General features: G+C 37.7%; 1 protein-coding gene and 2 long non-coding RNA genes across 7 annotated transcripts; 2 read left to right on the top strand and 1 right to left on the bottom strand.

The window, feature by feature from the left end:
* Positions 1 to 2,665: 2,665 nt before the first annotated feature.
* keap1a (kelch-like ECH-associated protein 1a) lies at positions 2,666 to 28,680 on the top strand. Of its 5 annotated transcripts, XM_087238797.1 has the most exons (8): positions 2,688 to 2,944; positions 3,403 to 3,584; positions 12,637 to 13,256; positions 14,512 to 14,868; positions 16,433 to 17,109; positions 21,690 to 21,895; positions 25,932 to 26,108; positions 28,129 to 28,680. In XM_087238797.1, the coding sequence occupies exons 3-8, from the start codon at positions 13,047 to 13,049 to the stop codon at positions 28,305 to 28,307; spliced, it is 1,806 nt and encodes a 601-aa protein (XP_087094923.1). In that variant the 5' UTR covers positions 2,688 to 2,944; positions 3,403 to 3,584; positions 12,637 to 13,046; the 3' UTR covers positions 28,308 to 28,680.
* A 12,485-nt stretch (positions 28,681 to 41,165) lies between these two features.
* On the top strand, positions 41,166 to 46,133 carry LOC141378655 (uncharacterized). Its single transcript, XR_015478832.1, has 2 exons — positions 41,166 to 41,708; positions 43,613 to 46,133. It is a non-coding gene; the product is annotated as an uncharacterized LOC141378655 (long non-coding RNA).
* Positions 46,134 to 54,017: 7,884 nt separating this feature from the next.
* On the bottom strand, positions 54,018 to 58,132 carry LOC147846461 (uncharacterized). Its single transcript, XR_015478842.1, has 3 exons — positions 58,039 to 58,132; positions 56,688 to 57,961; positions 54,018 to 55,489 (listed from the first exon to the last, which is right to left on the bottom strand). It is a non-coding gene; the product is annotated as an uncharacterized LOC147846461 (long non-coding RNA).
* Positions 58,133 to 60,948: the final 2,816 nt, after the last annotated feature.

Genomic DNA, 60,948 nt, shown 5'->3' with positions numbered 1-60,948 from the left:
CTCTCAAGTGGATCCAAACCTTTATGAGATAATCACGAAAGAAAATATTTTGAAGAAAGCTGGAAACCTACAAGCATTGACTTTCATGGTAGGAAAAACAAATTCTATGGAAGCCAAAAATAGATATCGTCCTGTGTGTTTAACAGAAGAGAGAAACTCATAAAGATTTGAAACAAGTAAAGGCTGAGTAAATGATGACACATTTCAGTTTTGCATGAACTATCCCTTTAAGTAATGCCATAAATGGAGGGGGTGTTTGGGAAAATGGTGTGCATGAGGGCTTATCAGTCAATCTCATGTTTTTCTGAACTGCTGTGTCATTGTGCTGTTTAACATTTGCTTTGTTCTCTTGGCACTGAGTGAGTATACGTGAAAGAACACACCTGATGACTGGCATGCTTTGCAAGTAAGCAGTTTGCAAATTATACAAGCTTAGGACAAAGTCCATTATCTTCTTGTCAGGGTTCATGCAGATACTGCGTAACCAATTTTCATTTTTAGTTTTTAACACTACATACAATCTCTTTTGTTAAAATCAAAGTAGCAGAAAAGGACACATAACGCAAAGACATATTTTAAATACATACATTTTATATTTTAATTTTATATATATAAATAATTCTGTATATATTTGTAAAAGCAACATGTACACATTTTTTTAAGCATCATGTCTGAATTTATATGAAAAGACACAAAGTATGCACCATTTAACACCAAATGTGCCATTCCTTCACTGATATTTTACACGGTCCTACAAAGTTTGGCAACATATTAAAAGCATTAAACTATAGATAACATCATAGCATCAATATATTTTGTATAAAATACAATTTTTAAATACTTTCAAGGAAATAAGATAAAAATCAATGCTAACACAATAAAAAAATATTTTCATGCAATCTTGAAGGTTGTTTATTTGAATTGACGGTTCCTTAAAGAACATTTACTTTGAATTGAAGCTCTCAATTGCACAAAAGGATCTTTATATCTTTAACTGCCCCACAGAAAAAAGAAAAAAACTTTTGTATTGCATAACTTAACTCCTAATGTCGCTAGTTAACAAACTAGTCGCTAGTTTTTTCCCCCAACACATACCATAATTTCTAAAATGTCAGCCTCTACCAAATGGTTGATATGTTGGTTTATGGTAAAAGTACCAGAATTAATACATATACAAAAAAAACGTGAAAATATGAAGTGTAGGACCAATTTGTTTTTGTTTTTTTGAATATTCAAAATAAAACATTTTTGAATACTTAATCATCTTTATTTTTTGAAGTTTGCCATAAAATATTTCAGATTCTCATTTATCACGTGTTCTTGTTTTTTTGTGTGTTTACAATATAACCAAAATCAATTGTTTGATTTTTTTCTAAACCAACAATGCTGTGTCTAAACCATTATTTAAAACAGCCATTCTTTAAATGACTTTAATAGTCATTATATAAAAGAGTAAAAACATGGTCAACCGTTTGGTAGAGCGGCAGTAAAAAAGTTAAGTAAAAAGACTTAAACATTTTGGATCCCATGAAAACTTTAACATCCATAGAACGTCTCAATTACACAAAAGTTTCTTTAAGTAATTCTATAAAGGTTATATAGATTTTTAGAATGTTAATCTACACACTGAAAGAGAAAATAAAAGTTGTTTTATAAACTAATGATCCTTTGGGAAATCAAAAATGGTTAGTCTGTGCCATTGTGTTTTTCAGAACTTTTAATTTTAAGAGTGTGTTTAGTAAACTTTGCTGTCTTTGTTGGAATATTATGTGCACTTGCACCTCCTGCTTTTGGTGCACTTTACATAGAAAACAATGTTGTTTTCCTTCAGTGACTTCCTTAAGACAATGACAAGGCATGAATCAGAAAAACAAAGCTCACGAATCCTGCTAAGGTCAGAGGCTTGGGTGTAACCCAACAAAGAATATGATCTTCCGGAAACTTTGGAGGAATACTTGCTGTAAAATGATCTGCTATCTGCAAGAGATCCATAAAATCTGCTGTCTATAAAACAACTCCTGATGTGATGTGTATACATTTTTACACACTAATACACTAACATGTATGAAGTTGCAATGCAACATACAGTGATTAAAAAAAATAAAATTAATGGTACTTTCTGTTAAGCAGTTTCCAGTTTGAAAGGAGGCATTTTACTGAACAGCTTTCTGTCAACATTGTTAATCGCTCCTTTTGAGGTGGGCATATGAGAGAAGTTCCCTGGCTGAAATGTGGATTATCTTGTTCTTTATTGTGGAACGCCACACACACTCAATACTCTGACTCACTAAAGCCTCAGTGACTACTAGAATCCCAACAAGCCCAAACAAATACACTGCAAACACAAATATCATCTAGGATTAAGAAGAGGGATCCCCAGTGGGTGTCTGTTTGCTTTTTACATAAAAAAAACATTTCATTCCCTTTTTGGCAAAGATGTCAAACTTTCCAGACCATGAATGACACAGATGGATTACCTGATAGGTGCATTTAAATGACAAATGAGATCAACTGACAGCACTCGAGGTCTTTGCTTTCGGTTTGTCATTCAGCCTGTGTATTAGGTCTCAGTGGCGTTCTGCTGAATAGAGGAGTTGCAGAGTCATGCTGATGTCAATGGCACTCTGTGTGTTTGGAAAGCTGCCGACTGGCGCGCGAGCACGAGAGAGCGAGTACGCGCCTGCTTCACAGTCAGTTGACAGCTGGAAGGCAGAGAAGCTTCGCGCATAACAAACTTTCGATTATGTTTTTAGTTTTTTGCTTTGAGGTTTTACGCGCCAAAAAGAGCAAGGTTTAGTTTGTAAATGCGAGCGGAGGGCATTCCCCTCCTCGAGTATCAAATTCTTGTATTAATTCGAGCAGGATCAGTCTTTGTGTAAACAGTCTATGTTTACAGGACGTAAGTGGAAGTAAGTGAAGTACTGTCACCGGTTCCTGATATAAGGTGAGTGTTTTAGCGGATGTAGATCGGTTTCGATGCAGACTTAAAAACGCTTGCTTGGCTCGGGTCTAACTAGGTTATTTTTATTTCTGCTTCTCGTATCAACACCATCTTATCAGAAGGGCAGCGATAGCAGCCAAGCGTGTTATGATGTAATAACTGTTGTTGAAGTCTCTGATAAATGTTTGAACGTGCTAAGAGTAGCCTAAGTTAGTTCTGTATAATTAAGCATAATTAAACAGTATCAAACGAGCAGTGCTACTGTGTGGATTTGTCAGTAACGTTAGCCTATGCACGAGGCCGTAGTTATATGATAGATGTAACTTCACTAACGTTAATACTTAAGTTACAACTGCAGCACGATTGCCAGTTTCAGATTAATGTTATGCATATTTTCTGTAAATATCGAATGACTTACGTTTCACTCAAAGTTTAACAGGTTATATTTTCTTTCTTCTTAGCCAACGAAAATATTTCCGAAACAAACCAATCTGTCAAGCTTTGGGTGTCACCAAGCAACGCACAGGCTAAATCCAGGACTGGTGCGGCGGTTAAGTGGAGTGGAGCGACCTTTCTAAGCACTTTATCATGACTGAATCCACCTCGGGTTTTCACCTGCACGAGAAACAGAACGATATACAAAGTACATAGAACGATTACGTAAAAACCCGCTGACGTTACTTTCTGCATGCAAAACCTCAAACTCCCATGATGTTACGTGAATTTTTGTGTTGGGAAACAATAGTTTAATGCAAAACGTGACCACGATCGAGTGTAAAATTAGTTCTACATCCTTAATATGATAATTAATTGTTTTGTTTGGCTGCAGTATGGTAAATATGACATAAATCCCACACCAATCTAATTAAAATAGATTGTTTTTTTATTATTATTATTTTTTTTAACGATAGGGTCATAATGACTGTCTAAATTAAAATATTGCTAAAGATTTATTTGCAGAACCAGATGTGAAAAGTATGGACCCTCTTACAAAGAAATGTAGGAGGAAATCCTAAATATAATGTTGCACAACACTATCCGGAGACCAGAGCACCCCGAGGAAACCCACACCAACACTGGGAGAACATGCAAATTCCACACAGAAATGCCAGCTGACCCAGCTGCGGCTCGAACCAGCGACCCAGCTGTGAGGCGATTGTGCTACTCACTGCACCAATTGCATACAGTTTACTAAAAAAAATATTTTTTTTGTCAGTGTAAAGGGTAATGCTGTCAAGACATCCACACACCATTATATCGGTAGATAGCAACGAGTAATTTTAAAATGTAAGTATTTTAAGTGAATACAAGACAATCAAGGGAATTAGGGCTGCATGATATTGGAAAAATCTGACATTGCGATATTTTATTTTTCTTGCAATATGAATACAATGGGCTAAATGCACAGCCAGTGTTTTTCAGCCAATGATGAACTTCCGGTGAAAGGTTTATGTGACTATTTTCAATTTCATAGGATTCCTTTTACAGCATCAATGTCGTAATGTAATTGCAATACATTCAGTTAACTAGACTTAAGCATCCATTTGTTTGTTAAAGTGTAAAAACTGACAAAAGACCATTTAAACGCAGACGCCATAGTTAGCAGCAGGCTAGTGCAAAAAATCCATTGAAAATACTGAGGTAAAATTAACTTCCATATATTAAAGACATGGTGTGGAAAAGTAGAATTTAATGCAGTGCTATTTGTTTGGTCTGATACCTCCTTTATATTGTATCTCAGCCAGGCAGTGAAGATCGCAATTTTTTTTTTAAAGAAATCAGAACTTAAACGTGGCAATTTTGTATGGGATGACAGTCTAACAGAAGTACTGGGGCTGGTGGACTGAATTTAAAAGTCTGTGTGCAAAAATAACCCATTGGCTTGAATAGCTCTATTGTGAATGAAATCATTCATTTAGATTGACTTGAATATTTTTGTAGCAGAGTGAATTAAACAAATTGCAGGCAAAATTAAGGGTTGATGGACAAAAACAAAGATAAAAGTGTAATAAGCAGTGGTTTATGCTTCTCTGGAGAGTCAAACAGTAGTCAGATATTCAGATACAGTAATAAAATAATTAAATGTTATGTGAAATAACACTGCACAATATTCATTGCATTATAAACATACAACCCAGCTTAACATTGCTGAGCCTGCAATGACTACTGCAATTACAAACATTGTGTTGTCAATGCTGAATCTGTGTATTGTGCAACCCTAAGGGGAATCATTGAGTTTTTCATTCAATTTTTTTTAAATACTTAAGATTTTGGCCTTCCAATATTTTATGAGTTTAAAATAAAACTTTTTATAAAATAAATAAAATAAAAATGTATTTTTACAGCATTTACATTTTTTTATTTAAAGGGCACCTATTTTACCCTTTTTTCAAGATTTAAGATAAGTTGTTTGTGTCTTCAAAATGTGTCTGTAAGGTTTTATCTCAAAACACCCATCAGATTTTTTATTATACATTTTAGAATATTGGATTTTCTACTCGGAACACACTGTAGCTGTTTTTATGGCCTGTCACTTTAATACTAGTTCTCCTCGTCCACCGTTCCCACATCTGTCAGAGTGTGCCTCAATCTCCGCCTCGCCTGCATCAGAGAAACAGCACAGTGACAGACGTGGAGGAAGCAGATCTCACGTAACGTTTGTGAGAAATATTCCAGTTAGAACTTTCCCAGTGATTATTTTATGTATTTGTTGTGGAGTTAATTCAAGCCTGTCTTGTTGATATGACTAGACGCGTTACTAAGGAGACATGTTAAAGGGCCATGAAACCCCCTCGTTTCAGCAGGGTGTTTTCACACCTCTACTTTGGAAAAAGTCAGAAAAGTGGGCGTGTCCAGCTCTGTTTAGGGGGGAGTGTCGGAGGAAGAAATGAGGCTTGGTGTGGGAGTGTCTATTTGGGCGCGCTGAATTTCAGAGTCAAAACACACAACCACAGCGGACAATGTGACTGTGTTTACATGGACATCTGTTGTCGAATTAATTGCCAAATTATTAAATGGTGGACTTTAACTGCAGTTTGGCTCTTTAATTCAGGGAATTCATTCATGTCCCTCCCGACAAACGAGATATTTGATTCGAGGAACTGCTCTAAGCGTGTATTTTTCATGCAATGTTTGATACCGCACGGCGAATGAGAGAAAAAAACCCTCAGCATTTCCCGGAAACTTAGGTAGCGTCAGAAAGCCGCGTGTGTTATTCCGGTCACAAAATCCAACACGAGGTTATAGTTTGGTTGTAACTGTTAGTGCTAACTTTTTTACACTGGTGCAATAGTTTGTTTGATACGAATAAAATACGAACTGAATAAACAAAGAGCACTGGTCGCTCACTTACCAAATCTGTAGAGACAGGACAATCCACAGCAACTAGAGCCGCGTCTTTATTTAGAGGAGACTACAAGCGAATCCAGATCTCAGCGTTTGCAGATGAGAACAGCTCTCAGGTAAACAATGTTCCTCCTTAGACACGTAAGTTATTGTTGTCGCGCGTCGCGTACACTGTTAATCCACACGTGAGTCTGCGCTCTCACAGAGAAAAAATGAAAACAAAACTTAACGGCAGCAAACAATAAAAGCAACACTTCACGCTTGTTTTGCCAACACAACGTGGCGTCTCTGCCGTCTACACTCTGACAGCAATGAATATTAATGAAGTTGCACAATAGAGCGCGCTGATTGGTTTGAAATAAGCCTTACTCATGCATTAATGCAACACACTGTAAGATGTAATAAGACACACTTTGGCACAGACGTCCAGTCTGCACGCTGGAATACAACGCTATTATGTCATGGCCGTGACGCAGCTTCAAAAATTCGTTTCAAACCGGAAGTACGAATTTGCTTGAAATAACGCAAAAACAACCAATTTACACTTTTTAGTGAAATATAGGTGTCCTAATAGTGTTTTTAGCAGTGTGGGACACATATACGACTGTCAACAGCTCAAAAAATGTGTTTTGTGACCCTTTAATACATAGCTGTCAATCGATTCGGTGGGGGGAAACCGCACTTATACTTCATGTTGCGGTGGGCTTAAAATGGGAGGGATTTGGATCCTATTTTAAAGTCAGGAAGTTCACCCCAATATGCTGGTGGACACACTATACCTACACACAGTTCTGTCCAAACATCTTCAGAAAGAGGATTTTCATCATAGGTACTTCTTAAATATTTTAATCTTTGCCAGTAATAGCTAGAAATTATGTATGGGAAAAAGGCTGGTTGTTATTGCAAAATAATCGTTGACAGGGTGACCAGGACCAGGACAGTGACAATACAGAACTGAACAGAATGTTCTGTCATCTGTCCCGAAACGCTGTCATACTGGCCCTGGGCCATTAAACGATCCCTATTGTTGAGCCTCAACTAATTAAACTATTAGTCAGCACTGTGAATCACACTGTTGTGCATTCTCATAGTGTGTACATGTGTGTGTGTGCCTCTGACTCCTTCCAAGTAAGCTAATAAACTACAATCATTGTCACTGTATGTACTTCATCTGATGAAAGAATTTCCCATCAGCCTTGGTCAGCAATCACCACCCTGCCATGCATCTTAATGATTCACAGTTTTCCTCGTAGTCACGAACACCTTCCAGACTGCTCATAGACTGACTGGCTCTTTATCAGGGCACTGATGATGTGTCATGGTGCACTTATCAATGAGATGTTTTGTCCTCTTGCTGACCTAAGCTGTATAACTGTGACATAGTGGAACTTCGCTCTCTCCCCTCCCGCTCTCTCTCTCTCTCTGGAAATCTCCAGAGTAATACTAAGCACTTTTATTTGTTAAAGGGACAATCCACCCCAAATGGAACTGGCATTGTGTATCTTGGGTCTGCATGATTAATTGCTATTAAACCAAAATCAGGATTTAAAAGGGTGCGATTTTGTTTAATAAATTGTATTTTTTTTTATCGCAAAAGATCTGATTATTTTAGAGCGATATCAAATATGGAAACAAGCATATCGTTTTCGAAAGTTCTGACAGTTTCTAAGCACATTATGCTGAACAATGTGAAAAATGTAACACAATCTAAATGTAAAGGTTTTATGTATTTTATATATTTTATAATGCATACAAAAAATGCTGTATAAATGTAAGGAATTATTAATTATTATTATTGTAATACTCATCCTTGATCTTCAGTCCAATAATTCACTTACCTTCACAGCACATCACCTAACACATAAACAAACAAAAAAAAAAATCACTTTGGTGGCCTTCATGTTTAATTCAAGTAAAATCAGACGAATAAATCTTCTTTGAGTACTAAAACTTGCAGTGTCAACATAGGATAAACAGATAAAAGCACATTTCTTTGTATGTAATCAAAGCAGCACTGAAACGAAGCATCAAAAAGCTTTGGCCATGTTATGCAAGCTCATCTTAATCAGAGTAGCTCCTCACACTGAATTAGCACTTAGCCATTATATGGAAAGTGCTTACGTAAAGACTTCTCAAATATACCAACTGTTGTGTTCCACAGACACAGCATGCGGGTTTCGAATGACATGAGGGTAGGCAAATAATGACTATTGCATTAATTGCATCGTCTTCCACTAGTTAACAAGGACAGAAGTTCACTTGGCAGAACCAACTAGAAGAATTGTAGAGCTTTTCACTTTCTGTTCTGTCGTTTTCTTTTAATGGCCTGACACTCAGTGTGTTAATGGTTAATCCCACTTGAGCCATGGTGCTAATGTGCACTGCACAGCATGTTAAAATGTTCTTTTAAGTCCAGCTTAGCATGTGGAAGCATGACACAATGGGCCTTTATGAGCGATGGACTGAAGGAGCTTTCTTAGTTCCAAAAAAAAACATTGCTGGCAGGGCTGTCTTGTGATAAACTATGCTTTAAGTCAAATATGTGTGTCTTTAACGCTGTGTTGTGCAATAAAGGCAACAGAGTTGATCTGCGTTACATAACACATGAAGAAAAAAAATCAGCTTCTGATGAACAACAACATCAAGACTAATCGACAACAGAGACTTTAGCCTTCGCTCGAAAATCATGTTAGTGCGCACAAAGGTCTTTTTATAGTCCAGCTGTGCCACAAGCATGGTTTTGGAAGTATTATGAATACAGGAAATCACGTTTTGTCTGTAAATAAGGGAGTGGTGCTTTTTTTTGTAGTCTACTTGACATCCGTGAAGGAATAAGGAAGTGAAACATGATTCAGTCAAGTCTTTGCCACTGTCAGCATAAATCGTAATTAAAGACAGTTTCTTGTGCACACTGTAGGGGTTGTTTACAGTTTTAACCCAAAAAATGACCAGTCTGTCAGATGAAGAAGAGCCCGAGATTCAAATAAATAAAATAAAGTTTACTGAAGATAGTTTGCAGTTTCATCAGCAGAAGCCAGCTTCAACACTCGCAATGAGTTCCTAGGCCGATCTGACTTACAGTACAACAATGCAGCAATTATACTCTTTACACAAGTCCGGAAAAGATGGGATCCAGACAAACAGTTTTCATTGGTTAAAATAAAAATAGACAATTCTAAATGTGTGCATCAATAAAGGATTGGATCTAACTCCAGATATGGATGGCGGCATGGTTCTTGGGTCAGTCCGATCCTAAACTATTAATGCCCCATTCACACGGAGCGTCAGCTTCAACGCTTCCAATTCACTTTGAATGGGTGACGTCATGCGTTGCCGAACTGCATTGTGGATCCGTTGGCGCCGGTTCAGAAGCGCTGCTCGCTGCAAAAGTTGAGACTTGCTCAACTTTTCAAGTCTTGACAGAAGCGTCAGCCAATCAGATCGCTGTAAATACAGCTCAGGCCTATCGCTGACTAATTTCATTGGCTGACACTGCTATGACGAATGCATCAGCCCCAACTTCAGATACGCCCTCTGTCAAGCGTTGACGCTGAAGCCCCGTGTGAATGGGGCGTTAAGAGCTGATCTCGGACCTGTAAAAAGTTGAACCATGGAGGCATACATAGACGCAAGAGACAATCTGTTATGGAAACTTATTGTTGTTTCTTGTACTTTTAGCTGATTTATCAAACTAGTTCAAACCTGGTTTAATCAACATTCAGTTACTATATCCTCACTAAACACAAAGTCTATCTAGCATAAAGGAATTACTTTTAAAAAGAATTAACAACAAAAATAGTTAAATTACTGTAACAAGTACCGATTTTCATGCTTCAAGGTTTATATAACTTTAACATTGCATAGAGCACATTTTCCCCTTAAGTACGATACTTAAGTGGAGCTTTTTCCTTTCGCAAAAGAATAAATGAAGGATATTAATCCCTTAAACAAGTCTGTTATAACCATTTAGTGTGGACACGTCACGGTCTGAAGCAGGTTTACAAAAAATAATAGATTAAACAGATAAAAAAATTGTAAGACAAATGACTGACAATGCAATTTGTAAACATTGCAAATGATGTAGGAATTATTCAACATCCGTCAATGAAGAAAAAGTTTGGACTGCATTTTTGATGCATAAGTAAACTAACACTTATGATAGGTTCATGTGATCGGCCAGGGGTGTGTTTCCGAAAACCATTGTTAGCTAACTATTGTTGCAAGTTCCGTAGTTAAAAAAACATAGTTTGTTGATTTGGCGTTTCCCAAATCCATCGTTCCAACAAATATTCGCAAACTGCGTCGCAAACTTATATGCTTTCAACTACACCTTTGCTGTAGTTGGAAGCATAGTTCCTGGCTGTGTTTTATTACCTGTTATCCCCCCTATGCCCTATTCGTTTAGAATATTCTAACATTTAAACTTTAATGATTTAAAAAAAGCATTAAAGTCATCACTCCTAAGTGTTATTTGCCTTCAAAGTATTTTTACAGTTCTTTTTTAAAGATCTTCATATTGACGATTGTGTTCCCTTCGCAGTGCACTTTGAAAACATTTATGATATTTTGAGCACAGTCATGGCTCAAGACGAAAAGCTATAGGTGACCTATAATTTAAAAGCGGAATTTAGATTGTTACGTCTCCAAAGCTTGTGAAAACAAATATATATAGCATACGTTAATGCTTTTAATTTATAGTAGGTTATTTATTAAGTATCTGTACTGTATATGGGACGAAGCAGTGGCACAGTAGGCAGTGCTGTCGCCTCACAGCAAGAAGGTCGCTGGTTCGTGCCTCGGCTCAGTTGGTGTTTCTGTGTGGAGTTTGCATGTTCTCCCTGCGTTCGCGTGGGTTTCGTCTGGGTGCTCCGGTTTCCCCCACAGTTCAAAGACATGCGGTACAGGTGAATTGGGTAGGCTAAATTGTCCGGAGTGTATGAGTGTGAATGTGTGTGTGGACGTTTCCCAGTGATGGGTTGCAGCTGGAAGGGCATCCGCTGCGTAAAAATTTGCTGGAAAAGCTGGCGGTTCATTCCGCTGTGGCGACCCCGGATTAATAAAAGGACTAAGTCGACAATAAAATGAATGAATGTACTGTATATGACATAGGCCTGTTGGTTAAAACATTTCTGCAGTGGTTTGCATGTCAATTGTAAAAGTAGACTTAAAAAATAATAATAATAAATAAACAAATACATAATATCTATACATTATTATTATTTTTATTATTATTATTATTTTAAATTTCTTAATAAATAGCCAACTGTAAATTAGGCCTACAACCATTAACGATTTATATGATTTATATGAGATTAGAATACGTGTTAGCTTAGTGATTTTATATGGATTATTCTCAATAATATTTGTAAAGGAAACATATAGGTGTTTAAAATTTACATATTAATTAATATGGAAAACAAGTGCATGTTTTTACAAAACTAATATTGGATTTTTTTAAGTGCGTATGTTTGTAAAACAATAATTTGCATAAAAAACCATGGGTTTTTTCTTTAAAGAAGTTGTGACTCCAACCCGTTTACAGCGTCATTATGGGCGATTTTGTTAAAGCTAACGTAGTTCAAGCAATGGATGTGCAACAGAGAAACTACAGGTTTTGGGAAACACTCATCACTACATCATTCTTTTCCCAAACGATGCATTGTACTATGATAGATCATGCGCGAGTTACGTCATTGTTTGGGAAACGCACCCCAAATAAGCTAGTTCTGATCAAGTCATAAAATGTGTTTATTGGCTGATAGCGATGTCCGGCCGATCGATCCGAGCATCCCTAGTTGTTGTAAGTTATTTTGTTAGATAAGCTTCAGATTTGGCTTTAATACTGATTAATCTAATGTATATGCGCAAATATAATATTTTAACGCATCCTATAGAAAATATTAATTTAAATGAAAGATTTGGGGCGACGCAGTGGCGCAGTAGGTAGTGCTGTTACCTCACAGCAAGAAGGTCGCTGGTTCGAGCCTCGGCTGGGTCAGTTGGCATTTCTGTGTGGAGTTTGCATGATCTCCCTGCGTTTGGGTGGCTGTCTTCCGGGTGCTCCAGTTTCTCCTCAGTCCAAAGTATAGGTGAATTGGCTAGGCTAAATTGTCCATAGTGTATGAGTGTAAATGAGTGTGTATGGATGTTGCCCAGAGATGCGTTGCAGCTGGGACTAAGCCGAAAAGAAAATGAATGAATGAAAGATATGGGAGGGGTATACTTATATTTATATATGGCTCTATAAAACATTTTGGCTATATTTAATTATGCATTTAATAAACAATGAAAGCACTGGTGGGATTAACTCAACATTTCTTAATGTAGTATCTCTGTTTTTTTTTTCTTAGGGTGAAAAGAGCACATCCTTCTCAGAGGATAATAACCTTTTGGAAGAAAAGAATATTGCATTTTTATTGCATGCGCTTACAATAATTTGTAAGACAACTTCACTTTTACAATCTCAAGAGGATAAAATTGGATCTGTAATTGATGAAAAGTAGCTTTCGTTTGATTTAAAGGAAGCAACGCTTTAATATCCTTTTACACTGTGGATATTTCAACAATGCCAACCTGGCTGGAGACAGAATCTTGTTATAGTGGACTTCTAACCAGACAGAAGAAACATGGCTCTCTGTCCTTAAACGATAATCAGTTGTGCCTGTATTTCTTCATGGCACGTGGATGGGTATAGACATTGTTCTGCTGCATTTGCCATTCATTTTCTACTCATAACAATTGACAATCAAGCTCTTGGAGAATGATATGTCCAAGAAAGAAGAGGCCCATCAAAGATGAGGATTTCTCCGCCATCGTGGTCCCCTCCATGAGGGGTCACGGTTACTTGGATTACACGGTTGAAAGTCATCCGTCTAAAGCTCTGCAGAACATGGACGAGCTGCGTCATCATGAAATGCTGTGTGATCTGGTTCTGCATGTCACATACAAGGACAAGATAGTGGATTTTAAGGTAAGTCAATTTTTAAGTGCAGCGAGTTTTGTTAAAATGTTCAAAGCTGCCATTTGAGCAAAGGTCAGATCTCAACACAGATTCAATGGAGAGGCTCTCCATAGTTTCACACATTTCTGGAGACTATTTGGGATTTACTGGACATGACAGTTCATTTTCCATGCCATCTACAGTTCTCGGTTATGTGCGCAGCAGCTCAATCATTTATAAGACTGTGACGTTAACTTGCGAGTAGGCACGGCCTCATAATTATTTATATAAGACTGACAGCTTTTGGAATATTTCATTTCAAATATTTATAAGGTGACAGCTTTGTGGTTTACTGAAATGTGGACTAGGCCTTGTTTAAGTTTTTGCATTGTTTCTCATGCAATATTTATTTAGTTAAAAATACACAGCAATATTGTCTTATATACAATTCAATTCATGTTTATTTATATAGCGCTTTTACAATGTAGATTGTGTCAAAGCAGCTTAACATAGTTCTATAAAAGTCCAGTATTTACAGTATATTGCAATAGTATATAGAGTTAAAGTCAGAATTATTAGCCCCTTTGATATATTAGCCCCCCTGTTAATTTTTGTCCTGCTGAAATGTCCACTCTGGTTTCATCTACGTCATCCTGATAATGTAGATAATGGACTGAAGCAGCTGATATTAATTTACCATAACGAAAGGCAGAGGGTTGTTAAATAATTACTGAGAGATTTTAGCTGCTGTCTGGGCGTTCACTGTCATTACACCTCCCTCTCTTTATGTGTTCAATACTTTCGCCCTGCATTATTTTATTATGCATAAATTTATTTGTAAACAAATTAGTTTTGTTTTCTTTGCATTTATGGACTTCTTTGGTTGTTACCAACATCCAGAAAAGGTTTCAAGTCAACGGCCTTTAGAATTATGTTTTTTTTGAGAAAAATGGTGACGTGTTCAATACTTATTTTCCCTACTGTAAATCTAAACAATAGCAATAATAGTAATACAACCAAAAACATTTTAACTAATCAATAATGTAAAATAAGACAATCTAAATAGTTCAGCATGTTATACCTATTTTATTACGGTATGTCCCTGGCACTGCAAATTACAGAGCACAAAGATAAATAGTCCTCATTACAAGTGCAGAATGATGTTAGTACATGTTACAGCATTTAATTGTAATTACCAGGACACTTTCATGATTTAGTTTCAGGTGTGTTTCTGCCTGTTTCTTTTTCTTTTCTTTTTTTAACCACAAGTGTTTACAATTCCCAGGTGCATAAGCTGGTTCTGGCCGCCTCCAGTCCTTACTTCAAAGCCATGTTCACCAGCAACTTCAAGGAGTGCCACGCGTCGGAAGTCACCCTTCGAGACGTTTGTCCTCAAGTCATCAGCCGTCTCATTGACTTTGCCTACACCTCGCGCATCACAGTTGGCGAGACCTGCGTTCTTCACGTCCTCTTGACCGCCATGCGCTACCAAATGGAAGAAGTGGCCAAAGCCTGCTGCGATTTCCTCATGAAGAACCTGGAGCCATCCAATGTCATCGGCATCTCGAGATTCGCTGAGGAGATCGGCTGCACTGACCTACACCTTCGCACCAGAGAGTATATCAACACTCACTTCAATGAGGTTTGTGCCCTGGGGACCAAAGTGTTCACTAAAGTGTCAGTTAGCGGCGATCGATAGTTGCCACCTGCTGTGCTCTCTTAAGTAACTGTACTGCGCCATTGACCTGTAACAGTCAGTCAACGAATGAATGAAGGCTATAGAGAACAGAGCTAATTGATTTGTCAATGGAACAGATCTGGTCTCGCAGATGGATATCGATTCGTATAAATTATCCAGCTGTCAAATAGATCAAGGTTTAAAGGAATCGATGGCACAAAACTCCTAATTTTATCATCAGTTGTTCAGCCTCATGCCACTCAACCTATTTTTGCAGTTTGGTAGCTCAAAGAGATGTTATGCAGAATGTGCACGCTGCTCTGATTTGTTATACAAAAGTGGATAGTGATTTAACTGTAAAAAAAAAGGGGCTTAAAAGGTAAATGTTAGAGATGCTCTGATTGATTGGCTGGAGATCGATATCGGCCGATAATCACATTTAATGACTCGATCGGTACTCGCTCATCTGGCCGATCTTATGAACCGTTGGCAAATGTTTGTTTATGTGTTTACAAGCTGAGGAAGATGCACGTGCGCAACTGTGTTATACGTACAGCAGCTACTGCATGTATTTAGGCCTTTCGACTTCTAAGAACTGAAAGTTCAGTGTTTTTCACAATATTGCAGATTTACTAAAACCTGGCTGGAAATATTAAATAAAGTAAAAAACTTTAAAATTATATTTTTGAAATGGATATTTAATAATATAACTTCTTGTAAGGCGACGCAGTGGCACAGTAGGTAGTGCTGTTGCCTCACAGCAAGAAGGTCGCTGGGTCGAGAGCCTCGGCTCAGTTGGCATTTCTGTGTGGAGTTTGAGTGTTCTCCCTGCGTTCACATGGGTTTCCTCCAGGTGCTCCGGTTTCCCCCACAGTCCGAAGACATGCAGTACAGGTGAATTGGGTAGGCTAAATTTTCAGTAGTGTATGAGTGTGTGTGAATGAGTGTGTATGGATGTTTCCTATAGATGGGTTGCAGCTGGAAGGGCATCCGCTGCGTAAAAATGTGCTGGATAAGTTGGCGATTCATTCCGCTGTGGCGACCTCAGATTAATAAAGGGACTAAGCCAGGGATGGGCAAACTTGATCCTCGAGGGCCGGTGTCCCTGCAGAGTTTTGTTCCAACACTAGTCAAACACACCTGAACATGCTAATCAGTGTCTTTAAGATCACAAGAATTCTATAAGAAAGTGTGTTTGATTAGGGTTGGAGCTTAACCGTGCAGGTTGATGTAAAAGGGATAGAAATGAAATTTCTGTCATTATTTACTCACCTTGCCCATTTGCCAAAACCCGTTTGAGTTTTCTGTTGAACACAAAGGAAGACATGTTGAAATTGTTGGAAAGCAGCAGCCATTGACCTCAATAGTACATATTATTCCTAATATGGATGGCAGTGGCTGCTGGATTTCAATACTCATTAGAATATCAGCTTTTGTTTTTAACAGATACAAAAAAATAAATGGTAAGAAAATGTAATTGTTTTTAACTATGTCCTAGCTAAATATCTTCCATGTATGTGTTTCACAGGTAACCAAAGAAGAAGAGTTCTTCAGCTTGTCCCATTGCCAGCTGCTTGAGCTGATCAGTCAGGACAGTCTGAAGGTGCTCTGCGAGAGCGAGGTCTACAAGGCCTGCATAGACTGGGTACGCTGGGACGCAGAGAGCCGTGCGCAGTACTTCCATGCCCTCCTCAATGCCGTCCACATCTACGCCCTTCCACCCACTTTCCTCAAAAGACAACTGCAGTCCTGCCCCATCCTCAGCAAGGCCAACTCCTGCAAAGACTTCCTATCAAAGATCTTCCATGAAATGGCTCTCCGAAAACCCCTGCCGCCAACACCTCATCGTGGGACGCAGCTCATTTACATAGCGGGAGGTTACAAGCAACACTCTCTGGACACCTTGGAGGCCTTCGACCCGCACAAGAACGTCTGGCTCAAACTAGGTAGCATGATGTCTCCTTGTAGCGGGCTTGGGGCGTGTGTTTTGTTCGGGCTTCTTTATACAGTCGGCGGACGCAATCTCTCCCTGCAGAACAACACAGAGTCTGGATCTTTGTCCTGCTACAACCCCATGACTAACCAGTGGACCCAGCTGGCTCCGCTCAACACACCCAGAAACCGAGTGGGCGTCGGGGTCATTGATGGGAGCATTTATGCTGTTGGGGGTTCACATGCCTCTACGCATCACAACAGCGTCGAGAGGTGAGGCTGAGACAGGAGAAAACAGATCCAAAAAGATTTTGTGTTGGGTTTTTTCCCCTCAAGTTCAATTTTATGCACATGTAGATTAAAACAAGTGTCGGGTAAGTTACTTCAAACATGTAATGTATTACTAATTACATAATTCAAATTGTATTATAACTACCTTCTAATTACATTTCGAATTGCATCATAAGTAATTTAATTACTTGACTTAAAACTGCATAAATTCTTATAAATCTCAAAGTATACAGAATACAAATTAAATTAACGGGATTCTTTAAATGAGGGCCACGCAGTGGCAATGTAGGTGGTGCTGTCGCCTCACAGCAAGAAGGTCGCTGGTTCAAACCTCGGCTGGGTCAGTTGATGTTTTTGTGTGGAGTTTGCATGTTCTCCCTTTGTGTGCGCGTGGGTTTCCTCCGGGCGCTCCGTTTTCCCTTAACAGTCCAAAGACATGTGGTATAGGTGAATTGGGAAAGCTAAATTGTCCATAGTGTATAAGTGTGATTTCCTAGTAATTTCCTACTAATTTCATGGTTTCTTAAGCATGTGTTTTCGTTCAACAAATCTAACTTTAGTTGAAAAATCTAGTTATTCTACAAATATATTTGTATAACAAAAATGTATTTTAACCATTCCTCTGCATCTGAACTGATTTATACAGAACTGCTGATTTTATGCACATGTAACGTTTGCAGCACTGGACGTGCATCATTATTTTCTGTACATTCGATCATTCATATTTTTCCCATAATCAAGCAGCCCTATATTATGTTACAAAAATACCACAATAAAACATTGTTAAAACATTAAAACAGGTCTTTTGCCTCTTCAGGGGCACTGAATAAATGTATAATTCATCTTGAATTCTATAGACTATTTTGAGAGATGTAAACAAAAACATTGGTCCCAACGTATTTCCTGTTTTACATTTTTAATTTCTATAGCTTCTGAGAATCCAAAAAGCCACATATTGATAAATAATGTTACGATAGCTGTTTTAACATTAAGTTATGATTGAATTGCCTCTTGTTACAGTTATGAAATAGCTTAATAACAAGAAATATTCATGGACCAATGACATCACCACATAGAAATGGTCTATAATGCAGTTATTATTATAGCTTGTTTTTTTTTTTTTAAATAAGATTCCTCATACATAGTACTATTCATTCATTCATTCATTCATTTTCTTGCCTGCTTGTTTTCTTGTCGGCTTGTCGACCCCTTTATTAATCCGGGGTCGCCACAGCGGAATGAACCGCCAACTTATCCAGCAAGTTTTTGCGCAGCAGATGCCCTTCCAGCCGCAGCCCATCTCTGGGAAACATTCACACACACACACTCATACACTACGGACAATTTAGCCTACCCAATTCACCTGTACCGCATGTCTTTGGACTGTGGGGGAAACCGGAGCACCCGGAGGAAACCCACGCGAACGCAGGGAGAACATGCAAACTCCACACAGAAACGCCAACTGAGCTGAGGCTCGAACCAGCGACCCAGCGACCTTCTTGCTGTGAGGCGAACGTGCTACCCACTGCGTTGCAACATAGTACTATATAAGCTTTTATTAATTCAAAATAAGGAGAAAATAAAGGCTGTTGAAAATCACATTAGAAAATGTTGAGGCGTTCATATTAATCTCATGTGGATCGTTAGAGTTAGTGTTTCGTACCGATTGGCTGTTTTTCACAAGGATATTACATTGGATTTACATAAGAAGGAGGAATGAATGGTGTTTGAGGCTCACTGTATATAATTTCCACTAAATTGAACTTTTATTATTCAGCTATGCCTAGGTATATACAGATTTTTATTATATGGCACATTTAAGTTACATTTACAACACTGATTTTATATTGCCCTGAAAGGCTATTAAATGCAAGCTTTCACATGCTTGTCCTGTACACATTACAGCAGCACTGAGAGGTGAGGTCAAGGCAGAGGCAGGAAGAAAACAACTCGAAAAAGGTTTTGTGCTGTCGAGGGTTTTGGGGTTTTCCCCATTGTATTGCATTTCCTTTCTATTATAAGTATGTTAGTGGAATCAAAATATTAGCACAGTGAAGAGTGACATATCAATAGTTGGTTGACCGAGTTCGTATTACATTGCACACCTGTGCAACACTCACACTGAACGCACAGATAAAAAATGAATTATTAGGAGAAAGGTCATGCTACATGCTACATTTCCAAAACTTTGTCATTTGCAGACTGTGTTTTGATTTAGACCGTCCATTGTTTTTGTAGAGATTCACTCTTTTCAGAGCACAGCCATCAATCCTGACTAACAAGCTTCAGGCAAATCTGTTTCATAACATACATTCCTCGGCGTAGAGTCAGGTTTGGCCTTTCAGGAGAAACACATTTCTTCATAAAGAGTGTGATAATTATGAATATTTTGTATTTATTATATTAGTTCGTAAGCATGGCGACTGATCTGGTAGGAAGAAACTTGCATGGACTGTTTTCATTGAGCCTAAACACGAAAAAGGGTCAGGTTGTTGTTTGTCAAGTACTGCATGATATATGAGATAGGAAGTGCTCCATTGTCTATTGTGAGAACTGCTGTAGGTGGTTGCTCGTTTTTGCTTGAAAGGGATATTGTCAAGTCATTTGTATGAGGAAGTGTCTACTCTGAACTAACTATAGTAAAACTGTTGCTAAAAAGGATAAATGCTTGACTTCGCTTTAACTATCTTTAATTAGTCTTATTTATAAAGCAGTAAAGTTTGTAAACTACACTGCTACCAGTTACAAAAAGGGGAGATTATGTCTTTTCTTTCAAAGTGTTGTGCAGAATGCACAATTATATTGAATTAAATGAATAAATAAATTAAAACTAAATAGAAAAGTAAGATATTGGACCTTAAATTACACTACAAAATACACACACACACACACACAAATTTAAAAAAAGAGGCCAGTAAAAGTTAGTTTCTCACGATTTACAATTAAAAGGTGTGTTAGAGGAATGTCTGACTCTTGTTTTATACTGTAAAAAGTGATTAGTTGATGTTACGATCACCAGCGATCTAATCCTTGCAGATCGCTGGAGAACTACACATCTGTCACTAAACTGGACTAAAAAAATACCATCATGAACCTCACACACACCAGTTCCTGATTCCCCTGATTACACACACACACAGCTGGTTACTCATCATGGACTGATTACCTGGACTTTATATTCACCTCTCACACACACATTGCTGAGTCTTGTTAGTCTGCAACACCACAAAGCGTTTCCTTGTCTAAGTTTTTCCGTGTTTGATCCTTGCCTTGTTTTGCTGTTGATATTGATTCTTTGCCGCCTGTACTGACTATTCATCTGTGACTTTGACTACCCTTCTAGATTACCCCAATAATACTGTTTGCACCCATATGACCATTGCCTGCCTGACCCTTCCCCATTTATTAAAATGCACGTGGATCCTCAAATCTGTTGTCAACATACCAATGTTACAATTGACTTTATAAAAAAAAAAATCTAAACTAGTTGCCTTAAAGTAATTAAGTAAATAAACTATGCACATAATTATATTAAGTCAACTTAAAATGTTTCAAGAAACTTATTTTCTTAAGGAAAGTCAACTTGACGCTTTTAAGGCAACAGGTTTCTTTACTTTTTAAAGTAAATTTAAATTAAAGTTCGCTTTTTACAGTGAATTCTGTAAACTATATTACCATTTCTTGTCAGTGATAAGATACAACAATATTTTTTTCAAATTTTTTATTGGAACTCTTATTTTTAACATCCTTGCTGATTAAAAGGGGTAATTTTTAATTAAAATCCTAGACCTCAAAATTTTAAACAGTAGCTTGTGTGCATAAATGTAAGGAATTATTATTAATATTATTAATGGCTCTGTCAGAATATACCATTAACCTCATTAAGTCTTTCTTTTACTTCTTATTTTTGCTTTGCATCTCATTTGTTACTGAGTTTGTTGTTTACTTAGAATCTTAAGTTGATATTCATAACAGAGTCATGTGAATCCTATTGTGGATCATTTATATCTGAGTGAGCAGCGCAAATTGGAAAGTTAATCTGTTCAGGAATGCAGTGAAAGAAAAAAAGCGTGTGTGTGTGTTCTCTTTAGGAACTGGAGCTTGACATGAATTCAAACAATGAATGTGGATAGATGGTCTGCCGTTTCAAAGATGTGTGAAATTCAAGACTCAGTATGTGCTGGCAGACAGAAACTCTTGGTTCGGTAACAGCAGCCTTCTTCACAACCTTTTAAATGAGGATTTTGCATTGTTGGCAGGTTAAATGCATCCTCTTCTAGCTGAAGGCTGTTTTTTTTTTAGATTGTGACATTCTGTTGGTCATATAACAGCTCGTGGGAATTACTTACAGCTATGATTGGTATTTGGCCCTGGATATCATTGTTAGAAACAAGGAAATCGAGTTCTTGAAGCGATGACATGAAATGCTGACAGCAGCACAGTTGAACAGTCAGATTAAAATATTCTTTGTTTACTTCCTCGTTGTTTCATGTGGAAAGCTGTATCTATTAATAATAACTGGTTTGTGTTTCCTGCTTTTTTTTTTTTTTTTTTTTTTACAGGTATGACCCAGAAACAAACCGCTGGACGTTTGTGGCCCCTATGTCAGTGGCGCGACTGGGGGCCGGTGTGGCGGCATGTGGAGGTTGCCTGTATGTGGTAGGAGGGTTTGACGGGGACAACCGGTGGAACACAGTGGAGCGATACCAACCAGACACCAACACCTGGCAGCATGTGGCACCTATGAACACAGTGCGCAGCGGGCTGGGTAAATAAAACGCACCATTTGTCAGATTAATGAATTGGAACGGTTTTCTTTTACTTGGCATGTTAACCGCAGTCATGCACTGGACTTGAATTGTGGATTGTATAAGAGTGACTAAAGCGAACAATATGAAAATAACAATTGACCACATCATAATTCATCAAGTGGCATTATTGCATGTTTCTGTCTGCAGCAGCAAAACATTAGTTGAGTTATAAATCTCAAGCCAACATACTGTTGTTTGATCTAGCTAATGTTTATAATCCAGCTATCCAATACTTTTGATTCATCTAATACTTCTGATCCATCCATCAACAATTCATTACTTCTGATCTATTCATCCATCCGATACTTCTAATCCATCCATCCATCCATCCAAACTTTCTACTTCAGCCATCCATCCATCCATCCATCCATCCATCCATCTAATACTTCTAATCCATGTAATTCTTTTAATTCATCCATTTATCCAGCCATCCACCCATCCATCTATACATCTATTCAATTCTATTTTTTTATCCATTATTGCTTACATTCATCCATCTAATACTTCTAATCCATCTTTTCATCCATCCATCAAGTACTTTTAATTATCTATTCATCCATTAAATAATTTTTTATATTCATCAAATACTTTTAATTCATCAATCCATTCACCAAATACTTCTACTTATCTATGCATCCATTCAGTACTTCTAAGTCACGGTAACATGCTAGATTGATTGTCAGGCCCCTGTGGCCTGTCAGCCCCTACATCCATCCAATACTTCTAATCCATTCATCTATCAAATACTTCGAATTATAAATGAAATACTTCTAATCCATCAATCCGTCCACCAAATACTTCTAATTATCATTCACCATTCAGTACTTTGAGTCCATCCATCCATCCATCCATCCATCCATCCATCCATCTATCCATCTATCTATTCCTTCAATGATTATAATTATCCATCTTCTACTCCATCCATCGATTTATCTAGTACTTGTAATTTATCCATCCATCCATCCATTCATCCATCTAGTACTTGTAATTCATCCATTCATCTAGTAGTTGCAATTCATTCATCCATCCATTCATCAAATACTTTTAATTGTATATTAAATTATTAATATCCATTCATTTATCCATCCATCTATCCAATACTTCTAATTCATCAACCCATCCACCAAATACTTCTAATAATCCATCCACCATTCAGTACTTCTAATCCATCAATTCTTACTTTCATCCATCCATCCATCCATCTAATACTTTTAATCCATCAATCCATCCACCAAATACTTCTTACTATCCATCCATACATCAATCCATCCATCCAATACTTCTAATCCATCCATCCAATACTTTTAATCCATCAATCTATCCACTAAATACTTCTAATTATCCATCTACTATTCAGTAATTCTAATCCATCAATCCTTACATTCATACATCCATTCATCCATCCATCCATCCATCCATCCATTCAATCCTTCTAATCCATCCATCCATTCATCAAATACTTCTAATTATGTATTAAATGATTCTTAATATTCATACATCCATGCATCCAATAATTCTATTCAATCAATCGATCAATCAATCCACAAAAAATTCTAATTTTCCATCCATTCCTTCAGTACTTTTAATCCATCCATCCCTCCCTCCATCCATCCATCCAACGCTTGTAGTTATCTTCCATCTTAACCAATATTTTTTACTACATCTATCCATCTATCTGGTACTTGTCATTTATCTATCCATAAAGTACTTCTAATCCATCGATCCATCCATCCTCCATGCAGCCATCCATCTAGTACTTGTAATCTATTGTTCCATTAATCTATTGTTCCATCCATCCTTCCATCTATCCAACCATCCATCTAGTACTTGTAATTCTTCCATTCTTTCATTCATTCATCTATATATCCATGTAGTACTTGTAATCCATCCTTTCATCCATCCAATCTTTTTTTTTAAATCCGTCTATTGAATATATGACTCTACAGTCTTCAAAACAAACCCTTAAAAACTGCTTCAAACTTTGTCAGTATTTTAATGCCTACTTGACACTAGATCAATTCATATTGCTCCTACCTAATGATCTGAATCATTTGTGTTAGACAAGGGACACATAACACATGTAAAGCAGAACCAGGATTGAAAATCATCCTTGTCTAGACTTTGTTTTAAACCACTAAAGATTAATCACACTTTGTAGCTTAGATTAAAAGTGTGCGCATAAACTATCTATAACCTCTCTAAGTAAATAAATAATGCAACGTTTTGTTCATAAGTTAAAAAATAAAACACGTAAACCTGTTTAAAAAAAAAAACATGAAGGTGACTGGGCTTCAAGAAACACTTCTAGGAATTCATACTTCCGTACATTCCAGAGCTGCTTTACCCTGCAGCTATACAGAACACAATTGCAGACAGAGTTGGACGGTCACTTAATAATTCATAACAGAAAAGTTGAAAACTTACAAAACCTGTGCAGTTAACATATAGACACGCATGATTTGGCAGTTGAGCAATCCAGCTCAAAAGAGTATTGAGTATTGAGAATTCTGTTCCAAATAAATGTTTCAAACCAGCACGTTTTTGTTTTTACAATAAAAAAGGTAAAGTTTTAAAGAATGTTCATGCTGCTTTCTCCACCCAGTGAACAATGATGAGAACTAGAGTGGGATAAACTAGATAGAGAGAGAAAAAAGTATCACACATAATTGTATATTAAAAGTTTTAAAGCCATATAACAACTTTATGTTCTTTATACAATTTAAACACTACTTCAGAATTCTTGACAGACTTGGTCTTCATTCACTTTCACTGTACATTAAGGAAGCTAAACTGTATCTTTCTTAGTTCAATAGCACATGTTAAACATTATCTTTTGCCCAATGACCAAAGTGCTTTCAATCAAACAGGTTAAACAATATAAAAATAAAAATCACTGAAACATTTACACACAACCATAAACATTTAAAACTCTGCATAGGTGTCAAAATATGCTTGACTACACAGACTTTACTGCCAGTTTCATGTGTATATACTGTACTATGTGCCTGTTCGAGTCCATACATAAACTGTCATAAATGTAACTCATGTAGTTATCTTATATAATCCAGTACATTCTTAGATAAGTATATACAGTGAGGAAAATAAGTATTCAACACGTCACCATTTTACCCGGAAAACATATTTCTAAAGGTGCCGTTGACTTGAAATATATTCTCCGGATGTAGAAAACTATATATGCAAAGAAAACAAAATCAATTAGTTTACAATTTAAGTTATGTGTTATAAAGTGAATTGACGCAGGGGAAAAGTATTGAACACATGAAGAAAGGGAGGTGTAGAATAACAGTAAATGCCCAGACAGCAGCTGAAATTTCTCAGTAGTTCCTCAGCAACCCTCTGCCTTTCGTTATGGTAAATAATATCAGCTGCTTCAGTTCAATATCTACATTTTAAAGATGATGTAGATGAAACCAGAGTGGACATTTCAGCAAGACAATGATCCAAAACACAGCCAAAGAAACTGCATTCAGAGAAAGAAAATCAAGCTTTAGAATGGCCCAGCCAATCACCTGTGCCGAATCCAATAGAGAATACAAATTAAAGATCAGATCTGAGTGACGAGACCCACAGAACCATCAAGATTTTTACATTCTGTTGAAGTCTGTGAAAAATATCACACCTGAGGAATGCATGCAACTTCAGTCTCTATATGAGAGGCGTCTTTAAGCTGCCATCACCAAAAAGAGCCTTTTATATAAAGTATTAAATAGGTTTCAGTAGTTCAGCGCTTTCTTTGTGTGTCATTTCATTGTTTTTACACAGAACGTATTTTTTCTTTATTTTCATATTTGTATTGTTAGGGTTTTTACCAAAGTCTGGTTCAATTCCATATCAACAGCTCCTTTAGAGATATTATTCCCAGGAAATAACATGACGTGTTCAATACTTATTTTTTCCAGCTGTATATACATACTGTAAAATAGAGTGTAACCATTTGTTTATTAATGAAACGGTCTTTTGTTCTGTTCGTAGGGGTGGTGTGTATGGATAACTACCTCTATGCAGTTGGAGGCTATGATGGACAAACCCAACTCAAAACCATGGAGAGATATAACATCACTCGAGATGTGTGGGAACCCATGGCTTCGATGAACCACTGCCGCAGTGCACATGGAGTCTCAGTCTACCAGTGCAAGATTTTTGTGTTAGGTGAGCTGGATGGGTAAAAGAGAAAACATAAACTGATAAAACATATCTGTCTTTTTCCACACGCGACGACTGCATTTCAAACTACGGGTTGCACTTCCAATTTGGAGAACTTCCATTATAAAGAATGTAAACAAATTATATTAATAATAAGGTTGCGTTAAAAAATAATCCATATACAGAATGAAAAATGGAGTAAGAGGTACAGTTATGAACGAAATTATTAGCCCTCCTATTTTCAAATACTGTGATGTTTAACAGAGCAAGGACATTTTTCATATTATTTTCTATTATTATCCTAAATTCCTTAAATAGGGGACACAGTGGCTCAGTGATTAGAACTGTTACCTCTCAGCAAGAAAGTTGCTGGTTCAAGTCCTGGCTGGGCCAGTTGGCATTTCTTTGTGGAGTTTGCATGTTCTCCCCATGTTTGCGTGGGTTTCCTCTGGGTGCTTCGGTTTCCCCTACAAGTCCAAAGACATAGGTGATATAGGTGAATTGAATAAACTAAATTGATCATTGTGTATGAATGTGTGTGAATGCGAGAGTGTATGGGTGTTTTCCAGTACTGGGCGTCCGCTGTGTAAAACATATGCCAGAATAGTTAACGGTTCATTCCACTGTGGCGACCTCTGATAAATGAGAGGTTTTTATTGTCGAGGTCTTTGTTGTTGCATGTTGCGCTTTAAAATGTGCCACAAATCCTCTATTGGAGACAGGTTGGGACTGCAGACAGGCCCGTCAAGTACCTGTATCTTCTTCCTCCGCAGCCAGGGCTTTGTAATGTGTACAGAATGTGTTTTTTCATTCTCTTGTTGATAAATCACCTAACCAAAGGAAAATGAATGAATAGATGGCTTGAATATATATTTTGTCAAAAAATGATGCTGTCAATATAATTAGCCCCTTTAAGATTTTTTTCACCCCCAATTGGCTACCTGTCATTTTTTATCATTTTTACCAAATTGTCAGCCTTATGCACTATTTTGTATAAGCAGTCTACTCTTAAAGTACTTAAAGTTTGTAATTTAGACAAGAAAAAGCTTAATTGGCTTTAATACAAAATACAAGTTTATAACAAAATGATGAGTCTTATTTCTCTGGGCCTCGAAACAAAAGTTAATTGAACCATGTGTACCAATATTGTGGTGGTGGCAACCGGCCTTGCATACTTTACAGGGCCCTGTGCACCTTGTGTAGTGCGAGTATAGTGCAGATCGGTACTGCACACACACAAAACTGAAAAATTAAGTTACATTTATGTGCAAATTTAATTTTAATAGTTAGGTTTCAATAAAATATAAAAAATCAAGTAAGCTTCAATCCCAGCTCAGACCAGCTTGGGTGCAGTAGGACCGGTGGGTTACTTGTGGGGGCTCGTCTGGGAGTGAGGTTTAGGGGGTGAGTGTAATCGAGGCCAGCTAGCGAAGTGCTATGCAGGTAAAACTTCACTCCTCTGACCTCAAAAGGTGCTGTAGCGACAGACGCGAGAGGCCATGGTTTTTAGCCCTCTGAAAAGAGCAACCGACTCCGATGCACAGAATCGCTAGTTCGATCCCAGGTCAGACCTGGTTGGGTGCAGTTGGACTGGTGGTTTACATTGTTATCTGTCATTAAACAATTTTTTTTCTGCTTAATATTTTAACATGTCATATCACAACCATATCTGTGGCCAAGTCCCTTTTTGACTTGTGTTCCTCCATATAACTTTTTGTATTCCCATAGCACAGTAATATTCAACACATTATCCATAATACAGCAGCAACAAGTATTTCTATGGTTATTTGCTGGTTATTTCTGCTGAGAATGATTTGATAATTCTAATAAGCTGCCATTTAAAATGGAATGAATGAATTGTGAGGAGAATACCGCCACAAGAATAAAGAAACACTTATTGTTTACATTTAATGTTAGACAATCCCACAACTCACGCAAAGCATCATGGGGCGCAGAAATAAAAGGTTGCACTGGATAAAAAGCATCCCATGAAACATAACAAATTTTTTATATTCGTCCATTCCAGGTGGATTTAACCAAGGTGGTTTCCTGTCCAGTGTGGAGTGCTACTGTCCCGCCAGTAATGTATGGACGCTTGTAACAGATATGCCCGTGGGACGCAGTGGAATGGGTGTAGCCGTGACCATGGAACCGTGTCCTGGTATCCTGCCAGAGGAGGAGGAAGAAGTGGACGAGGAGATGTGACATTTCATCGTGTGCCATTTTAAAGACAGCACATACTGCAATTCCCTTCAAACTTGATTGTGCATGCACGAGATGCCAATGAGGACAAATGTATGTAATTTCAGATTGATTTTAAAGTTTATTTGGATCAATCCTCCCTCAGCTACAAAGTGTGTGCGATTTAGAGAGAGCAACATGGCTAATCACTGGACTAATGAAGTGGTGATCACTGTAGCAGGACTTTAAATGAATATCCTGTGACTGACGCACAGACACACGCACAATTGTTTTGTCGAACTTCTGAATGTGTAATTTTGTGAGCTTGTTATAAATACTTTTCACATCTGTAAATGCACTGTTTAATGTGCACACCTGATAAAACACTCAAATCGCATGAACGTTTGATTTGACTTTTCTTTCAATTGTCAGTTTAGGATTTGCTTTTTGTCAGGGAGTACTGGGTCTTTGTTGTCGCATTTTGCGCTTTAAAATGTGCCACACATTCTCTGTTGGAGCCAGGTCGGGACTGCAGACAGGCCAGTCAGGTACCTGTATCCTCTTACTCAGCAGCCAGGACTTTGAAATGTGTGCAGAGTGTGGTTTTGCATTCTCTTGTTGAAATATTGCATGGGCATCTTTGGAAAAGATGTGTTCTTGAAGGCAACATATTGTGCTCCAGAATCTCTATGTACTTTTCAGCATTAATTGTGCCATCACAGAAGTGCAAGTTACCTTTGCCAAGGGGACTAACACAACCCCATACCATCACAGACATTGGCTTTTGGACTTGTTGCTGGTAACAGTCTGAATTATTCTTTTCTTCTTTGGTTTGGAGCACATAGCGTCCATTCCTCCCAAAAAATACCTGAAATACTGATTCATCTGACCACAGAACAAGTTTACACTCACTGTGCGATGGTCCAAGGATAAACGTTGATCCCTGCTGGGACGGATTGGAGGACAGAAATCTGAATCCATTACCGGATCCCTCCGAGCCCAGAAAAATCGACTGTGCTTCTGGACACTGTTAACATAGGGCTTCCTTTCGGCTCAGTACAGTTTTCACTGGCATTTGTGGATGTAACTACGTATTGTGGTACTTGTCAAAGGTTTGCCAATGTAGCCCTGAGATCATGTGGTGATATCACTTACAGATGAATGAGTATTCTTGATGCAGTGCCGCCTGATGGATCTGAGATCACGGTTGTTCAGCATCGGCTTGCACCCTTGTCCTTTACGCACTGTAAGTCCTCCAGATTCATTGGATCTTTTAATTATGTTAAGCACTGTGAGGTGAAATATCCAAATGTCTTCCTATCTTTCTTTGAGGAACTTTGCTTTAAAACATTTCAATAATTTTCTCAGCTATTTCTTTGCAAACTGGCGATCCTCAGTCCATCTTTGCTCCTAAAGGACTAGACCTTTCTTGGATGATGCTTTTGTACCAAATCATAATTACAATCACCTGGTGACGTCACCTGTTTCAAATCACGCCATTTTTAACCAATTTACCTGATTACTAGCCCTAAACTGCTCCTGTCCCAACTTTTTTTTTTTTTGGAAGGTGTTGAAGGTCTGATTGACAGTAAAGGATGTGTATTAACAAATTAAATGAAGTTGACCAGACAAAACATGAAATATTTTGTGTTCATATTGTCTTTAATGAAATATCATTCATGAAAGTCAACATGAAAGTCAACGTAAATTTGTGAGTCACTACTTTCCTTTTTTATTAAACAGTCATTTTGATTTAGGGTGTTGTGGTGACTCACAATGAGATACAAGACTTTAGCATATTATCCTATCATACACTTATAAACTCACATAAAAAGACTATCATGTTTAATTTTTTCAGTTTTCCAGAACATTTGTTTGTTAACTTTAAAACTTTAACTTTAAAATTTGTTTATTTCATTTGTTTGTTAACTTTATTTATTTATTTTTAGCAAATTCCTGTTTAAAGAGTACTGGTAGAAGAGATTTTTTATTTAATCCCTGCTGAAAAATCCGGCTTAAACCAGCCTAGGCTGGTTTTAGCTGGTTGACCAGGCTGGTTTTAGAGGGGTTTTGGCCATTTCCAGGCTGGTTTCCAGCCATTTCCAGCCTGGTCTTAGCTGGTCAGGCTGGGAGATGACCAGCTAAAACCAGCTTGACCATCCTAGCCAAGCTGGGAGTCCAGCCAAAACCAGCTATGTCCAGCTTTAACCAGGCTGATCAAGCTGGTTTTAGCTGGATTTGGCTGGTCATTTTCCAGCCTGACCAGCTAAGACTAGGCTGGAAATGGCTGAAAACCAGCCTGGAAATGGCCAAAACCCCTATAAAACCAGGCTGGTCAACCAGCTAAAACCAGCCAACCAGCCTAGGCTGGTTTAAGCTGGATTTTTCAGCAGGGATGGAATAACAAATGTTTTGGATGCATTTTGTAATCATTTCTATGATCAACTTATTAACACTAATGCAATGGATAAACTAAGATTGGTGTAGCAAAACCATTGGCCAGCTTGTGGTTAGGGAAACAATGGTTTTGTTTGTAGTAAAAACATGCCCAGCAAGCATTTTTTAAAGATGTCTAATAGATGTCTAAACACAGTCTTAACATCTAAATGTTTAAACATCGTCTTGGCTTAAACGAGGCTAAATTTGAGCTGTCAGTGAAAATCTAATAGACGTCTAAGAATAAGCCAATACTACAAGTCATCAGATAAACAGAAATGAATGACTACATACAGTATAAAGTCTGTATAATCTGTATATTTAACTACTATAGTCTAGTTTTGGGCTATTCTTAGATATTATATTCTCCTGCAGCCCAAGTTTAGCCTTGTTTTAGCCAAGCTGCATACGTTTAGATGTCTATTAAACACAAAATTGTTTTCTGGGCAGTAAATTTTGTAAGAGCTCTTTCATCATATGTGTGATATTATGGAGGCACATAAACTCTCATACGCAGCTTTGAAATATGCTAAACCGAAAGAGAGATCGTGGTATCGGTGTAATTATGCAACAGAGCAAAGGTTCGTATTCATCTGTGATGACAAGACAGCAAAAACATGCTGCTCCGGCAGACTTTGTTTGTTTTTCCAAAAGTCAGTCGCTAGTTTTGCTGACATCATGCCGGTTGTTAAAGATGCCAAGTGATGACTTCTTTTAATATTGTTATGTGAAGAAAGAAGACTTTTACTAAGAAAATATGAACAAAAAGACTAGGTGGGTTACATAACTTAAATCACAGAGATTATGTAAGTTTATAAAAGACCCACACCAAGAAAGTGTCTTACATGCAAGAAAAGTGCTAGCTATATAATAAGAGTTAGCTATATAATTTTTTTTTCTTCTAAAAATAAAAGATATACAAGGATTTTCTTTAAAAATGTACATTTATTGTTGTAAAATTTAGAAATAAAAATATATACGCTACATTTAGTGAGAACGGTCAGATTCAAGTCATGAATGTGGTAATTTCCTCTCCACAAACGAATTATTTAAGCACAATGACTTAAATTGACATGACATTAAGAAAAAATTGTAAGTCTGAACCCAGCATAACACGAAACTAGGGTAAATGCATAGCATAAAGATAATTTTGAGGTTCTGAAAATAATTTGTAAAATAACCAAACAGCTGACTGTAGAGAGTATCATAATTTCATATTCAGCTATGCAAGACATCCCATCTTGGTGTCCGTATCAATCTAACAAGGATGATATAATGTTTTATTATTGTTCAATGCAGATTTAGTTCTGATGTGCTTATTAAAACATTTGTAAACCGTTATAAAAGTGTATTACATTTTAAATAAAACCTATATATGATTTAAATGACAGTATATAAAGATTATAATCGGATCATTAAATAGTATTTTGGGGCTGCACAATTATTCATAACATTTATTTAATGTCATCAAATAATTTTTGTTTTTAATATGCCTGCCTCCTCACTCCCTTTCATTCTAATGTATGGGAAAAAAACATTAAAGTTTTTTTTTTGTGTGTGCATTTTGATGATTGAAAATCTGTGGTTAACCCATAGCCATAGGCATCTTTTTTTTAACCATGTTTGCTTTTTACCACTAGGTGGAGGACTTTGACTTTTAAATGCAAAACGAGCGCTTCAAGCCTGTCCCAATACCAACTCTTGCGGTCTTTGCACTTGAATACTCAGGCCAAATACAGGAAACCCACCGTCATTCAAGCGGTCAAGTGGGTGACAAGACCACAAGAGTGTGCAGAAGCAGAACTTCTGATCACTCAACAGGACACACTTATATAATCTAGTGTTGTAAAAGGAAAGAAAGGTATTTATAAAGTTAAATTGATACATTTTTGATTTTCATAACTTATAAAGTAAAAAAAAAAAAAAAAAAATATGATAAAACATAAAATAATAAAATCTCAGAGTAACAAACACCACTGAATTGTGGTACATCGAGTTATGTGGTTATCAGCATTTACAAAATACACACACTCTGCACCAATAAAATCTGCAACTGTTTACTATAATAAAAAAAAAAAAAGATGTCATATTTTACCAGTATGGACCACGCCACACTCTGAGCTAGACTTGTAGGGATGAAAGGGAAGAAAGGGATGGTAAGAGAACAGTGGGATGAAGGGGAAGGGAAGTAAGAGGATAAACGGTGAACTAAGGTAGGTTGATCAGGCATCCTATGGTGATACCCAGAGACTTAGAGTAGGGGTACCCATCTGCAGATAGCGACTATTGGATGAAAGAACGGGGCATTTACACAGTGGCCATATTCATCTAAATTAGGGGTCACCAATCTCGGCCCTGGAGGGCCTGTGTCCCTGGAGGGTTTAGCTCCAACTTACCTCAACAATTGCCTGGATGTTTCAAGCATACCTAGTAAGACCTTGATTAGCTTGTTCAGGTGTGTCTGATTTTGGAGCTAAAAAGTTTGGTGATCCCTGATCTATATAAACACACCAAAAAACAACATTAACATTATAGTAGACACTGTAAAAAGCCCATTCCACTAGACTTTTCTGACAGTGACAGGGTATTTGAGTGTCAGAATGTTGTGGGACTGCTGTACAAGAGTTATTTATATGGATTATAGATAGCCAAATTTATTTTTTATTTTAAAGTATTTTTAAAAAGCATGATGGTAAAACACAAACACAGTTATGAATATATTAAAACATACGCTTGTGGATAATTTGTGTATCTCTTTACTTCTGAGTTCAGCTATACTGCCGTTATGGCTGGTGTATTCTGGAAAATTTTCGTACCCCTTGGTTTCAAGGTTGGTCCTGCAAAAATCTCAGTTCAAAGGGCTATCTACGCCTTCCCCTTAGCCCTACACCTTCAAGCTTAAGAGAATTGGGACACCCCTACCACTTCATGGGAACGCGAACAACGAGGGGTAGGGTAGGGTTGTGTTGGGACAACATGACAGAATTGTGTGGTACCCAGAATTTTTTACAACAAAGACAACAACATTCCTGGCTTATTCAAAGCCCAGGAAAATTTGAAAAACATAGACCATATGCCTTCAGTGGTTCAATCAGAATATTATAAAGCCAGACAATCATTAGCATGCACATAAAACAGACTTGTGCACTAATGCAGGGGTGTAGCGGACATTTTAAAAGTGGGGGGACAGCTGAATGAGATCCATAATTTTACGTTCATATAATAATTAATCACCTGTTTCTAAATGGTCTGTCTCTAAAAGTGAGGAGGAGGTATCGCCTCCCCATAATATCTGATCAAATATCTTCAAGATTAACAAATGTCTTCGGGGTTTGCAAAGACATGAGGGTGATCAATTAATAACATAATTTTAATTTTTGGTAATCTAACACTTTAATAAAACAGTTAACACTGAATTGTTAATATTTCTTGATTAATTTGTCCTTTATTTGGAGTAATTGTTTTCTTCATGGCAAAAACCTTTGTGTGATATTTTAGTTTTTTTGTTTTTCCATAAAAAAACATGCAATTACTGTTGTGACATCACAACATTAGTCATCCTTTATGCGTCAGTCTTGTTTATAGAAACCGACTGAGCCTCTCTTCTCTCTGTCTGGTCCACAGGATTCTCTGCATGTTATACTGAATTTTATTATGGACAGGTTGAAATGTAGGGTTATTGCAGTGTCAGAGCTGGTCTTGATAGAAAGTGCCTTGTTACATTTCCATGGTGGGACTCAATGGTTTGTTTACCAAGTGATAACTGTTTAATCCACAAACACAGAGGCTCCACTTCTTTTTCCACAGGTTTCCAGCTTTATCCATATCAAATCACGACATGTCATGTCAACACTGGCACACTGGGCAAACAGATTCCAGTCCTCGTGCGGCTAGCTGGCAAATCCTCACCATGTGGCAGGACGTGAGATATGTGTGATCAGCGGGTCAGTGGATCCGACACACGCAAGCCCATGCTGAGAGACACAGAAGTGTGTGAGTAAGGACCCAAGGCCCATGGCTTGGCTCATCCTGAACTCTGATTGGAGGGAGAACATGGGGTCGTCACTTCTCTGAGCCTAACAATGTGTCTGATGATGACTCACATGGCAAAGAGTGACGCACTCTCCAGCACACACACATACACACACGTTCAACAAACCTCAGCTCCTGAATTCATGATTCAGAATGACACACAGCTGCCTTCCATAGAGTGTAAGAGACTTCAGACAGTGTCACAATGCTCAACACGTGCTTATATGACTTGTCAAAGAAGAGAAAGCGCCTGCAGTCAGTCTGAAAGATGTCACGCATTATGAATGACTGGTTATTAGCATGTTTTGGACCACAGCAAAGATAGCAAGTCAATCTGAGTCATAAATATGTGACCATGGACCACAAATTCAGACTTATTTTGCATGGGTATATTCTTAACAATAGCCAAAAATACACTGCATGGGTCAACATGATATTTTTTTTTTTTTTGGAAAAAATCAGAATATTAGGTAAAGATCTTGTTCCATAAAGATATGTACTAAATTTCTTAAAGCAAACCTATTTTACCCCTTTTACAAGATGTAAGACAAAATTTCAGTGTCTCCAGAATATGTCTGTAAAGTTTCAGCTCAAAATACCCATCAGATCATTTATTATATAATGTAGAATCTGCCCATTTTGGTGTCTGAGTACAGTGTAGCTGTTTTTGTAGCCTGTACCTTTAATCCAAATGAGCTGTTTCTCCCCACCCACCACTCCAACATGTGTCAGATAAACAGCTGTCAGTGATAGAAACAGACAGGCATAAGCTGAAATAAGGTCAAAAATATCAAGTTTTAACGCTTTAAACTTATAAAATTTTATATTGAGGTGCAGCTGACCACAGAGACTTGTAACATGTTATAATTCTAGTTTCTTTGCAAAAAAGTGTTCTGTGGACTTGTGTATACATGTTATTATAGAAACAAGGCACCTGTCAGTCAATCAAAACCTCAAAATCACTGGGATTTGGAACCTATTTTAACGTCAGGAAATAAAAAAAAAGACTTTTGGGTTTAAATCTCTCCAATATGACAGTGGACACACTACACCTACACACAGTTCTTTTCAAACAGCTTACAAAAGTAGATTTTCATCAGAGGTGCTTTTTAATGTAAATATTTCAAAACTCAATTTTTGAATAGTAATATGTATTACTCAGAACTTCATCTGGACAAATTTAAAGGTGATATTTGTTTGAACCATCACTGTAAAAATGCTGGGTTCCACACAATCTATTTGTATTGGAACAACATGAAGGAATTAAGTAAACCTATTAGTTTTTACAAATCTGAGTGAAATAAACACAAATCAATTAAGTTGTCCCCCCAAAAAAACTCATATTATGAGTCTAAACTCTTATTATAGTTTGAACAAGCAATAAAAGTTTTTTTTTGGAGTTTTCTTATTGCAGATTTTCACATACATTTAAAAAAATATTGCTCTATCCCAGTGCCCAAACCTTGGGCCTAAAATAAATATACCAAACTATTTTACATTAAAGTTGCCATGGGTAATTCCTAATTCATATAATCTTTTTTATAATATTAAAAAGTAAAAAGAAAAATTTACTTTTAATATATTTATATTTTACATATTTGGAGTTCAATGCTGAATACAATAGTCAAGCAGAATCTGGCTTTTTTATTCACCAAAGTCTCTGCATTGACCTCTATCCGTTGTGTGTACATTTTAAACTAAATCTAATTAATTTACACTAAATTTAATTTCAGATAGATTTTTTGTAGCTTAACAATAAAACAAACAAATCAAAGCATACATTAAATTTGAAACCATTCGCAGATGAGATGGGGGACCAAATTAAAAGTTACAATCGGTCAACTTTGGCCCATGGGCCCTAGTTTGGGCATCTCTGCTCCATCCTAACAAATGGAAAGCTGATTGATTTAGCTTTGAGATTGACATTTCCAAAAATTGACATTCTTACTGGTTTTGTGATCCAGGGTCACATACAGTCTGTAAAATAACTAATTACCAATACACTTTGATATTCCCTGTTGAAAATAGCTATAATGGCTAAACTGGAAATTATGTTGGTTTTAATGAAAACTGGATTGGTCCTGTGGGTCTCTACTGGTATTGTTTTGCCTTCTATTGGTGCCGTGTAAAAAATAATACCTAATGGAGTATGTCCAAAAACAGACTAGATTCTATTAAAAATGTATTGGTTTTAATGGCTGAAAATTGATTATTTATAATAGTTTTATTGGTATTTAAAGTGCACACCATTAGAATTAACTGTGGTTGTTTTATCAACATAGATTTGTAATCGAATGTAAACATTTAAGTTTGTATCTAAAATTTTAACTACAATCTACTGGAAATACACTGATTGGTATTTGCTGTTCATTTGTAGCGTAATGTACAGTTTGCTGCACTTTGTTATTGTTTTTAGCTAAAGAGGCTAATGAGACAAGGCTTGGACATTCACAGAAAACAGTATACTTTTGCAAAGCAAAATAAGCTGGTTAAAATACACCAGTTTACCTGTGCTAAAGGTATTTCAAGTCTGTTTCCAGTAATGTGTTACTCTTCACATCCACGTGTAGGAGGCGCTAGGATCCTTTTCTTTCCTGGGCTAATAGCAAAAAGGCAAAATGACTGTGGTTTGCCGCTGCTGGTTTCTTCAGTGTCTTGATCCGCGGGGGAAAACAGCTATTAATGTCATTCCTTAGTTTTCTAAATAGAAAACACGCATAGGTCCTGACATATTTTATAGAAAGACCCAAATAAAACCATGTGTTTGTTTTTAATCATTATCACTGTGTACATTTGTGGACAACCATTAGATATGACCTTGGCCGATGTCAGTGTTAGGTGATAAAATACTGCACACTCAAGAGATGTGATCTTACTGTGTGATATTTACACTAACAATTCAGTAATATTTCATGATATTCTTAAAACCCTTATGTTGTTTCAACAAACTGAAAATAAAAGCTAAAAAATAAAATAAAATGACAGATCAGATTTTTAAGGGGTGACAGTGGCTCAGTGGTTAGCACTGTTGCCTCACAGCAAGAAGGTCAATAATTCGAGTCCTGGCTGGGTCAGCTAGCATTTCTGTGTGGAGTTTGCATGTTCCCCCTGTGTTCACGTGGGTTTCCTCTGGGTGCTCTAGTTTCCCCCATAGTCCAAAGACATGCGCTATAGGTAAATTGAATAAACTAAAATGTCTGTAGTGTATGTGTGTGAATGAGAGTGTATGGATGTTTCCCAATACTGGGTTACAGCTGGAAGGGCATCCACTGTGTAAAATATGCTGGATAAGTTGGCGGTTCATTCCGCTGTGGCGACCCCTGAAGAATAAAGGGACTAAGCAGAAGGAAAATTAATGAATAAAACTTGATGTAATTACTTAAAACAAGTGTGTGTGCAAAGCAAGTGGATAGAGATTTGTGAAAGGTCGGTCTCGATGGTATTTATTTTAATAATCCAAACTGTTTACAAACTCTAAATGTAAAAGGTATCAATCAGAAAATGCCTTGCAAGGGGAACCAACAACAACTGCTCGATGAGGGTACATTGACAAAATACTATAAATATGTACAGTACAAATAAAGTAGTATAACAACAAAGTTAAATGTGTTATCAGTGGATTGTGGTTAAAAATGTTTGATACAAATGATGCAGACTGCAGATTTTAACGTAAATGTTATATTCGCATATCAACAACTGCTCGATCACTATAACTGTATCTGACAGAACATTAACAAAATACTGTAATTCATTTTCACTTTTTATAGATTTACACATCACACACACTGTAAACAACACCTTCATGTTGTCTTAAAACAAATTAAGTTAATTACAAAACTAAGTGGATTAAACATAAAACAATTAAGTTGTCCTCAAAAAAACTTAACAATTGTGTTGTTTCAACTCATTTTAAACAAGTAGTTTAACCAAGCAGCAAAAGTCACTTTTTGGATGCATGTCATTCAATCATTCTTGCATTTTGTTTTTACTATTGTGCCCTTAAAAAGGTTTACATAGGTCCCCAGAGAACTAAATTGTCAAAGTTGAGAACTAAAAGCATCAGAAAAGAATCATATTAATGTTTTTGTAAACTTTCACTCCTTCACCAGCATCAGTCATGATAATAACTACCAAGAATTCTTTTTAATTCATTTTCTTTCCATTTATTAATCCGGGGTCGCCACAGCCGACTGAACCGCCAACTTATCCAGCATATGTTTTACACAGCAGACACACCTTCCATACATACTATGGACAATTTAGCTTACCCAGTTCACCTATACCGCATGCCTTTGGACTGTGGGGGAAACCAAAGCACCCGGGGGAAACTCACACGAACGCGGGGAGAACATGCAAACTCCAAACAGAAATGCCAACCGACCCATCTGAGGCTCGAACCAGCGACCTTCTTGCTGTGAGGTGACAGCTCTACCTACTGTGCCACCACGTCACCCGAGAATTCTTTTTGAAGGATTTTAACCATTTAGATTAGACTTTGTTAATCAAGCCATTGATTTGATGGTTTTGTGCAGTGTCACATAAAAAACAAAAGCAGGGTAAAAGTGATTATTTTTCCCACTTGTCAAATTTAGAACAATGTCAAACAATATTACAAATTTATACATTAAGCTGGTAACAATTTTGAAGACGTATCAACAAAAACAGAAGCTTGTCAACAAAGAGTGTATAACCTTTTGCTTAAATGATACTGGAATGATACTGGGGCCATTTTAATGGGTTTTAATTGTGACCTTTTGTCCTGAAGGTCCTGAGTATAACTGTTGTGTTTGTGTAAAAAAGATTTATGAAAAGGAAATGGGAATGAAACATAAACACTTTGTTGTAGTTTTTGTTTAAAAAATTAATTTGTAATATTATTACAAAAGATCAAATTAAAAAGAAAAAAGTCCATAAGAATGGAGAAGAGAGTTCAAGAGATTCACTAATTTTACTTCAGCTTAGTCCATTATTTATCAGGGGTTGCCAAAGCGGAATGAACCACCAACTATTCCGGCATATGTTTTACATAGTGAATGCCCTTCCAGCCACAACCCAGTACTGGGATAAGTTATAGGGATTTCTCCCAAAAATGAAAATTCTGTCACCACCCATCACTTACTCCAAACCAACAGAATAAGGAAACTCTGAAAGGTTACAAATCACTTGTGGATAAATAAAAAGTAAATTAAAAAAAGTAAATAAAATTTATCATTTTTAGTGACCTATCCTTTTAGTTTTTTTCCTGGGAATTTTTATTTAAAAGTTGTTCCTTAAATCACTCGCACTGTAAAAAGTGCAGGGTTCCATACAATTTGTTCAAGTTTAACGAATTTATGTGGATTGAATATAAAAAAACTAAGTTGTCCAAATGAAATCTCAAGAATTGTTTTGTCCGATTATTTTAAATAAGTAATTTAAACAAGCAAAAAAAATATTTGAGTGCAGTAGTTTTCACACAAACGTTAAAAAGCCAAAAGAGGCATATGTTATAATTATATGACTGTATTAAAATTTTTGGAATAGTTGGAATAGTTTGAACACCCCTGACATTTTAAATAGATTTTACATTTAATTATTTATTTATATCTATTTCTAATTTAGTCAGACTTGGCATTTCATAGATATTGGGATACAGTTTACTGGCGGGTTAAATGTGTTCCTCCTATTAGAGGTTTTATAAAAGTGGCTCACCTATAAATTTAGCAGATAACAATAATAATATGTACTATCAATACGCATTTTTCTAACATAATCACTAATTCGAACTGTGTGTTTAAATGCAATAATGCCCTAAAACGCTTATGCCAAGTAATGTCAATCACAACTTAGCTCTGCGAAATACCAGCAGCATAAGCGCATAGGAAGATGTTTATCTCACTGCCAACGTGCGAGACGTGATTCAAGACCAGCGTCAACTCAGACTAAAACACGGTAACTCGTTTTTATACCGCCCGACATCACCTCTAAACGCTTTTAATGTGGAACTCGTGTGAAACAGCAAACGTCTGGATTGCGTCGCAACCTTCCCTCGCAAAACCACATCGTACAACTTTGAAATCCAAACTGTGTTCAAGACTTATTTTTCCAAACTAAGCTGAGAAGCACGAGTGGACGGTTTCAAGCTCCCCACTGTGTGAATTGATTCTACTATGGGTCTGCCTGAAACAGGGCTTCAGAAGACGGGGGGAAACGGAGATTTTATTTATGTTTACACGTTCAGTTGGTCGTAACATATCCGATAAAATCTTGTATTTATCATTAGATTAGTGTTTTAATGTGCTCACGTGTGCAATCATACACATTTTAAGAACTTTATGGTTTTATTAATGGCATTTAGAAACTCAGTCGTCCCTGCTTGAAAAAGTAGAACATTCCACAATTTATTCCAGGGAAAGACTGACAGTTTTTTGGGTCATGAAGCAGCTGTTCAAGTCAGCGTCTCACCCTCCCGCCGCAGGAATAAGAAATTAGTACATTTGAAATTAGATAACCAAGATTTAAACTTACGGAGTGTAAATAAACATATATATTTTTAATGTGAAACATAGAGAATAGTATTAATAGCAATACGAGTAATAATAACAATAATATTAATAGGATATTTTATTTATGCAAAACGTTATTTATTTATGCTTCACAAACTCTCAATATCCCAAACGCATAATATTGATCATTGTTAAACTCTTTGACTCATATTAATAAGCTAGCATGAATACTAAAATCATTTTAAAGCACCATAGTTTCTGTAATGCCTTGGCAGTCAAAAAACCCAAGTGTTTATTATTATTCTATGGACAAAGCTGTTAGGTCATTGATGATGCAGTGACCACTGCTGAAAGTCTCCGCTGAAATGACCATGTACACGCCACCTCTTATGCCAATCATTTCTCATCAATTATTCAGATGGGAATGACTTCCGCTTGCAAGATTACAGTTCTTTTGCCTCTGGGATTTGCAGTGAGTACCAACCACAAGTTATGCATATTTCAGTTAAGATGATGATGACACAGTTTTATGCATATTAGTGTATCTATGCAGTTAGGACTTGGCGGTGAGATCTGCAAGGCACTGTTGCACGCTGATACAGTACTGTAGAGTTTGGCATGAATGAATAGTGAATGTAAATGGTGTATGACAAAGATGTACATTAATGTAGGAATAACTTGATGCAGTCTGTATTGACATGAAAATTAATGCTAAAAACTGAGGGAATTTGTTTGACATTATATATACAGCAGTGATACGGGTCACAGTGAAACGAATACTAAATAAATGAGGAGTCCTGCTTAATTCTCTCTCGCTCTCACTCCCTGCCACTGTCTCTGCATGAGAACAGCTGCAGATGCCCACTCTGCGTAAGTGGATAAAAACTATAATGCAATCCCTAGAGACACAAGGACATTGGTCAATTGGAGTTAGTTTAGATAAAGATTTAACCTGGATAATCACTGCTGCTGTTCCTGTTGATGTCTTCTCCACTGCTTTCTCTCTCTGCTGTTTACAAGTGACCAGTTTAGTTAGCTGTGCTGTTAGCGTGCTTTATTTAAGTGTGAATGATGTTATCTGAATATTGGTGCATACCAAACTAGTGGGCCAAACTAGACTAGTCAAAAGAAGACCCAAAGATGACCAAAAAAACATGTAAAAAAAAGCTAATTGATTTTATGCCAATTGACTACCCTGATTACATCAAATTCACATCTAGCATTAGCATCAAAATACATTTTTGACGTGCTTTTTGACACCAATGTTAGATGTCAGTTTGATGTCGTTTTGACACAAAGGTCGTTTACATACATTGTAGGGATACAAAATCCAGTGCAAATTTGTAATCAAAGATTGAAAATATTTATATATTTCATATTATATCAGACTATAAAGTTCTTCTTATATTAAAATACTTTTTCTGTCATTATTTCGGTAATCTACGGTTTTAGCATCAATTGGTGGATGTGAAATGAGGGTCAAGGTTTTAACACCAAATAAATTAGCATTTTTCATAAGTTTATTGGGGCAGCACGGTGGCTCAGTGGTTAGCACTGAGTTTGAGTTCCGGCTTGGCCAGTTGGCATTTCTTTGTGGAGTCTGCATTTTCTCCATGTGTTTGTGTGGTCTTCCTCCAGGTGCTCCGGTTTCCACCTATACTACAAAGACATACAGTATAGGTGAATTGGATCAACTAAATTGGCCATATGAGTGTATATGTGAATGCGAGAGTGTTTCCTACAGGGTTGCAGCTGGAAGGGCATTCGCTGTGTAAAACATATGCCTTGATAGTGAGCGGTTCATTCCACTGTGGTGACCCCTGATAGATAAGGGATTAAGCCGAAGGAAAATGAATGAATGATATGTTTATTGTCATGATTGATGCCAATTTAATGCCAAGGTGCCCCTGGAAAGTCTCTATCCATTTACAAACAACCTTAGTTGTGGTTTGACTACAATATGAATGCAACACATGGACCAAAGACACATAACTCACATAACATTTTTTGTTTAAAAGAAGACTAATAGATATCTAAACATCAATATCTTGGCTAAAAGGCTAAATTTGGGCTGTCAGTGAAAATCTATTAATGTTCAAGAATATCCTAAAACTAGAGTATGATGATTAACGTTTAGATGCTATTACAGGTCTATTAAACAGAAAACTTCTTGGTCGGTGGGTATTGTCATAATGTGCAACCATATACAGTACACGGGATTTCTGATCTTAGTTGCTTTGTTGCCTGTTAAAGTTCAAACAGGTGTCGAAACGTGTCAATAGCTGTTTCCATCCACCTATCATTATATAGCTAGGAACACTTTCCAAAATGCATTATAAATTGAATGGCATCTGCACTTTTTTTTTGTTCCCATAGGTTTTCATAATCCTGGACCAGGCCGTATCCTGAGCAGCTGCTGTAGGGGTCATGGAGGATTTAAGAGCATGATACTGATTCCTGCAAGGCCCCAATGACAGATGAGTCTTCGCACTGATCCTAAAGAGCCAGCCTGTACACCAGCCAGTAACCTCTTCTCCTGCAGCTTCTCCACAATGGACGTTCAGCTTTGTAATTATAAAAATGTGTGTGACTGGTCAAACCAGCAGGCTGAGCACACTATAAAACATCCGAAATGTTGTTTTGGTTGTTCTAAAATGCTGTAACTATTCCAGCATTAGTGTTATTATATTATCAATTACCTCCAGAATTGTGTCAAACTTCAAACGCCACCACTTGTTCATTGCATGTCAGCATTGTCTTGTGAGGCGCAAGTCATTTATTAAATGAAGTAAAGATTCATGCAGCTTAATCATACTGCAGCAAATTCAGTTTTTACTTTTCATATTTGGTGCCATTAATCAGGAAGTGACAATTTTGTTCTCTTTGGGTGCTTTCACACCTGCCTAATTTAGTTTGGTTGAGTCGCACTAGAGTTAGTTTTCCCTCTTGGTGTGATTTGTTTGAGCAGGTGTGAATGTAGCAATTGTACTCGAGTGCGCACCAAAAACGGACGAAAAAAGCGTACCAAGACCTCCTTCAAGAGGTGGTCTCGGTACGCTTTCAAACGAACCCTGGAGCAGTTCATTTGTGGTGAGAATATGATCCGAATTAAAATAGACCAAACTGCAAAAAGTACTGTGCCTTTTGGACTAATCCAGCTGCCGTAGGCCAATGCGCTCTGCATTATGAAATGTGACAGTGCTTTGCCAACAATTTTAAACAGAGAGAGAGGGGGAAACTTGATGAATTCTTGGTAATATTTCCGGAAGATGACCATATCACAGTTTAGCTAAATTAATTCACGTCTCCTCCTGAAGTGACGTGCGATCCCCCTTCGCAATTTGCAATGCATTAAAACATTGTTTTCCAGCCGCACTTTATTCTCGAAATGTATAGTTTGCCTAAATTGATGTATACAAACTATATAGTAGATTATGAGCAGGGATACAATCAGTCAGTGCAGTCATCCCTCTATAGTCAAAAGGGACATTTTGTGTCTAACGGTTTGTTTAATTGCAGGAGTTCCATTGGCATTTTCCCGCACGTGAATTCTGAACAATCAAAAAGCAATGTTAGGAAATTTGTTCAACAACATCTGGCCAATGAGTGATGTGGATTTTGTCAGATGACTGCATTTTGGTTTAGATCAAAGCAATCAGTGTGGTGTGAAAACGACCCAGATGGCAGAAAATGCTACAATGTATCATTTATTGCCCTTGATCCGGACCAAATGAAGCAAACTGCAGATGTGAAAGCACCCTTTTTGATTGAAACACTGATTTATTCGCACGTCTTTTATGCGATAATCCAATAATGTGCATAGATGTTATTGCCATTTTTTGATGGAAACATGTATACTGTATAGCAGATATTCATTTACGCATATTTTTGATTTAGTATCTTTAAGTTTGGACTTTATAATGCTAGTGTAAACGCCAAGTGAATCAGGACCAAATGTGTCAATTTTATTGTTGATGCAGACCAGACAGACCAAGTACTGAACACACCCTTAGTTTATTTGATTTCTCTCTTTTGGTTTTGACTAGCTCTGCTTCAAGACTCAAAGCAGTAGGCCACCGCTTGATTATCAACAATACTGATTGAATTTGACATTTGAATCAAAGCACATCAAAATGACCTTGACTAATTTATACCCACCTTGGTCATTTCCCGAATAGATATGCGTGCGTCTAAACACGTCAACACAATGGTAGCCATTAACACTAACATCTCCCTGAGTATGTGCGAGCCTGCTCTGTTAGACAGTGAGGGGTGCGGGGTCCCGCAAGGCCCTAATAGGGATCATATGTGGAGTCAGCATGTAGACAGAATCCAAGACCTCTGGCCGCGCAGAAAAAACCCTGTCAGCAGCGGATCCCGGCCAGCCAAATGGCTAAAAGGCTGAGATTTGATTTGATGACTTTGCACCTCTACCTCCTCTTTGCACTTAATCTTTTTTTTTTCTCCTCTGTTGTCTAACCTGTGGTGCCGAGGTGGTCGAAGATGAGCTGTCTGCTGCAGGGTCCTAATCTAATATAATTATGGCTTCTCACCAAATCATCCCAGTGGAATCATCTGCAGTCTTTGGTTTCTCTGTGTAACAGCAAGTGAGATACAGTAATGTTGAGTTCATGGACGACGAGGCTGCTAAGAAGAGACAGAATTGGTTTTGAATGTCCAAATTATGTGTCCTGGCTACATAGAGACAACACACTCAAGGTGCGACACGAGGTCCGGCTTCAGATATTCTTTTAAAACTATTGTACTAATGTGCTCTTTTTGAAATAGTTTGCAATTGTTTGCTTTTGATTGTCTGCTATATTTAAAGCATCACAACTACAACAACAGTTTGTGTTATGTTAATAGACAAAAAATAAAGACATTGTCTTCAGCAGCATCTTTGTTTTGTTGCGTAATTCAGTGCTCTGCAAAGGCTGTTCTCACAAATAATTCTGTGGGCTTAATTAGATCATGAGACTGCGAAAGATGCACTTAGTATTTTAAACACTTATCACGTGAGATAAATCTATCCTAATTAAAGCCTTTTTACTAAAGAGATCAGTTTAAGTAAGCACATTTTGAAACGTCCAAAATATTTGCCTTTAATGATTACGTTCAATGCCTTTTAGTAAGTAAATCATTCAGCACATTTAAATGAGAAATACCTGTTCAGAAATATTTCCGTTGTCAGCACAGTTACATATATACACTCACCTGCCACTTTATTAGGTACACCTTATTAGTACTGGGCTGGACCCCCTTTTGCCTTCAGAACTGCCTTAATCCATGGTGGCATAGATTCAACAAGGTACTGGAAATATTCCTCAGAGATTTTGGTCTCTTTTAACTTGATAGTGTCATGCAGTTGCTGTAGATTTGTCAGCCACAAACAACAGTCTGAGATGATTCATGCTTTATGACATGACGCGTTATCCTGCTGGAAGTATAGCCATCTGATGATGGGTAAACTGTGATCATAAAGGGATAGACATGGTCAACAAAAATACTCAGGTAGGCTGTGGTGTTGACACTATGCTTAATTGGTACTTATAAGCCTAAAGTGTGCCAAGAGTATATCCCCCACACCATCACACCACAAGCTTTAACCGTTGATACAAGGCAGGATGAATCCATGCTTTCATGTTGTTGATGCCAAATGCTGACCCTACCATCCGAATGTCGCAGAAGAAATCGAGAGTCATCAGACCAGGCAGTGTTTTTCCAATCTTCTGTTGTCTAATTTTGGTAAGCTTGTGCAAATTGTAGCCTTAGTTTCCTGTTCTTAGCTGACAGGAGTATCACCAGGTGTGATCTTCTGCTGCTGTAGCTCTTCCGTCTCAAGGTTTGATGTGTTGTGAGTTCAGAGATGCTCTTCTGCATACCTTGGTTGTAACGAGTGGTTATTTGAGTAACTGTTGCCTTTTTATAAGCTTGAATCAGTCTGGCCAATCTCCTCTAACCTCTTGGCATAAACAAGGCATTTGAGCCCAAAGAACTGCCGCTCACTGGATATTTTCTCTTTTTTGGACCATTCTCTGTTAACCCTAGAAATTGTTGTGCTTGAAAATCCCAGCAGATCAGCAGTTTCTAAGATACTCGGACCAGCCTGTCTGGCACCAACAACCATGCCATTTTCAAAGTCACTAAAATCCCCTTTCTTCCCTTTTCTGATGCTCAGTTGAAACTTCAACAGATCGTTTTGACCATGTCTACATGCCTAAATGCATTGAGTTGCTGCCATGTGATTGGCTGATTAGAAATTTGTGTTAACACGCGGTTGGACAGGTGAAGTGGCCGGTGAGTGTATCAAACGTAGGCTTACTAACAACCTTCATTTGAAAACGCCTTTTGCACTGCCAGCTGCGTTTGAGAGTACAGCAGTGCGCACGCACGTGTTCGAAGGTACGCAGTTTGCTCTGGGAATTTGCGCGGCAACAGCAACACGTAAACAGTTTCTGGAGCAACAGACCTGGCTTCCAAACAGCTTTTTGAACTGAACTGGTTTAGAAACACATGTAAAAGGTCAGTGTACGTGGCTAATGTGTTGATACACTGCACTGTGTATAAGCTTTAGAATACAGGATCCAATCAGGGCAAAACATTGTTTGAGGGATGTCACAGTGACAAGTTCCAACAACACGTGTGATTTTCGACTTCCATGAAACTTTCCAAAATTTTAAAGTTTGTGTTTTAAAAATATACCTAATTTTGAATTTTGAATCAGAATTCAGTGTTTTATTAAAAAGGGAGGGACAAAGTAACAGTTTTTGGTTTTGGCCAAATAATGAACAAGTAATAATGAAGTAATGGGGTTAGACAAACCAATTTCTTTTTTTTTTTTTTTACCAGCAACACACAAGCCTCTCTTACAAATGAGCACTGAAAGTATGATCGCCGAATGTGCAGTATTGTTAAAAATGCCAGGAGTATAAATGTTACTATTTACCTCACCTGTGAGGCATGTTTTAACAGACAGAGGGTTAGTTATAACATGTGCTTATAAAGGCAGATTTCACACAATTCATTTAAATTCAGTTTACTTTAAAAAGTATATTTCCTCAGTACTTAAATAATTTTTTAAAATTCTACATTGCACAGTATGTTTTTTTATTTATCTATTGGATAAACACTTTTGGATTTATTTGCATTATTATTCATTATTATCCAGTGCATTATTAGCAATAAAATAAATAAAAAAAAATTAAATAAAAATAAAATTAAAAAAATTAAAATAAGTTGAAAGTATAAAAAGTTAATTAAAAAAAATTAAATAAATAAATATATAATAAGTATAATAAAAAATACAAAACTGGTTTGCCAAACTTTTTCAATAATTGGCAGGAAGTCTGCCGACACTGGTGAAAACCTCGAAAGCATGCCATGGTTAACCCTGAGCAAATACGCTAAAACTCTAAGGGTGCTTTCACACCTGTGAATCGATTCAGTTGTTCCGAAACAGAGATTACAAATGTTACATTGTTGCTCTTTGCTCTTGGAGCGGTTCGCTTTCACATTGCAAAGTTTCTAATCGGACCAAAAAAGCTAAAACAAGTGACGTGCGAGTAAACTCTCCTTACATTGGTCAGAGTGTCAGGGTTTATTTTGCAGCGTCCCGCTCAGCTGTCAGGAGAGGTGGTGGTTTGGTGGTGATTGACAGGGTGCGCGCGCGTGACGTGTCTGAGGAGAGATGCGGTGGGGAGGGGTGAGAAGGGTGCGCGACGATGCCTATTTGAGGACCGGGAGGGAGACGCGAGATTGCCCTGTTCACATATGCCAAACGAACCGCGCTGGCAAACGAGATACGTTCCGAAACAAAAGTGTAGGTGTGAAAGCACCCTAAAACTCTTACATTTTACCTAGCATTATTTTGTGCCCCACGCTCCCCAACTGTAACATTGTAACCATATTTTATCAGAATTTTGAGGGGGAAGTCAATACTGTGAGATATGAACTTGATTCCCTACTCTCAGCCATTTCCATTCATGTAAAAACTTTTTAAAAATGGTGTAACACCCTGACTAAAATACTATAAGCTGAATCAAAAAAATCTTTTGTTGGGTTTATGCAACTCAAAAATAAATAACAGCCTTACACATAGTACTCACTGAAGTCAAGAAGATAGTATGTAGTCATACAAAAAGTTAGCCTAATTAGGATTTTAGTGAGATAAAATGCTAACTGTCACTTGCCCTCCCTAAAAAAAAAAAAAAAAGAGGTTCATGACATCCAGCTGAGACATCCACTTTAATAGGCGCTGTTGTTCATCAGATCTTCTCAAACGGATGCCATTGAGATGATGGGTGTCTCTACCAGGATAGAACGTTTACAGAAAGGATAAACAGTGTCTAAGGCTATAATCTAGTGTCGAAAGAGTGGGACATGTGTGGATTACTGCCTCCGTATCCCTCTCTGTATCTTTCCTCTGCTCTCTCTCGGCACCTCATGACATTTCTAATTGACTTAAATCTCATTATTCACGCTCAGGCTCTGAGTTGACACCGCATGCATCCGTATGTCTCAAAACAGATCACCCTTACTTGCCACTGTGGTTAGCACTCTGCGTGTCAGTTGAAAGAAGAGAGGGATTGCTTTCTCCACTTTCCTTTACTTCTCTTCTCTCAGCGTTCCATTGAGAATGCATCCCGAGCACAAACGTAACGAGAAACGCTTTATGTACGTGAATGTTTCCCAGAGAAATCTGTGAATGAAATACCACCCCTGCACGGTAAACTGAGAGCCTTTGGGATGCACACATGTTGAATTTGTTTGCATAGTTCTGCGTTCAAGATTTGGCACTCTTCTGGAGTGGACAGGATCCACAGCTGCGGCACAAAAGAAGTCCCAAAACTTACTGGTGCAGTGCAGCGAAAGTTACAATTCTGTTTGAGAATTTCAGATGAAGTTTTGTTGACTGCAAGAAAAGAAAATCCACTTGTGTGTTGCTCACGGCAATAGTTTTAACTGGTATTTCATAGAGGTTGCTCTTTCATAGCTCATGATACAGTTCTGATTTAAGTATTTTGTTATTTAGATTTAACATTCAGGCCTTTTGACATTTAGTTCATACCCTATCTGACAAAAGTATCGTCGCCTATTCAAGTTTTAGGAACAAGAAATAATAACTTGACTTCTAGTTGATCATTTGGTTTCAGAATTGGCTTATATGAAAGACAAAGGCTTCTAGATTACGCTTATTTTACCTAAATAAAATATGATCATGCCTTGATTGTTAATTATTTAATTATGACAATAAGGTCTGACTTTGCTAAGACAAAAGTGTTGTCACTCAACAGAAATAATGTACAGTATAGAATATAAAGTCATGGTGCAGTGGAAACAGAATTAATATTGTGTATGACTCCCATGAGCTTGAAGGACTGCATCCTTACATCTCTGCAATGACTCAAATAACTTATTAATAAAATCATCTTGAATGGCAAAGAATGCTTTCTTGCAGGACTCCCAGAGTTCATCAAGATTCTTTGGATTCATCTTCGATGCCTCCTCCTTCATCTTACTCCTGGCATGCTCAATAATGTTCATATCTTATGAATGGGCTGGCCAATCCTGGAGCACTTTGACCCTCTTTGCTTTCAGCAACTTTGGAGGCTGAAGTATGAGAAGAAATACTTTTCTGCTGCAGAATTTGCTCTCTCCTGTGGTTTATAATGTAAGGGACAGCACAAATGTCTAGATACCTCAGACTGTTGATGTTGCCATCCACTCTGCTGATCTTTCGCACGTCCATATACTGAATGTAACCCCAAACCATGATTATTCCTTCACCAAGCTTGACTGATTTCTGTCAGAATCTTGGGTCCATGTGGGTTCTGATAAGTCTTCTGAAGGATTTGTGATGATTGGGATGCAGTTCAACAGATGATTCATCAGAAAAATCTGCCTTTCCAAACGATCAACTAGAAGTCAAGTTATTATTTGTTGCTCCTACAACTGAGATCAACGACAAGACTTTTGTCAGGTAGTGTATATAAAATTATTGTCCACAGCATACGCCAGATAACTTGAATCTTGGGAAATACATTTTGAGTTCATATAACCTTTGATCAGACTTTGATGTCTTGCCTTAAAAAAATTCAATAATTTTTTTTATCATACATTTAATTTTAATATTTGTGTATTTTTAATCTCATTTTACAGTTCACAACTTTCCATGTAGACTAATTCTGTATAATTGTGAGTTTACTTTTTGTATTCACAACTTTACACCTTACCCTTGTATTTTTGCAGATTGATAATAAAGCTAAAAATTTCGGTCTGTGATTTAAAAAAATATAGACATTGTTGCCTTGACTTGTAATTATGATTTTGTCTAAAACTTGCACCTTAATGTCTCACAAAGACTTTCTTTTTCAGAATTGTGGATTTCTGTCTTACAGGGTAAAACTAACAACTGAATCTCAAAATTGTTTATTTTTAATTGCAACTTAGATGTGGGTAATTTTACATTTGCATCTATTTCAGAGGTCAGATGCAACTTTAAACCTCACAATTCAAATGTGACTTTTAATAACACACTTTGTCGTCTTGATATCTTGTCATTTTGAATCACTTGCGGACTCACTGAATGCTTCCTAAAAGTGTCTGCTAAACGACCGAATGCAAATGTAATTGTGATTTTGTTTTAAATTTGGATGTGATTTTACATCCCACTGTGTACAACTCACAACTTTTTATATCAGCATTGTTACATTTTTTGAAAGTAAAAATTATAATTTTTTACATTTACATTTATTTATTTAACGGACACTTTTATCCAAAGTCACTTACAAATGTGAGTAAAAGAATTACTTCAAGTCTCCAGAAAGATGCAATATACCGTATAGATGTCATGACAAGTTTAATTTAGTCAACTGCGTGAAGCAAACTTCAAGGTTTTTCCAGATAGGTGTAGTGCTTATAAGAAAGTGTCTAGTGCATATTGAGAGCAAAAGAGTGTGTCTCCTATAGGTGTTTGTCAAGCACACATACTTGCATGAAACTTGCACAATATTTTTCATAAGTATGAAGTGTTTATAGGAAAGTGTATGTTGCATATGGGAAGGTGGAGGTCCAGTCCACCCTGTATTATTTTTGGTAATACTAAAATTATATAAATTCTAAATAATATTTAACATTTGAATCTCTATCTGTAACATTTGGATCTGAATCCCCCAAATAGCAAAATTTTTCTGGCCAAGCTCTGGCCCACACAATCAGCTTTTGCTTGGCCTACATCCCACATAGCAAAATTTCTCTGGCCAAGATTTGGCCCACAGAATCAGCTTTTGCTTGGACTACTTGCTGCAGTAAATTACGTTACATGATTGGACCAAGTCTGGCTTCCTGACAAAGGCCAAACATGGACTATATCTGGGCAAGGTCTCAGCCATGATAATAACCCATATCTTGGTCTGAACTGGGCCAGATATGTTGGTGTGTCACAACTGCAATGAATTTGATAAACCCATGACGCATTTTGCTTTATGACCGTGCTTTTTCTCAAAGCGACGTGATTGGTAGTATTTGAATGTAATTTAAAAGTGGGACAAGTCAGTCCAAAGTCACATTTGATATCTGGCCTAAGTCTTGTGTGCCACCTTAAAGGGGGTGCCACCTCTGCCAAACCCGGGCCATGTTTGGCCCACATGCTGTATGCCAGTGCCGAACTAACATCTGCTGTGCTAGCTTTATGCCAAATTTCGGCCAGAATTCTTTGCTACCTGGGATGCTGCAATGAATTACACATGAATGGACCAAGTCTGGCTTCCAGATAAGGGCCAAACATGGATTAAATCTGGGCCAAGTCTAAACCAGCTATGTTGGTTTGTCACAACTGCAATAAAATTGATAAATCCACAAAGCATTGCTCTTTAGGTGTGCTATGGGCATGCTTTTTCCCAAAGTGATCTGATTGGTAGAATTTTCTTCTTTACTCAAAAATTATTGTAATGTATTTTAAATGTGGGCCAAGGTTTAGGCTGAAGTTACGTGGCCCAAGTCTTGTGTGCTGCAGCTGCCGCTATACCAAACCTGGGCCTTGTTTGGCCCACATGCTGTATGCCAGTGCCGGATGTACGCCTGTTGTGCCAGCTTCATGGCAAATCAGGGCCAGAATTGTTTGCTGGGATGCTGCAGGAAATTACACGACTGGACCAAGTCTGGCTTTCAGACAGGAACTAAACTTGGACCATATCTGGGCCAAGTCTCAGCCAAGTTAATAACCAATAACTGAGCCAGATACAACATGTTGGTGTATCACAACTATAAGTTGATAAATCCATGAAGCATTACACTTTAGGTGCGCTATGGGCTTGATTTTTCTCGACGTGACCTGATTGGTAGAATTTTTTCTTTATTAACAAATAATTTTAATGTCTTTAAAAGTGAGTCAAGATAGACCAAACTTGCATGGCCCACATATACATTTTTAACATCTGGTGCAAATGCTACATTTGATATTTTGCCTAAGTCTTGTGTGCCACCTTGAAGATGGTGTCACAAATGCCAAATACTAATTTGACAATTACTACATTTGACATCTGCCCAAGTTTTGTGTGCTGCCTCACCAAACCCGGGCTATGTTTGGCCCACATGCTGTATGCCAATGCAGATTAATGGCTGCTTTGCCAGCTTTATGCCAAATCTGGACCAGAATGCTTTGCTATCTAGGTTCTTTCTCAAAAGTATGGCTTTTCTGCCACAAACGCAGCTTTAAAATTTCTTCAAGTGGCTTTTTCCATAATTTTAAAGTTCACAAATGCCTTATTTATTTATTTTTTTTGCTTTAAGGCTAAAATAGTCTTCCATGGAGAGAAGCGAAAAATATGAATCAAGATATTTAAGCAAACATCTCCTTTTAATCTCATTGCCGTCTAGGGGTTGCAGCAGAGAAATTAAAGAGATCTCATTTGTATTTTTCATTCCTACGGGTCCCTAGTATGTATGAATAAAAGTCTGAAGTGTTTGTGAGTTTAAACCACTCAGGCACAAAGACACTATTTCTCTCATTAGGGTTACGCCACTGTTTGTTTTAACATACGGCTTTATGTGCGAATGATGAAGACTCCTGTGTGCAAGGAAGCAGTGTGTTGTAGGTTTTTTGTGAAGTGCTGTCAGAAGCACTCCAGTGTTAATGGCTGAAGAGAAGAGACCTGGCCCTTTGTACCTCTCGCTGTCTGTAGTTTGTACACATGCTGTGTGTGTGTAAGGGAATGGGGGCGGGGGACCACAGAGGCCCTGAAAAGGGTGGATAAGAAACTCTACAGCTCTGGCTCAGGGCAAGACTGTCAACAATGCGTATTTCACCCCATTGAGACGAAACACACAGGCCTACAGCGGGAAACTTCATTGAGACCTCTTCAGAAACATCTGCTTGTGATGTTTGTCAGTGTGTAAAAATGTCACGTCGAGGACTCCCATAGAAAATCCGGACGATAATGTAATGTTTCGATAAGATATAGGATGAAAGTTGCTTGAGTTATTATATTGTTGTGTTTTGTTGATATATGTTATTGGATTTGAAGAGATGGTTCACCCAAAAAGTTTCTTCCTCATGCCGTTTTAAACCTTAAACACAAAATAAATATTTTGAAGAAGCTGAAAACCTGATATTAAAGATAAGACGTTAAAGAGATTTCACCACAAAATGATAATTCTGTCATCAGTTAATCACTCACGTAAGACTTTTGCTCATCTTCAGAAAAGAAAAGAACGTATTTTAAATAAATTTAACAGATTTCTGTCCCTCAATGTCAGATGTCAAGACCCCTAAGGCTCGTACACACCGGGAGGCTTTTCGTTTGCGTTTATCATCAGCGTTTTTTAAGACGTTTTTACGGATTCAAATCAAAGCGATTTTCTCTGGCGTCGAGCAGAAGAGTATGCAAAATCACTCCTTGACGTTAGATGGCGCTACACAACTTTAAGCTTCTGGCGCTCACTTGTAACAGGAAGAAGGAAGAAGACAAAGTTGAGACGCTTGTTGTTATGGATGGTTCAAGCAGCAGCTCCAGCTCTAGCGATAAAGAAATGATTATTGTTGACCAGAGCAATAAGTGGCTCTGCGCTCATATCACCTCAGGGCATCTTTTTCAATGTGCGCTCGCCTTGACAGTTTTGCGCTTGAGCGCCTTCAAAGGCTGTTTACTGTAATCTAAGCAGCTTCGTGCACGTGAACAAAAGTGCCAACCTGATTGGTGTAGAAGGTTTTGACGCGTGCACGATCACATTGACGCCCTTTATTTAGTCACAAGACTTTAAAGGGCCATGAAACCCCCTCGTTTCAGCAGGGTGTTTTCACACCTCCACTTTGGAAAAAGTCAGAAAAGTGGGGGTGTCCAGCTCTGTTTAGGGGGGAGTGTCGGAGGAACTAAAGTGGGAGGGTGTGGGTGTGTCTATTTGGGCACGCGTGAGTTTCAGTCAAAATACACACACAGGAGAAAGAGATGGTGTTTTACCTACACGGACATCTGTAGTCGAATTATTTGCCAAATTATTAAATGGTGGACTTTAACTGCAGTTTGGCTCTTTCATTCAGGGAATTCATTCATGCCCCTCGCGACAAACGCGATATTTGATTCGAGGATCTGCTCTAAGCGTGTATTTTTCATGCAATGTTTGATACCGCACGGCGAATGACAGAAAAAAAACTCCGCATTTCCCGGAAACTTAGACGCACACGGCAGGTAACGTCAGAAAGCCGCGTGTGTTATTCCGGTCACAAAATGCGGTGCTAACATGTTTGCCCTCAGTGCAATAGTTAACTTAATTCGAAACGAACAAACTGAATAAACAAAGAGCACTGGTCGCTCACTTACCAAATCTGTAGAGACAGGACAATCACCAGCAACTAGAGCCGCGTCTGAAGAGAAGACTACATCCGGAATCCGGATCTCAGCGTTTGCAGATGAGAACAGCTCTCAGGTAAACAATAATCCCCCTTAGACACGTAAGTTATTGTTGTCGCGCGTCGCGTACACTGTTAATCCACACGTGAGTCTGAGCTCTCACAGAGAGAAAATGAAAACGAAACTTAACTGCAGCAAAATTTAAAAGCAACACTTCACGCTTGTTTTGCCAACACAACGTGGCGTCTCTGTGGTGTAAAGACGGTGACACTAATGAATATTAATGAAGTTGCACAATAGAGCGCGCTGATTGGTTTGAACCAAGGCTTACTCATGCATTAATGCATCACACTGTAAGACGTAATAAGGCACACTCTGGCACAGACGCCCAGTCTGCACGCTGGAATACACGCTATTATGTCATGACCGTGACGCAGCTTCAAAAATTCGTTTCAAACAGGAAGTACGAATTTGCTTGAAATAACGCAAAAACAACCAATTTACACTTTTTAGTGAAATATAGGTGTCCTAATAGTGTTTTTAGCAGTGTGGGACACATATACGACTGTCAATAGCTCAAAAAATGTGTTTTGGTGTTTCGTGACCCTTTAAAGGTCGACAGAAAACGCAAGCAAAAAAACATCTCGGTGTGCACGGGCCTTAAAACTCAATCAATGATCCAAATAATTTAGGATTTTTTAAAAACTAAACAATGATCAGTGATCATGAACATAATCTTAGCCATGCTTACGAGAACAAACCTTACTGGTTCTTGTAGAAGCTCAAATGTGCCGTGTGACACAAAAGAAACAACATCATCGGTTGATATTGGTTCTTCAACTCCCCTGAATGCTGTAAAAAGATTACTGATCAGTGTTTTATGTGAATGTGTTTATTATAGATACAGTCGACATGTATATTGACACATACAGTCAACATCTTTATTATAAATATTAAAGGCTTTTTTTGGTGAATCATATTTCGAACGAGAGACTGATATCTTTCAGATTACAGTTACATTTTGAAACATGATGGTTAGTAGATGATGGCAGAATTTAATTGGTGGGGCGAAACCTTTACTTTAAAAGAAAACTATTTAAAATGGCCACAGCCATATCAACCTGCAGCCCAAGACCGGTTACTCACTGAAGCTAAGCAAGGCTGAAACTGGTCAGTACCTGGATGGGAAACCACATGGGAAAACTAGGTTGCTGTTGGAAGTGGTGTTAGTGAGGCCAGCAGGAGGTGCTCAATCTGTGGTCTTTGTAAGTCTTAATGCCCCAGTATAGTGAAGGGGAGACTATAATGTCAGTGAGTGCTGTCTTTTGGATGAGAAATTAAATCGAGATCCTGACTCTCTGTGGTCATTAAAAATCCCACTTCTTGTAAAGAGTAGGGGTAAAATTCCTGGCCAAATTATGTAACCCCTGTGTCCTGGTCAAATTCCCTCCATCGGTCTTTACTCCTCATGGCCTCCCACGCATCCACCGTACTCTCCCACGGCTCTATCACTGTCTCTATACTCCACCAATAGCTGGTGTGTGGTGAGTGCACTGGCGCTGATGTCCTGTGGCTGCTGTTACATCATCCAAGAGGATGCTGCTCACTGGTGGTGGTGTGAAGAGACCAACCAAGACTCATTCTGAAAACGTTGTCTCATTTTTGGATTTTACCACATTCTCACCCTGTTATACACTTGTTTGTTTTATTTTTTTGGGTTCTGTTTTTGTCTTACCGGATACCTGGAAACGCTCTTCCCCGAACCCGGTCGTCGTCACCGTGGTCAGCTCCTCTCTGCGTGTCAAGTCCACCGATGTACACACTAACTGGACAAACTGGTTGCGGCGGGAAAGCCCTCCACACGAAGGTAAGCGGTCAGCTAGTAAGCACAAAAAGGAACTGCGTCATACAGCCCCATAGCGTTCGTTTAAAAAAATTAATTGCTGCCATACGTACCTCCAATGTAATTCGCGGTCTCCAGAAACGTCAACAGGACCACGTTTTCAGAATGAGCCTGTGTTGAAAGAGACCCCTTACCCTTCATTATTGTGAAGCGCTTTGGGTGCACGGCCATACACAATAAATGTGTTATATAAATACATATTATGTTACATTACATTACATAAAAAGTAGAAATATTTATATTACATAACATTGATTCAGGGCAACGCGGTGGCGCAGTAGGTGGTGCTGTCGCCTCACAGCAAAAAGGTCACTGGTTTGAGCCTCAGCTGGGTCAGTTTGCCGTTCTGTGCAGAGATTGTTCTCCCGTGTTCGGGTGGGTTTTCTACAGGGCTACAGTCCAAAGACATGCGGTACAGGTGAATTGGTTAGGCTAAATTGTCCGTAGTGTATGAGTGTAAATGAGGGTATATGGATGTTTCCCAGAGACGGATTGCAGCTGGAAGGTCATACGCTACATAAAACATATGCTGGATAAGTTGGCGGTTCATTCTGCTGTGGTGACCCCGGATTAATAAAGGGACTAAGCCGAACATAAAATTAATGACTGAATGAACATTCATTCATTCATTCATTGGTTCGTTTATTCATTAATTCATTCATTTATTCATACACTTTCCTTCGGCTTAGTTCCTGATTTATTAACAAATGCTGGGTTCCACACAGTTCCTTTAAGTTGTCCCAACACAAATTGATCGTTAACTAAACAGTTTTTACAAATTTAAGTAAATTGAACATAAAACAATTAAGTTGTCCTCCCAAAATCTTTAAGAAATATGTTGTTTCAGCTTATTTTAAATTAGTAGAACAAGCAAATGTAATTTGAATTATACAAAAGTAATAATAATACCACAACACGGTCCACAGTGCAATATAAACTCTACCTAAATTATAAAAGGAAACAATAAATTTGTGGATTTACCATCTGAAATGTGGGTATATAAAATAATTGCTGTGGTGTTGAAAAGCAGTGACTCTTAAATCTGTCATTTCTAGGTCTGAGTGGAGAGAAGGCTGCAGTCAGAAATAGGCCAGGTTAGGTCGAGCTTTGTTTTATAATCTCACGCTGACCTCTTTACTCAGTACCCTCTCTCTCTCTGTATCTTTCTGTCCCTCTCTTTCTCTGTATACAGTATTTCTCTCTTTCCCTCCTTCCAACCCCCAGCTCTGTTTTTCCCTCTATTTCTCGTTCCCTCTTCCACCATCTCCCTTTTCGGCTCTTCACTGCCCCTGAAGACTGTTTATTTCAATAATAATCACATTTGATGCAGAACAATTGTATTTTTCAAGCTAAACCAGGCCTGTGTTTACCTCGGCCATCTCATGATTCTCCACCAGTGCTGATAACTAGGCATTTCCTATCTCACGGAGAGTTAGTATAGTACAGTAGATGCATCAAATTGTGGGTTGGATTGTCCACTGATATGTAACCCCGTAACCTCTGGAAAAAAATTATATTAGCTTTTTTATGGGTCTAGTCCGACAAGAGCCATTTTATTGATGTCAGCATCCAAATTCTGTCTCTTGCATGCAGGCCTACAATTTTTATGAGGTCCTCAGAATTGGCAAGCACTGAATTCAAGAGAAGCCAGGCAGTGCAAACATGTTCATGCAGTGGGAGAGGAGAAAAATAGCTGTAAACATACAAACAACATAGCATGCACGCAAGATTCTTTATTTATTTAGTCATTTGTACTCTTGTGGATAATTTACATCGACATATATTGTTTACATTCTTTTATGCTAATTAATTATTTTCCAGGTTTGTTCATTTTTCTGTGATGATTTGAAATGTAACATTATTAAATTTTTAATTATTTAAAAGAAATATCCCCACATGGTCAAAGGTAAACACACACAAACACATTAACAAATAAAACTCTCTCTCTCTCTCTCTCTTTATATATATATATATATATATATATATATATATATATATATATACACACACACACACACACACACACACACACACACACACACACACACATATATATATATATATATTAAAGCTGGCACTGTGGCGCAGTAAGTAGAAGGGGGCCAATTGCCATTTCTGTGTTGAGTTTGCATGTTCTTCTTGTGTTCGCATGGGTTTCCGGTTACCCCACAGTCCAAAGACATGTGCTAGGTGAATTGAATAAACTAAATTGGCCGTAGTGTATGAGTGTGTGAATGTGAGAGTGTATGGGTGTTTCCCAGTACTGGGTTGCAGCTGGAAGGGCATTTACTGCAAAAAACATATGCTGGATAAGTTGGCAGTTCATTCCACTGTGGCGATAAATCAGGTAGTAAACTGAGGGAAAACAAAAGAATGAATATCTATTTTATGTTTGTATTTGTTCACCCTGTTTTCCTTAGGTTGTGTAGAAAACATGACAATACCAGCCTGATCTCACAAGGAAACATATCTATTTTACGTTTTCTCAGTTAGTGGGGAATTCATACGAGTTCAGTCATATGAAAATGTAACATTTTTATAAAGGACACATGGCACCCAACCCCACCCCTAAATCCAAACATCATTGAGGATAAGCAAATCATACTAAAGTTAAAGTGTATGAGAATGCATGTGTGAATGCTTATGTATTTTCATTTATTCAATTTCCTTCAGCTTAATCTTTATTTCAGAGGTCACCACAGTGTATTTAACCACCAGCTGTATGTTCTACATATTTAGCTGCAACCCACTACTGGGAAACACCCATATACACACACATACCAAACACTCACACACACACACACACACACACACACACACACACACACACACACACACACACACACTAAAAACTATGGCCAATTCATCTAAAGCCCATGTCTTTGGACTGTGATGAAAACCGGAGCACCCTAAAGCCTGGTTTATACTTCTGCATCAAGTAACCAGAGTAACCCACGGCGCGT

The sequence above is a fragment of the Danio rerio genome, chromosome 2 (assembly GCF_052040795.2).
Source record: "Danio rerio strain M-AB ecotype USA chromosome 2, GRCz13ab, whole genome shotgun sequence".
Lineage (NCBI taxonomy): Eukaryota > Metazoa > Chordata > Actinopteri > Cypriniformes > Danionidae > Danio > Danio rerio.
This window is presented reverse-complemented; position numbering and strand designations above follow the sequence as displayed.

What these genes read in the sequence shown, in the direction of transcription:
- keap1a (XM_087238797.1), top strand. Translation starts at nt 13,047, where the DNA reads ATGATATGTCCAAGAAAGAAGAGGCCCATCAAAGATGAGGATTTCTCC. An exon ending in ACAAGATAGTGGATTTTAAG is followed by an intron (nt 13,257 to 14,511) that starts GTAAGTCAATTT and finishes TACAATTCCCAG; the next exon opens with GTGCATAAGCTGGTTCTGGC. An exon ending in TCAACACTCACTTCAATGAG is followed by an intron (nt 14,869 to 16,432) that starts GTTTGTGCCCTG and finishes TGTGTTTCACAG; the next exon opens with GTAACCAAAGAAGAAGAGTT.